Raw genomic sequence first — 72089 nt, forward strand, 5'->3', positions numbered from 1 at the left:
TTACATTATTGACCCAAATTTGCATTAGGTTTTCTTGCACCACCTATGCACTAAGGTATATAGCCTCTACCTATGCCCTCATAAGGCCCTTACTCCATTCATAGCCATAAAAGATAGCACTTGTACCTTTCTTAGCACTATCTGGAAGAGGGGTTCCTTTAAATTAGAATAAGTAGGTTCCAACTTAGCCATTTCTAGGTTTAAACTATCCATTTTGGTATTGTTTGACATGAGGGTTTCATAATCTATTCAATCACTAGTTTCCAGGTTGTTATTAAGACAAGAGGAGCATGTGTTTCTAATAAAGCCAATAAGGTAGTCAACTTTCAACACAACTATGCTGGTTTCTACTACCATTTGTGGCTTAGAAGGGTATTGTAGTTGTTCTATGTTTATATTACAACTATGAATGGGCTCCAATATGCATTTTAAGAAAGGACATGTTTTTCTAATGACTTAGTTAAAAGTAATACCAACTAAATCCTTTTTTTTTTAAGATCAACCATCATACTTCCAACCTTATAAGGTAGTAATCCCCTAGCAATTTCATATGTGTAATGGATTAACCATTTCATAACCAAATATATCATTTTATCTTACCAAAACTGATTTAGTTACTCTCTACTCAAACCATAATAAAATGCAGTTCCCATTACAATAATCAATGTAGTTGTGTACTTAGATTCTTCACTAAGGGTCTAGCATTATTGGCAAGGCATGACCATTAAGGTAGATTTTTTTTTTATTGTGATTTTATTCTCGGAATTTTCTCTATTAAAAAGTATATATGTATTTTTAGTGCCATCTTATACAAGGCAGTCTTGATTTTACTTTTGAGTTCATGTTTTTAATTTCATCATTCTAGTTCATTACTTAATTTTAAGAGTTCAAATAAGTAGATGCCAATTTATGCAACTGAATATACAATACTCCAATACATGAGATTTAGAAAGTGATATATCACAAAAATGATTTTGGAAGTGTAAAGCGGAAAATCGATCGAACCCTAGTTGCTCTCCCCTCTTCCAACTCCGAGGAGAGAGAAGGGAGGTTGCTAGGGTTGATGGTTTTCACTTAGGGGAGACTTTACATTCAAAAGAGGGGTTGAAACCCACAAGATCCAATCCCACACAATGCAAGATTGGATTCTAAATGTGTTTCAAGGGTTAAGACAGCAAGGCTACCCTCTTTTGTAAAGAATGTGCATAGAATGATTAAGCTAGGAATGCATAGAAAGTGAGAAAGATTCGCTTATAAACTGAGATAGGGATATAAGATGAAGCTGCGGACCTGGAATTAGCTGTAAAATGTCGATACGGTGCTGTCCTGCAAATTTGAGCAAAAGTTGACGGGACGATGGCGCCCGGCATGCACACGGTCCTCCGAAAAATCCGCAAAACGAAGGGGGATTTGTTCGTCTCTGCACAAGGATTCCAGATCTTCAATTTCAGCCGCGTACCTGCAACCTACACACAGAAAAGCGAAGATGATTGGGGGGTTAGGGATTAGGGGTTTGCCTTTAGGTCAAACCTCGGTTTTGGAATTAACCAAGAAATGAGAAATGCTGTAAATGTAAATGATTGTAATGTAAAACAAGTACTAATACCTTGTTGTAAGGATGTTTGTATCCTTATGTGCGAAGGTATAGATGTTGTCGTATGTTGTATTGTTGTATGTTGTAGTATGTGATCTCCTCTTCAATGGTTGAATCCTTGTCTTGAATGCAACACTTAGCCTTGAATGGAGACTTAGAATGATCAATTGCTTGAATGCTTGAATGCTTGAATGTTTGAGTATCGTTTCCACGCTTTTTCCCTCTTACCAAAATGAGAGAGGAAAAGTAGTTTATATACTTGCCAATTAGGGTTAATAGACTGATTTTCCCGACCTTAGGCCAACCAGGAAAGATAATTTTCCAATTTGCAAACAAAAAGACCCGAAGTCCCAAAGGAGACCGGGCCCAAAATAGGGCCAGGGACCAGGGCGCTGGGCGCCATGGTCCTGGGGGACCAGGGCGCTGGGCGCCATGGTCCTGGGGGACCAGGGCGCTGGGCGCTCTGGTCCCACCTCCCGAGACAGCAGGGTGCAAAGGAGGTTCAGGCCAGGGTGCAAGAAAATGCAGTTTTTGGTGTCATAAACAGGTTTCGGGGTCTCCATTCAGGTTACGTGTTGCGTCGCCATCGTGAAGACCGAAATGTAGTCGAAATTGCAAGTGTCACAATTTTAGGACGCTACATTTAGCCCCCACTTTAGCGGGAGTATGTATGCTCATACTTCCGGTAAAGTACAAGGAAACAACATTGAAAGACTTTCACCACGTCAAGGAGGCAAGACACACCAAGCCCCCAGTGGACTAAGGATCTTACGACTTCGATTGACAAAGTAAAAGGGAAGATCACGAGGGAGAACCATGACTGTCAGTAGTAAGGTTCCCTCACTATGAGTCATGCAAAAGAAATACCAAAAATTTTCAAGGCAAAGCTAAGTTCGCCAAGAAATTTTCAAGTATCTTGAAGGGGTAGACAGGGTGTATGCCCCCCTACGTTAAAGCGATCGCACACGCCTCAACGGGGGTGATTGTTTTAACGTAGTGATACATAAGAAATAAGAAGGGAAAGGAGGACGTTATCACAAAGATTTAGCCCCCAAGTGTGAGATAAACCCAAGGATAATAGATACAAAACACAAAGCACGAGGTGAATTCGCTTTCCTCGGGGTCAGTATGCTGTATGATAATTCATGTATATATATCATATGTATGTATGCATAATTGTTCTTCATTCCCAAATCAAGGAAGGTCACCTAGAAGAAGGGAACACATGTGTCTTTTGAGTCAACATGAGAGAGACCAAAAGAGATCTCAATGTTTTGCATCGTCCTCAAGTAGACAACACTAAGGACAAAAAATAGAAGAATGAGAATAACATATAGAAGAAGTAACAAAAGAGAGGAGGAGAGAATCTGCTATGCTAATGAAACTAGTCTAGCACGTCATCTACCCCCCGATCTTGCTGATCAATGTTTCGGGAAGGCAGGGACCACGCTAGAGGAGGAACATCCAACACAGCAGATGGAGCTATCACAAGATCCAAACAAGGGCCATGTTCATGTTCCAAGCCACATTGTTCTTGTCTAGGAGCTAGGATAAGTGCTTTAGAAAATTCGTTAGATAGATGGTTATCAATATCAACAAGTTCATATTCACTATCAGAAGCAAGAGGAGTAACATGTTCATCATGAATAACATTTTCATCTATATCATCATCAAGATTTATAAAAATAGGATCTTTAACTCGCACAGGATCAAGACCATCATGCATCTTATGTTTAGGAGATTTTGGAGAAAATGGAATAATGCTTGTTGAAGGTGTTTTTGGAGATTGCAAAGTTTGAGAAGCAGCTGCTTGAGCTCTAAGATGACGCTTCCGTCGGCGTTCACATGTAGAACGGTTTCATCTAGTCTTAGTAGGAAGTGGAGAAGATTGAGGAGGAGGAATGTTCTCATCCTTATCACTTGGGTGTTTAGGTTGTGGTCTCTTAGGCTGGATAATAGGAGGAGAAGAAGGTCTCTTCTCTCTATAAAAAGGAGGAGGAGGAACTGCTCCATATAAAGGAGGAATATTTGGTTTAGGAAGGAGACCAAGTCCATCATGACGAGGAGGTATAGGTCTACTTTTAGAAAGTTTATTAGGCATAGACATAGTCACATCCATAGGAGCGGGTTGGGAATCTTCTTGAGGAAAGACATTAGTTTTATCTTTCAAAGGAAGAACTTCCTTCTCAAGAACAATAGGAATATCAAGTGTGGGTGTTCTAGGTTCACTTAAAGATATGATCATATATGTTTTGCACTTTTGATAAGATTTGAAAAGATGATCACTTCGTGGAGGAAGAGATTGGAATTGTTTAGGCCAAAAGTAATCAATAGGAACACTAGAGGTTCTTTCAGCTGGTTTAAAGAGACTATGATTGACAGTAACAACTTCACCATTATGGGGAAATTTAAAACACTTATGAATAGGAGAAGCAATAGCTTTCATGGAAGATAGCCAAGGATAGCCAAGCTTCACACGAAATTGTTCAGATGAAGGAATAATAGCAAAGTTCACATCAAGGGATTTGTTATGAACTTCAATAGGTAATGTAATAGAACCAATTGCAGGAGAAGAAAATGCATCAAATAATTTCACAATCACATCTGTTTTGTCATAGATCACTTGATTCAATTGCAAAGTAAAAAGAAATTCTTCAGTAATAACATTAACCATGCACGAAGGATCAATAAGCACTCCACGACAAGGTGTATCCTTGACTTTTGCAACTATGTATAAAGGACCATCAGGTGCCCTGATAGTTTCACTAGAATCAAATGTGATGGAAGGTTCTTTAGGGTTTTCTTGCTGCTCTACAAAGTTAATCACATTCGGAGTCATAGACACAAGACCATCAGATGATAAAGAAGAATCATTATTCTCAATCGCATTAGAGGTATGGGAAGGTAATGGATCAATAAAAATCTGAAGATTTTGGTTAGGAGGAGCTACAGATGTGTTGCCTTTATCATTCACTCCAGAAACAGAGATAGTATTATTATCAATCAAATCTTGAATCTTACCCTTTAAAGAAAAACATTTTTCAGTATCATGCCCAGGCTGACGATGAAATTGACAAAAAGATTTGTTATCAAAATAAGGTGAAGTAATCTTTGCAGGATCAATTTGTCTTATAGGAGGAAGAGTAAGCACATTTTGTTCCAATAACTTATTCATAATACTATGCAATGATTCATTCAAAGGAGTATACTTTCTTTCTTTCTTGAAAAATTTAGAAATAGGAGGCACACCTGATGCTGCATTCACATTGTTGTTGATGATGTTTTCATTGAATTTGATAGAATCTCTGTTCGGTTTAAACTTTCCAAATGGTTGTTGACTGCTATCACCCTTATCACTCGAAGCCATAGGATGTGATTGTTCCATTTGACTCACAGTCAGTTCATAATTGTGAAGAGTTGCACACAACTGTTGGAAAGAAGTAAACTCAAAAAATAGAAGTTTTTCTCAAATATCTTTTTGTAAATTAGAAATAAAGATTCTTTGAGTATCATTGTCAGGCACTGGAAAAGAAATTTGAGCATACAAATGCTTATATCTACCAATGAAATCAGTCACTTTTTCTTTAACACTTTGTTTACAATGCATTAAATCAATCAAAGTAACTTTAGGACTTATATTGTTTTGAAATTGTTGAATGAAAGCATTTGCAAGTTGTTCGAAAGAAGTAATAGAATAAGAAGGCAACGAGCAATACCATTGTAGGGCTTTGTCTCTTAATGTTCTAGTAAACAGTTTTGCAAGCAACCTTTGGTCATAAGCAAAATCAGTACATATTGTTTGAAATGTCTTAACATGTGTTAGAGGATCACCTTTACCATTATAAAGCTCCAAATGCGGGATTTCAACATGTTTAGGGGGAATAGCTCGAACAATGTCAAGAGAAAGCGGGCTCGCAACATCAAATGTGGGCACACTAAACTTAGATTGATTCATAGAAGCAATTTGTTGCTGTAAAGAAGAGACAGTTTGTGCAAGATTGTTAATGGTCGCTTCAGTCGAAGAATTCATATTAGACGTGTTAGATTGAGATGGAGGTGTTATGTTATTAAAAGAAGGTAAAGAGTAAGGTGGCGGAACACTATGATAGTTAGTCATAGGAGATGATTGGACAAGAGGAACACTACAAGGAGGAATGGAATGGTTGAATGAATTGCCCCCTTGCGTCATGTTCATTTGTGGAGATGTAATAGGAACACTCATTGAAGGAATGAATGAAGAAGTTGGATTAAATGAAGGAAGAGGGTTAATTGAAGAAGAAGGATTGCCCCCATGACTAGTAATCATAGGAGGAATGTCTTGTATTGAAGTAGCCATTATGTTTGATGTAAAGGTAGGTATGCTAGCAATAGAAGTTGTCAAAGGAATAGAATGATTGACTTGAGTGGGAGGTTGTGTATAACCTAAAGATTCGGCACAACTCTTCATAGGCATCACATTCGAATCCACAATGTGTGCAATACCATGCAAAATATCAATTCCATTATTATCACTTTGAAGCATGCGTTTTAGACCCTCAATTAAAGGAAGAGCTTGACTATCGGGGTATTCTTGAGACATCCATTGTCGAAAATCGTCAAATTGATTATCCAATTTCGAAAGTTGTTCTACAGAAACCTCATGGAGAGCTTCTTCATCATTAGGAGGATTAGAGGAATTACCCATGTCCTCGTTAAAAAGGCTATTCAAATTAGGTTCCATCTCCTCAGTAATTAAACCTCGGAAAGACTTAATTCTACGGCTTCGTTTAATGGGAATAGTGTAAGTAGGGCTTATTGTTGTAAAACTCATGCACTAGAGAGAGAGAAAATTTTGAATTTTAGAGGTAGCAATTTTCAGTAAAATCAGCCAATCTTCTAGATTTAAGCTGTTAAATGCAATCACGACAATCTCCTGAAATTTCAAAAAAAATGTCAGGGACCGTGGCGCTCGGAGTGCACACGGTCCTTGCAACTTTTTTCAAAATTTGCAGGGATGAAAGTTATGATGATTTTAAAGCTAACCTGAAAAAATTGAGTGATTTTACGATCTGTAGATAGGCCAAATTAAAGTTGCAATCTCAAAATTGAACCCTACCAAGATTGTCGAAAAATGCAAAATTTGAATTTTGAAAAAAAGAGAGGGAAACTGAAATTTTGAATTTTATGATTTTAGAGGAAATACCAAAAGCAATGCAAGTTTTGAAATTTAAAGATTGACTCAATTTCACGCAAAATTCAATTTTGAAAGCGGAAATCAAAGTTGGTATAATTAAGCACTTAATTTCAAAAATCACAAATTGCAAGAATTTGAATGAAGCACTGAAATTTTGAATGAATGCAAACATACTTTTCAGATTTAAGACAGTAAGAACACAATTTTGACACAAAATTTCAATTTCAACAATTTTTGAATGATTAGGAGCCTTAAACCAAGCAATCACAAGACCAACTTTGACTGTAATTTTGAAAGTGTTAGATTTGATAAAATCAGCCAAAATTCTGGATTTTAGCAGGAAAATACAGTAAGATCTTGCTCCCGAAATTTCGGAAAAAATGTCGGGGACGATGGCGCTCGGAGTGCACACGGTCCTTGCAACTTTTTTCCAAATTTTCAGGGATGAAAGATTTTATGATTTTATTACAGAATCCAAAGTTACAGCTGATTTGGAGATGTTTTGATCAGTGAAATTGTCGGACAAAAGTTGAATCAAGAGGGTTTCAAAAATTAGGGTTTTGACACTTAACCACTTAATTTTCAAAATTAAAGCACCGATATGAATTGATAATTTGTGATAGAAGGGCAGATCTGAAACAAGCATTAACAATTAAACATTTCGCAAGCTTAATTACTAAAAAGAAAATTTTAGGGTTTTTATGCCATCAACCTCTAAAATTTGCAAAAGATCAAACATGGAAATGTAATCAAGGAATCAAATTTTCAAATCTAACCATGAATAATCAGAAAGGATGTTCACATCGGGTTCACCAAAATGTAAAGCGGAAAATCGATCGAACCCTAGTTGCTCTCCCCTCTTCCAACTCCGAGGAGAGAGAAGGGAGGTTGCTAGGGTTGATGGTTTTCACTTAGGGGAGACTTTACATTCAAAAGAGGGGTTGAAACCCACAAGATCCAATCCCACACAATGCAAGATTGGATTCTAAATGTGTTTCAAGGGTTAAGACAGCAAGGCTACCCTCTTTTGTAAAGAATGTGCATAGAATGATTAAGCTAGGAATGCATAGAAAGTGAGAAAGATTCGCTTATAAACTGAGATAGGAATATAGGATGAAGCTGCGGACCTGGAATTAGCTGTAAAATGTTGATACGGTGCTGTCCTGCAAATTTGAGCAAAAGTTGACGGGACGATGGCGCCCGGCGTGCACACGGTCCTCTGAAAAATCCGCGAAATGAAGGGGGATTTGTTCGTCTCTGCACAAGGATTCCAGATCTTCAATTTCAGCCGCGTACCTGCAACCTACACACAGAAAAGCGAAGATGATTGGGGGGTTAGGGATTAGGGGTTTGCCTTTAGGTCAAACCCCGGTTTTGGAATTAACCAAGAAATGAGAAATGCTGTAAATGTAAATGATTGTAATGTAAAACAAGTACTAATACCTTGTTGTAAGGATGTTTGTATCCTTATGTGCGAAGGTCTAGATGTTGTCGTATGTTGTATTGTTGTATGTTGTAGTATGTGATCTCCTCTTCAATGGTTGAATCCTTGTCTTGAATGCAACACTTAGCCTTGAATGGAGACTTAGAATGATCAATTGCTTGAATGCTTGAATGCTTGAATGTTTGAGTATTGTTTCCACGCTTTTTCCCTCTTACCAAAATGAGAGAGGAAAAGTAGTTTATATACTTGCCAATTAGGGTTAATAGACTGATTTTCCCGACCTTAGGCCGACCAGGAAAGATAATTTTCCAATTTGCAAACAAAAAGAACGAAGTCCCAAAGGAGACCGGGCCCAAAATAGGGCCAGGGACCAGGGCACTGGGCGCTCTGGTCCCACCTCCCGGGACAGCAGGGTGCAAAGGAGGTTCAGGCCAAGGTGCAAGAAAATGCAGTTTTTGGTGTCATAAACAGGTTTCGGGGTCTCCATTTAGGTTGCGTGTTGCGTCGCCATCGTGAAGACCGAAATGCAGTCGAAATTGCAAGTGTCGCAATTTTAGGACGCTACAGGAAGGATTGAGTTATTTAAACTATTTTTATTTCAGCTATCTTATTAGAAATGTTTGATATTAGCGTCTATAGAGATATATTGCTGCTCTAAAATAAAACAATTATATGCCTGAATTTTAACATGATCCAACTCCAAAATTAACACCTCTAAATAGCCTCACGACTAATATGTTATTATATCTATCTATTAGCTGACTTGTTTAATGCACCTACCCAAATTCATGACTCTAGAGAAAGCTATTAAGTGTTATAATTTATAATGAATTTCTTCAATCTATCATTCATTATGAAAAATATGTAACCCAATGCAAACAATTGTTGATGGAAAACTTAGAGACATGATGAGTAGAGAGAATCAACAACCAAAATGAATGGTTTCAGATTAACTTGCATATGGAAATAATGATATTATAACTAGGGTGTTGCAAATTAGTAGGGAAGGGAACTTTAAGATTTTTTTCCAAGTTGAATACACAAACAACAAATAAAATATTAATAATTTATATTTAAAATTTTATTCATTGGACCATAATCTAGAAATTCAATTAAAATAAAAGCACCTGGATTAATGGAGTCCTAGGGTTTTTCCAATGCTTGCACCTGCAACTTTCTTCCTTTCTCTCCACCTTGGCTACAATCCCTCATATTTTTCTCCTTCCCAACACATAATGAATCCTAATTTAAGCGTGCTTGGCAACATAGTTTCTTCCCTTTTTAATAATACAAGCCTTTATAGGCATTAATTTTATAACATTTTAATGATAGAGCTCTCCTATTTTGTCCTACATTTATCTCTTCCATGCCTTTGGCCATTCTCATTTACACTCATGTCCTACATTTTGGTGTTGGATAGCTTCTCCAAAAAAATATTTTGTTGTCATGCCCTTCCTATTCATGCATTTATTTCCTTCAATACTTTTTTTGGTTTTATTTCTTTCCTTCTCTTATGCATTCGATAGTTTTAACATTTATTAACTTAGCTATTATTTATATTTTGCCCTCCTTCCCCACACGCTATACATTTAATTTTATATATATATATATATATATATATATATATATATATATATATAGTTTCTTACCATTTAATATATTTATTATATATTAAATTCATTTAATTGTTCATTGGTAAATTAATTATTATTTAACGTCTTTATTTAACAAAGATGTAGTTAGGATGTTACAATTTTTATAGACATAATCAGTAATAAGCAATCCATGGTAATTGAATAAATGTCTACAGTCCTAGTATTAAATGGTAGCTCAAACAATTCTCACCATACTTGTTTATCTTTCTAAAGAGATTATTAAATATTGCAAATTGAATTTAACTGGATTGTGAAAATCTAAATTATTGCAAGGGTTAACCAAAGACCTTGACACAAGCACAACATTGGACTACTTGCCTCTCACCAACAAAACCACAAAATCTATTTCATATTGCACCCCTGTACCTGCAACCAACGAAAACCCTCACACAAGTCCACCCACACATTATTAGTCTAAGTTAGTCTAAACAAAATAAATGCACTAAATTATAGATAGCATAATAAAGGCAATAATTATATTCAATAATATTAGCATCATGGTTCAGAACTGGAGCAGACACACATGTATATTGTCCACATAACAAAATCCATAACTTCACCCCTAATCCAAATTACACCAGGGCTAGGGTCATGCTGCAAAAGTATTAATGTGGTTTCTAGGGGCTATGACAAGCGACTCATTGTGTATGTGATGTGCACTTGAGATAGTTGTTGTTTGTGATCTTTGATATGATCCTCAACTATACATGGGTAAGTTTGTAGAGTTATACTTGGTAATGTTGGGTAAATTGAATCCACACTTGATGGAAATGTTTATCTTATAATATAATGGGACTAAGTCAATAAATTCACTTAATTAATAATTAGGATTTAAAGAGAGATGAAAGATCTCATGCATGAGGAGAGAATGAACTCCCTCTAACACTTGAGTGTAAACTATAAAACCTTTAATTTCCCATAAGAGAATATGTCAATGGGGTTATCATGAATGAGCCCCCAAGGATTAGATCTGGGTCTAGGGACGACCCTAATTATGGGAGCTTAATTCTTTCAAATGTAAGCATATAAGTGGTTTCATCAAGTTGACACCACTAGGGTGAATGAAAAAGTTGTGGAGTTAACCTTTCAAAGCAAGATGAAAATGTTTGGTTGATTAAGTAGATTATCGATATTATGTATATATATATATATATATAAAATTGTGGTGGTTGAGGGGTGGATTTTACATAGGTATAAGAGAAAGTAGGTTCAAACACTAGACCTTGAAGCTCACTTGACTCTAGAAAAAGTAGGCTTTGTCACACAATTGACCCACTCTAACTATGTTGGTCACTAAATATGTGTGTGTGTGTGCGCACACACACACACATAGTTGTTTTGAATATACTAATTGAACATTTAAGCTCACGAGATGAATGACTAGTCGTAACCAAGAAACCCCAGTTGGGTGTAAAAAAGAAAAGTGAATATATGTATTGTAAGGGTAAATGAGAGTGCACATCAGAAGGTTATGGTATATAATTATTACTATTTTCACACACTAATTGTTTGATGAATTTACACATTATCATGTGGTAACTATCACCACATATTTACAAGTAATATTATAAGTGCTATATTGACGACAATGAGTGGTCATTGATGCATGATACTTTGGTACCTTGCAAGGATTAACTAAAATTTTTGTATACTTGATAATATAAAAGTGATCTATCTTACGAAAAATGAAAAAAATACTTCAGAATATATTTTTTACTGATTAAACATTACATATCATTTCTAAATTTTTTTGTACATTACTACTCCCAAAATTAATTTAAAAAGTTATTTACACTAATCTGACTTCCTTGCAATAATGGCCATTAGATTGATCAAAAGGAGATGGTAAGGAAAAGATAACCTATTCGTTTACCCTGGCCTCTTGTTTTAACGACATATACCGTGTTGAATTGTTGGGTCTTTTCATCTAGAGTAAAAAAAGAAGTATAATTTTTTTTATGGAAAACTCAACGAAGCTACAGAAGTATTTTCTTATGGAAAACTCAACGAAGGTGCAAACGAAACTCTATGAAAATGCCAAAGCCACTTTTCTACTCATGTTTTATGATGCAAGGAAAAACTGACGACTCTCAATGCGAGATCAGGGTTTTGAAGAGGTTGTAATTCCTGTCACTGTCACTCAAAATTTGCAGGATCATCATAAGCGGTAGGCGCTACTTTTGAATTAAGAACTAATTTCTGCAAGCTGTTGAACATAATGAGGTGTTCTATATCTTTGATTTATTTGTGTCCTCTGCCCCTTCAATTTTTCAGCTGGACTGACAGAGCAACAAAATGTTTTCTTTCATTTTTGGAATTCTATTAGAATTGAATAGTGGAAGATTATGAGACAACTTAAAATTCCACTATAGAAGTAATGTTCAAAACTCAACTCTTTATACTATAAAGATATTTCAAACTATTTTATTAGAGGAATTATCCTTCTAATAGAAAACCATCTCCCCTTCATTTTGGGTTCTTTTGCTTGTCACATCCCCATAGTCAAAGACTAGAAATGCCAAGAAAAATTTAATAATCAAATGAATAATCAAAAGGATAAGATAGAAGAGGATGGGTTATACAACTCCTACTATTCACATTAACGAGCGATGGCATCGAAAGGGGCACAAAAATACCTTTATGGCAGTATGGCATGCCAATTTACAATAATCACTTACATGAAGGAGAAAAGAAAAAGAGGTTAGGCTAGAGATGCTTGGTTCAAAAAAGCTAGACTCCACAACCTTGACAGTGTCGTTCCTGCCTATGCTTAGAATGCGAGCTTAGAATAGGCTATAGATGGACAACAAAACTAAAGGCACTTGGTGCGAATAATGGAGCTTCTATCTATCATTCCATGGATACTTTTGTACTTACCATTATCAATTGTTGGCTAGTATGGAGGTAGCAACGTTCATAACTGTTGCACTATCATGTCCATACCAAAGCTGTTGATAAAATAAATACAAGAAGAAAAACTACTAAAAATGTGAGTAAAGATGAGATTGAATGAAGGTGCTGTAGAAAAGGGTAGATCATCTCCTCTAGAGAATGTTCGTTTATTTTAGGAATCTTAGATTTAGAGTTGCCTTTTATGTAACAAGGGCATACGTTATGGTAAAAAGTGTTTTTAGTTCCCAACAAAATGACACATCTAGGAAGGAATTATAAGAATACTTAGGGTGTAAAAATCACTATAACAATCTACCATTTATAATAGTTTGACAAATCAAGTATCATATTAGCAAAACAATAAAATAATTTTTTGAATATATCTACCTACATGTTGAATATGTGGAATCTTAAATAGGGCAAGTGAATTGTTTTAAGAAAATGACTCAATAAAATGTGATCTTTTATTTTATCACAAGTTTTTCTATTATACATAGAATTATAATTATTCTGGATGCAAAAAGTTGATCTATTTTACCGTATAAGAGAGGTAATAGTTAGGGAGATCAAAGAGAGGCAATTGAGAAGAAGACTTGAAACAAACATAGTAAGGTGAACCTTACAAGTAATTTAGAAGACAAAGATAGAAAATGGTGAAGGTTAATTGTTGATGCATCTTTAGAGTAAAGTTTTTCACTAGCGCTATAAGGGGATATTAGAAACTAGTCCTCACATGTGGGTGTAAGTTAGTATTCTAAGATATTATTTGTTAATTATTGTGTGTATGAGAATAATAAATGGAGAGAATAACATAAATAAGGTAAGTGATCAATTTTTGATAGATTAATGGGTTGTAATTTAGTAAGTATTTATAGAAGTGGCTATAAGAGAAGGAATATATATCAATACACCTTCTAAGATCATGGACACCATAATTGTACAGGCTGCTCTCTTCAAATGGCACGCCTCTTTGAAAGAGTGAAGGTTGTCCCTCATAGGTTAATTCATGACATTTTTCCTCCTTTCACATTTTCAACCATTCTTTTAATATGCGTTCTTTTTTATTTATTTTGTTTATTTAAGAACCCATTAGATTGCGCTGATCTGGGGATGTAACAATTATAAGACTATGATGTCATCCTCCAAAATGTTAACAATCTTTGCTACTATCTACTATGCAACCATAATGAAGTTATGAAACCATTGCTACTCATTCATAGTCATTCTTCAAGCATCCTCTAAGTTATAATCCCTTCAAATTGGTTGTATGCATATATACAAGAATTCAACAAGACATATTACATATATATATAATTATCATAACCTAATATGAATGATGTCCCCATTATATTACATAGATATAGACGTCATTGGATAAAATTTTGATGCTTTGGTAGCTTTTTACAACAACTAAACAAAGTAATCAAGCTTGCTATTTGACCCAAACATTTTTACCAAAGATATGAAGTTTTATAAGGAAACAACCAATTTATATATTCTAATGCTCTAATTTAATCAAATACCCTAAAATTTTATTTTTTTGACAAATTAACACATCTTCACTATCACTTTCCTATCTTTAAAATTTTGTATTTACTTATCCAATTTAAATTTTGATTAATTGTTTTGATTATATCATTATTAGAAATAGTTTGTATAAATGATTGAGTTTCCCTCTAAGAACAGAAAGATGGAACAATTGAGGGGTCCTCCGATGATCAATACATTGTTTAAAAAGGAAAACTTAAGTAGAAAGATCGACTAACCTTTTTCTTAAGACCTTTCCGTGTGGAATTGTTGTGCCCTTTCTTATGGAAAACTCTGCGAAGAGGAAAAAGTCGCTATCCTGTGTGGAATTGTTGTTCTTTTCTTATGGAAAGCTCTGCGAAGATGGAGAAGTCTCTATCCTGTGTGGAATTGTTGTGCCCTTTCTTATAGAAAACTCTGCGAAGATGAAGAAGTCGCTATCCTGTGTGGAATTGTTGTATCTTTTCTTATGGAAAGCTCTGCGAAGATGCAGAAGTCATACGCGTACTTCTGTGATGCTACGAAGATGATGGTTTTATGAAGAATCAGGGTTTTAAAGAGATTGTAATGCCCGTAACTCAAAATTCGAAGGATCACTGTAAGGGGTAGGCGCTAATTTTGCATCAAGCTTTCTTTTCTGCAAGCCGTTAATTTGTTAACTTTTCAGCTTGGTCGACACTGGACAGAGCCCACTAATAGCGACAAAATGAGCAGTTCTTCAACGAATATCGCTCCCAACAACGAAATTTCAAGTGCTGGTTGTAACAGATCTTCTTCTACCACTGGCCTTCTAGGTTCTCTCTGAATATACTTATACGGTACATTGAGAATGTTTTGTCCGCTATCACTAACCAGGTACATCACATATGCTTCATTCTTCTACTTTTAACTTTCTGCTCTTTGTTTTGTAAGGGATTTAAGATTTGTACGGTTGCCTACAGGGCTTGGGCTGCAAAATAATTGACAGTGGAACAGAGCTAAAGGATTTAGTGCAGCCTGTTGCCTCAGATTTTTCTAAATTGTTTGAAGGCATTTCAGATAGTTCAAAAATGTTTTCGGATCAGGTAATTCGGATCTTGATGTTTTTTGTTTTCTGAGAATCAAGAATTTTAAACGGTAATTTTACTTTCATGTTATAATGGTACCTTTTTTTGGGTGATTTGATTTAGAAATTTTTGAAATCCCGGCTTTCTACTGAAGCACATTCAATGGCGGTTGACGTGTTGAAAGGATTGGGGAATGCACATTGGGTTGCAGCGGGGCTGTTAGCGATAGCCAATGTTTTAGAAAGATTCGACAACATCTCCGCAAATGATAGAGAATGCATCGACCTTCTCAAGGATATGCTTAAGCTAGGTAAATATTTGAAGCAAATGAAAGACCTCAATGTTAAATTCCACAAAGAAGTTTTGAACGATATGCGTGAAGCTGTTCAATTGATACTTTCTGGTGCGATTTTGTGTCGTTCCTTTATCACATCGAATAAATTATCAAAGTAAGTCATCATCAAGGCATTTGTTTCCATACATTCCCTGATAAACTTATCTTCTCAAAAGAAACAGAGCATTGTTTTGTTGTGTTGACCTCCTAAAATGCGTTATATAGTAAATGAAAAGAAAGTAATATTTCTATAGTTGAATGAAATTTTGTCTGGTAACACCATAGGTTCCTCTTGACCAAGAAAATCCGGGATGAACTTGTATATGTTCGGGGAAAAGTAAATGCTCTGAAAGCCGATCTTCAGGGTCACATGCAGCTTCTGATGATGAAGACACTTACCTTCATCCAAGAGCAATATATTACAGGTTTGGGAATTCTATCTTTCAGGTTTAGATGTTTTTGGAAATTTATCTTTCGACATTTATAAATATTTTAAATTGATTGAATTGTGAGTAGCGATATAAATGAGTTGCTGATATGGCATACCTAGGTCGAAACGAGGAGAATATCTGCCTTGGAATAACAGAGCAAAACCAATCCGAGGATGCACAGTGTAAGATAATAATTGTTTTACAAATCTTTACTAATTCGATTCATTTTTTATCGCTCAAAAGTTTTGAATTTATGTAATCAGGCGAGAAAACAGAGCTGGATGGATCAGAGTCAGACACTGTTTCTTCTCAGGGACAAGATAATTGTAATGATATCAATGGGTATAAAGAACTGAAAATTCCAATATGTATCTCTTTCCAGCTGGGTAAATTTCTTAGAAAAAGAATTCAAACTATGTTTGGACCGCGGCCAAAATGTTCCCTTCCTCTAGAATTACAAATGTTTGTGAAGGAGATGCACTTACCTCAAATTGAATTCAAATTCGACGAATTGCACAAGGCAACAAAAGGGTTTAGTCAAAAATTAGGAGAAGGAATTTTCGGGTCTATATACAGCGTAAGTTCCCATCGAATTCAAACTGCCAATTGTGCCTTTGAAAATAATATGGTAATGGTAATTACTAATAGATATTTTTAAATTGAAGGCAATTCTGTTTGGCAAAAGACAAGTAGCTGTTCAGGACTCAAGCAATGAAATTTGAGCTTTCGAACAGTGGAGAACCAATTAAGATCTCTAAGACCATATTTTGTTCTGTTTTTTATAGGGAAACCTGTCTGATGGAAGACGAGTGGCAGTAAAGGTCGTAGCAACTAATAGGGATTATTGCGAAATAGAATGGATGAACGAGCTGAGGATTCTACCAAAGCTACAACATCGAAACATCGTAGAGCTCGTGGGATATTGCTTTGACAATATGATGTTAGTCTATGATTACATGCCACGAGACCTAGACAGAATTATTCTTGGTAAGTACCCAGTGCATTTCTTTCACTGCTCTATTTTTATGTGATTGTACTTTCTACCTTGAATATGTAGATAATTTTAACCATCATATGCAGGAGAAGATGAAATGATTATTGACTTGCCAACAAGACACAATATTATACTGGACATAATAAGGGGACTTGCTTATGTTCACAAGGGTGTAGATGTGTATGTAGTGCACAGAGACATCAAACCCTCCAACATTCTTTTGGATGAGAATTTGAATGCCAAGATTGGTGATTTTGGAATTGCTCAAATACTGCAGCCGAGAAATGCTCAATATGCCAACAAGGATATAAGCATTGAAACGTCTGTTGATGGAACAGTGTAAGATCGCCTTATCATCTAGACCTTAGTAACAATGAAAATGGTTATTGCATGTGGTCGGGAAATTCTTGGGGAAGAGTATTTTTATTTTGAGCAACTGATCAGTGTATTTTACTTCTTGTTTGGCCCTGCAGAGGTTACATAGATCCCGACTACTGGGAAACTTCTCGTGTGAGTTTGAATTCGGACATTTACAGCTTTGGAATGCTGCTATTAAATGTCATATCCGGCAAACGACATATTGTTGTAGAGCCCGATATCTTCTTTCTCATTGAAGAAGTAAGAACTATATTTGTAGTCACTAAAACCGTAGTTTATAAGGCGTCTTGCAAACTAATATAATGATTAGATTTACGGTTTCGTTTACCAATGCAGGCATGGAGGTTACATGAAGAAGATCGCCTTACTGAGCTAATAGACCCTCGATTGATCAACACAGTGGATTTGATCAACTCAAGCAGCATGGTAAGGACAATCAAAATAGCTCTCTGGTGCATTCAACGGACATCTGAAATGCGTCCATCAGCGTCAAGAGTGTTAGCGATGCTGTCATCAGAAGAGGAGATTCCAAAACCCAGACTAGATCAATCATTTTACGAATACTACTCTAAAGATCAGATTTCTGCTTACACATCACCTGCAAAATCTTGTGTTGCTAAATCCTCTGTTGCTGATGAGTACCATTCCTCAGAGCAAGAGATTCCCATCTCTACCTCACCAGTTGGTGACAATTTCTTAGAAGAGAAGTTTTTCAGTCCCATTATTCCACTTGAGCTCTCTGGTGCTGATTTTAATGTGTCACAAGAGGATAATTGGATACCTACCTTTCCTCCCATACTCTCCAGTGCTGATTATAATTTCTCACAGGAAGAGAATTGGATGCCTACCCCAGCAACTAAATCTTTTGTTGCTCATGACCACTACTCAGAAGAGGAGATCCCCACTCCCACCCCACCAATAGAATCCTCAGAAGAGGAGATTCCCTTTGCCTCCCCACTAGTTAAATCCTCTGTTGCTTATGACAATTCCCTAGTTAAGAAAATTGAAGAATCAAATAGTAAATGGTCAGATGCATCTCTTAAAACATTACGAATACTGTGTGTTTTTTCAATTGTAAGCTTCATTTGCCTTTTTAGAATGTTTACATATGTATCTCCCTCTGTAATCCAGTCTTCAATGAAGCGGACACATTGCACATATTGAGCCTTCCGTGTATTGACTTTATAGAAGGCTTGCTTCCGAGAACAATTTTTTTATGATTTGTTGAGCAGTTTTTTTATCAATTAAATTAAGATTAATATTTATTATTTCTAAGTTGAGATGTAAATTTTATTTTTGTCCAAATATTGTGGTTGTGCATATGCATAGTATGGTTCTAAAAAAAATTTAATTTTAAATAGTTTTTTTAAGATATGTCTATTTAAACTCATTTTGTATCATTCATACATTAAAATAAATTATGTATTTGAAATTTAGATTCGTAATATTACATTTCATATTATTGAACATTTTTAAAATTCTATTTTTAAGTGCTTCAAAGTTTTAAATCAATTGTGACAAATTCTGAAAAATCAAGGAAAACACTTCCACTTTTTGTCAAAAAAGTGGACTCAAACTGAACTTGCATCTACCCTTTCATAGCCACTTATTTATCAAGCATTTTAGGTAGTTTACAAAGGTTGGTTTACATACTAAAATAATAGTTGACTCTTTTATTAAATAATGGGCAATGTTTTCTTCAAGGGAAATGCCCCTAAGCCCCCAGCTAGGGGCTTTGCCTACAACAACCCCCTCGAGGGGCATTGCCTCCAGAGCCCTAAGTAGGGGGAAAGCATATAAAACAAAGTCACCAAAGTTTAAGCCTAATAGCATGATTAGTCACCACATACCAGTAAGTAGATCCTAACTATTGTTAAAGAACTAAAAAAATTTAAACAAATGTATGATGCCAAATAATAAGATTTAGATGATGGTTCCTCATGCTAGCATCAAATAATTCCTTTTGAGTAGGAATATCAATGAGAAAAGAAATGAGTGGATCACAAAAGTCATGAAATATGATGTAAAAACCAAGATCACTAAGCTGGTGAGAGGAAAGGGACTATGTCAATAGATTGTATTGACCTTTGAGACTCTTGTAGAGGCCACTCTTGTGTTATAAGATGGCCAACCAACCAACATCAACACTTAGAGCAATTGGGTAAATGATATGACTAACTTTTTGCAAGAAGGTAGGTATCCTTTAAGCATGTACAAAACCAAAAGAAGAAATTTTAGACTACATTACATTCCTTATGCTCTAGTGAACAACATACTTTTAGAAAAGACTCCAATAGAGTGCTATTGAGATATATTGAGAAAGATCAAGCCAACAAAATATTAGAACAATTCCATGATGGTGCCTCGAATGGCCATTTCTCTACAATGACCATTGCTATTAAGATACGAGGGATGACTACTGTAGTCACATAAATCTGTCCAGCTTAATTAAATGAATATTTCGTATTTATTTGATTAAAAATCCACTAGCCACCAGTTAATTAAATTAATATTTAATTAATTCATCCCCAAACATTCTTCTATTAATTAAATAAATTATTCAATTTATTTTAATTAATTCATTAAATCCAATTCCAATCAATTAAATAAATAAAATCAATTTATTTAATTAAATCTCCCTTTTCCTCTTTTAAATAAATTAAATAAAACATTTATTTAAAATCATTATCACCCCACTTGCATTTTCCTAAAAATGTAACTTGCACACTTTTATTAAAATAAATGAATTTTTATTTTAAATAAAATCCTATTTTCCCTCACCCACCAAATCCACTTGCAAAATCTAATCACCTTCTAGATTCTTCTAACCCCTTCCTAATTAGCCTAATCCATCCCCTAAATATTGTCACATTCCTAAGCAAAATGAAGTCACTTCTCAAAGACCCCAAAGTCTTTGATAACCATTAAAGGCTTTCAACCTTCAACCACTTAATTCCTCAAAGTCTTTGAAAACCATTAAAGGCTTCCAACTTTCAACCACTTAATTCCCCAAAGTCTCCAATAACCATTAATGGTTAATTCAACCCTCCCACATGGTTAAAACATTTGTTTTGACTCAACCTCTACCCAACCCAAAGGTCTCATCAAGCCTTCAATGCTTTGACCATGATTATCTCTTAATCATTTGCACAAAGGTTTATCCTTGGATTAACTCCTAATTCAGTGGGTAATCCTAATTTAGGCTTGACTCTTAGCCTTTAGATAACCATGAGGTCTTCTCAGGCCTTTAATGCCTCCAACCTCTTCTCTCAACCCAATCCTATGTTGACACTTGTCACCATTTTATTGGTGCCAATTGTGCACATGGATCCCCAACTTTCAAACTTGGCCCTTGATTAAACCTTTCAATCCTGGCCATCCATTGCTCCATTTTTCCTATAAATAGAGCCCATTCCTTCATAATCCAGATCCTGAAAAACTTGTAAGCATTTAGACTATAGCCATTTTAGAGAGCATTTAGCATAGCATAACTAAATATTGTCTTTTTGGTTAAAACACATCATTTTAATATTAAAAATAGCTTTTCATTTCATGTTTGGAGCTATTCTACAATCTCAATCCTCCATAAGCATCCATAGTGCAAAAAGCTGCTGAGAGCTACACTATTTTGGAACTTGGAGAGGAGAGGAACAAGGGAGAAAGAGCTAATATCATGCTAAGAGATAGTTGGAGATATCTCATTGTCTTTACTTCTTTAGTTAAGATTCATTAGCATGTTTGTTTTTTAGTGTCTCTTTTGGAATGCCTTCATGTGTTTGGTTTTTTGATTGATTAACTCTAACATCTTGTGTGTTTTGTGTTCTTTGATCATAAACTAACATTGTGTCATTTAGGAGGGCATCAACTACTTTTGGCTAAATCTATTTAGTGATGCATATGGATGGATGATCAATTGTCAAAAATGTGATTTCTTTTCTACAAAGCAAAGACTATTTGGCCCCACTTTGGACTAGTCATTTGCATAGTGTACACTAGACTACATTGGTATGACATATCCACCATTTAGTGCTAGTCACAAATGGATTCTAGTAACTGCAAACTACTTCATTTGGTGGTTGGAGGTAATTGTGTTAAAGGATTCTATTGAGGCTTTAATTCTAAAATTCCCTAACAAAGTTGTGACCAAATTTGATGCCCATTCCACTATCTTCTTTGACAATTTCAAAGCATTTTTTGGCACCCCAATTAGTGATTGGTACTCTTGTATGGTATATACTTAAGATCTCATCAAATTATTTCATTCAAAGTAATGGCTTAGTTGAGTCCAACAAAACCCTCACCAAGATAATTAAAATGACCATAGAAGACAATCATAGTTCATGACATAGAAAGCTAAAGATAATATTTTAGGCTAACATAATCACTTCTAAGAGAGCTATTAGTAAATTCCTATTTCATGTTGGTCTATGATGGGAAGTAAGGATACCATTATCATTAGAGTTTCCCTCTATTGAGCTAGCACACCAGTTGGAATTAGCAAAAAATGATACCATGTCAATGAGGTTGCTTGAGCTAATATAGTTACAAGAAACCAAGAGCAAGGCTATGCATACCCTTGAGACTCACCAAGAACATGTCAAGAAAATTTTTCATAAAAAAGTTGTCCACAGAGTGTTCTATAAGGGAGTGTTGGTGCTGAAATGAGATGCAAATAGAACCAAGATAAGGAGGCACAACAAATTTTATTATATCTTGAAAATTCTATATATCATCACCAATTGCAAGAAGGCCAATGCTTTATGTCTCTTCAGCTTGGATGGTAAAATTATTCCAATACTGATCAATGGTCCATTCACCTCAAACCTTTTCTTCAGGTGATTTCCGGAGAAGAATGTACATGTTGGCTTAGTTTTTTCTATTTTCCAAGAAGTGCTACTACACACTCTACATTCTCCTTCAGGTAATGTATGCTATAGGTTTTTTGTGTGTTCCTTCCAAGTGCAATCCTACACATTTGTGTGACTTATTTCATTCTTTGAGGTTGGCTATATGTAATTGATGTTCTCTTTATGATTGTGGTCAATGGACTAAAAAGACTTCTAAATTCCATGATTAGTAGGCAATCATCCTTCATAAATCATTATAAATGTTGCTACTTTGTGCATACCCCTTTATTTTTCATCAAGTATAATTGATTTGAGAAATACTGACGTGTTTATCATGCTCAAACATATTGTTGATAGTTGTGTTTTCCTTTTTTCCAAATTTTAGTCAAATACCCATTTAAAAAATTCCAAAGGTGGATAACTCTATGGATTCTTTATTCCCTTGGTCTTGTGGGAACTTTGGGTCCAAACAAGATTTTTGGACCAAATCCTTAGTTCAAAGTTATTTCCCCTTTCACCAATCTCATTTTTTTTCTTTTGCCTTGTGGGAACTTCAAGCTCCAATGGGATATTTGGACTGGAAGTCCTTGGTTCCAATTTCTATGCCTTTTCATTTCTCCCCCTTTCTTTTTTTTGTCTCATGGGACCTTTTGGTCTTGGCAATATTTTTGTACCAAGTCCTTGGTTCTAGTTTCCTTCACTTTTCCACACTCCCACTTTCTTCCTTTGGTCCCAAGGGAACTTTGGGTCTCAATGTGATTTTTGGACCAAGACTTTAGTGTCTAGTTCCTTCCCTTTTGCTTACTCTTTCTTTCTTCCCTTGCTCCCATGGGAACTTTGGATCTCGACTAAATTTTTGTACCAGGTCCTTGGTTCCAAGTTCCTTCTACTTCCTCAACTCCTATTGCCCATTGGATTTTTATATTTCGGCTCATAAAATGTCACTAATTCTACAACGACTCCCACAACTACAAAATATTAGTTCGTGGAGCTATATAAAGGACTTTGCACGTTATTTTTACAAATTCCAAGAGGAGAAATGATGCCCAAGCTTCATTTATTAGATTTCAGACTCCTTTTCCTCATAGGACCATTCTTGGGTCATGATTTTTGTGATGGATTTTGTTGAGCTTTCTACACTTCATCCACAAACTCATCAATGTTGCAGCATGGCTTTGGTGTCAAGTTCATATTTCTTCACACCTCTAACTCAAGATTTGAGGTACACATATTTGCATATGATTGTTGGTGCTAGCTACCAATATTTTTACCTATTCTTTACCACATGGGACTTCTTTTTCTTGGCCCTTCTATGAATAAAATGCACTTGTGGGCTCATTGTAAGGGTTCCTCCCTTGTTTTCTCTTACAAAATTGTGCATTTTGCATCTCTGCAATTGTGAAACTAGATTTCATGCCTTTGTTTCAATAATATCATTATTTTTACCTCTTCTTTCTACCTATATTTTGTGTAAACTTTGTTACCTTTATGTATGTATGCATGTATGTATGAAAATTTATCATTTTTCTAGGTTGTACGTTGTGCTAAATTTCCATAGGTGTTGATTATGGGCTATTTCTACCCCTTTTGGTACACTTCAGACCATAGCCTACAGGTTTATCCATAAAATTTGATAAAATAAGGATTCGTGTAAGTCTTCTTAGTGATTTGTTAATTTTTTATGCAATTATATAAGTAGGATGAAATATTTCTGTTCTTGATGCATCATTGTGCTTCTTTTTTTTCTTAGATTTTTTAATCTCCTTTTACCTCTATAGACCAATATAACAGGGTTAGCTATAGGAATTCCAACACTTTTGCACTTAGTTCAAGGAGGAAGCTGACCTTCTCTAGAGGTCGGATTTCAATAGCAAGTGTCTTACTATGAGATTAGTCTCACTGTGTCATTAGAAGGTTGTATCTAGTTCCAATACTTAGAGCAATTTCATGTGACAAGACTAGTCATTATTGTACTTGTGATATATGTATAAGCTACTCACTATTGTACTTGTGATGTACTTAAGAGGTAGTCATTATTGTATCTATGATGTGTGTATGAGCTAGTCATTGTGATACTTGTAATGCACATAAAGCTAGTCATTGTTGTACTTGTGATGTGTGTATGAACTACTCACCTTGTGTATAGGTGATATATGAGCCAATCACTATGTGCACTTGGGATTATGGAACAATATGAACCAAGTATGTAAATTTATGTGTGTTTACATGTACGTGATTGGTATTGATTGGTGTGGAACCAATTTGTAATAGAAATTTGTTATAATTTAATTATAATTTGACTAAATTGAAAGCTTAAACTTAATGGATAGTCATGGTTTAAAGGCAGGATCTAAGATCTTATACAAGGGAGTGGATGAACTATGTCTACCATTTGTGCATGAACTACTAAGCCTTTGATTCCCAAGGGGATATGTATTCAAGGTCATCATGAATGAGGTCTTGAAGTTTTGGGCTAGATTTAGAGATTACAACCTTCTAGCATAAGCTTTTAAGTGGGGGCTTGTAGTTATCACCACAATGATGGTTGGTTAAGTTGGCAGTTTTTGTGAGTTGATTCTAAAATAAATAATAAAAATAGTAGCAATTGAGGGGTAGTTTCTACACCTAAATAACTAGACTTTGAATTTTGTACATTATTATTATTATTTCATAGTTTTGTAACTTTAGAAATAGAGCTTCTTTTTTTATAATGGAATTAATTATAATCTCTTTGACTAGGAAAATGAATATTATTTCCGCTTGGTACTTACAAAATTAGGCCCAAGCTAAGAAAGTTGTTCTAAAATTTCAGCAACTTGAAGATGTTAAATTATTGGAAAGTATTATGTGTACTATGATTTAGGTTCCTCAAGATGGACGCGTCTATTCTGGCTCCAAAAAGACAGTACGGATTGACTAACACGCATGCTAGTCACACGTTTTACACCGTCGATTTTGCAATTAACGATTGCGATTGACTAACCTGTCACTAACACACTATATGAAAGGTCTGTTTTGGAGCTAGAATAGCTACGACCCCTCAAGATAGTATGACTTTGACCAATCATCTTCTTGCTTTTTTTAGGAAGAGATATTCTTGCAGTAGACGCCATTCCTCTCTACGTTATGCATAGTACCAAGATCATTCCTATCTTATACTACACAACAAAGAGGTTAGCTTATTTCTCCTCGTGATATTGCTTTTGAATAAAATGCACAATGATAAAATTATGACTCCACCATCATAATGGGATGTCCTTATCACTTTTGTTGCATATAATTTATAAGATGGTTAAGAGACAACTAAAATGTTTAATAAAATGCTCAATGTGTGGCGAACATCCACCACCACCTCTTCCTCCTTGAACAATCATTTATATTTAATTTATTTCGAATGAACTCATTTATTTTAAATCATATATTCTAAATGACCAGTATTTTTTTAAAAACCTTCTAATGTACACCCATTCAACTATAATAAATATGAAACATTTTAAAAATTCTAATAACAATTATGAGATTTTTCACATAAACAACATGAACTCAAAAGCCTTCACACATTAACATAGGTTCCTCGTTTTCCTCTTCTAACCCTTAATACTTAGCCATTCAAATTAATTCTGTAGCTTGGTCGGTGTGTATTTTAGAAACCAAAGTTGTAGTCCACGTATCTATATAAATTTTCATCATTCACCCTCCCTTACAACGCTTTCTCTTAGGCTAGTTTGTGTGTCAACGGAGATCGATAGTCTTTAATGCTTCGGGTGGCTCTATTCTTTTAGTAAGTTATTTTTCATATCGCGGTGAATGTATTTGTTCTTTTTATTTGAAAAACATATGATCAGTCCTCTCGTCCATTCTAAGCTTGCTGCACTAGTACATTCAATTTGTCCATCATGGTCATCTGTGAACATTAATGTAGATTTCTTTCTTCTATGGTTAGAGGTGAACATTAATGTAGATTTCTTTCTTCTATGGTTAGATGTGAACATTAAGACAATATGTTAAAGTGCCTTTTGTTGCATATATGGTATTGGCTTTCAGAATTAATAGTTTCACTGGGAACTTCCATTCTTTTGGTATACCAATAAAAGAAATTTCCTGCAATAATGATAAAATCTAAGAACACAGCAATGCATTGATCAGATTTATTTGAACTTACTAGTAATTATGATTTCATATATTACTTAACATTGAACAACTCATGAGACCAACACCTAGTTTCACCAGTTCACATGGCTGATACAGCAATGGGACTCCTCACTTTGTGAACTCCATCATTCCAAGTGTAGGACCCAAACACATATTCTTGGTTAAGTGGTTTCTTAAGAGTGAACTGAACTGTAAATGTTTGTTTCTCTCCTGAAGTTTGGAAAGAAAGTTTGTTAGGATGGATATTTACAGACACACCTGGTGGTTCATCCACAGAGACAGTGTATTCACTCTTTCCACTCACATTAGTGACAGTCCTAGTGATGTTTTCTGTGTCAGTGAGGTTTGCAATGGCAATGGATGGGTAATTCAGATCACTAGATTTTGGAGGACTTTCTGGGCATTGGAAAGTGGTGTTTAGTGCATTGTTGGCATTGATTCCACTACTGCAGAGAAAGGTGAGGTAGTCCTCTATTGTGGCATCATAAACAAGGCCTGGGTCTGATGCTTTGTTTGGATTCAGCTGGCCTGATCCATAGTTGAAGGGTGTAGCTGGAATTCCAGATGCATCTGTCATTTGACTGCCCCTGTTGTTGGTAATAACAGCTGCATGAAATAGAGTGCCCCATTAGTAGTTGTGATACTGTTGTCATTTCTGCAACAGTCCTTTCAAAAACTAGCAAAGAATGAAATTGGTCTACCTGTGGTCATAATGGCAGATTTGATAGCAGCAGGGCTCCAATCTGGGTGGATTATTTTTAACAGAGCTGCTGTTCCTGCTACATGTGGGCATGACATAGATGTCCCAGAGATAATGTTGTATTTTACACGGCGATCATCTGCCAAAAGCTTTGTAGGAGAGGCTGCTTGGCTCCAAGCTGCTAGTATGTTCAGACCAGGTGCTGTAATATCCGGCTGCAACAAGCAATACCACTTTTTGTTATTCTATTTTTCAAAAGTGTACTCTATGTGAATTGGGAAGTGAACATTTTCCAAAAAGATCAACATAGATAGATAATGTTGCTTCTAGTTTAAATTGTATTCAAATTTTTTGAATTGATGTTTCGGATCACATCGTATGATCCATCGACAGGATGATAGATAAACAGACCACAACACCATAAACACTGCATTTTAAATACTGATATTTGAGTGAAACTTATTATGAGCAGGGGACATGGATAAAACGTTGTGGAAGTAGGATATATCAATTTTAGGTTAATGGGACTCTTTCTTGATATCAATGGAAAAGCCACTTTCATGCAGAACATACAAAGGATCACTTACTGAAGATGCTTAGCGCTAATTCAATTCAATTAGGATCCGGGACATTGCTCACAGTGGGTTGCTTGGTGGAGTATCTAAATCTATAGACCAGACCATCAGATGCTATTGGAAGAACATACTGGATGGGCTAAAACTGGATCTTCAAACGAGGCAGGTGGAATATGTTGAAAATCTAGGAACTTGTCGCTCTAATTCTTCCTCTGCTTCTTGATATAGATGCTAGTCAAGGTAGGATTGTGAGACTCTTCATGAACTTTTTCTTTCATATTTCTTAAACATCCATTTATATTACAGATATCTTTCACCATTGATTTGATTTTGAGTTTTGATGTAGATATTTTAGCCTTTATGTAATATATGTTCCTTTATCCTACATGATGGTTTTTCAAAAGTAAATAATAATTAGGATTCCTCTTTGCATCCTACTTCCTCTTTTCCTATACTAAAACTTGTACATTCTGTACTTTAGTTGCACATCCCTTGCAGATACCCTTTCCCATATGATATCTCCTCTCTGTTCTTGCTCTGAGAAGCTCGCATATTTTGACCCTGCCCCTTTGCCCTTATACGGCTAATGATAAATAAACATCTTCTACTAGTCAACATGGCATTGGATCTTAACACTTAAACATGACTTAATGTAAAACTTTTTATAAATTAATTAAAAATCGAATCTAATACCCCATTTACTGCTAAAGAAAAATAGAGATGAATTCTAAGTGACCTAAAGCGCAACTGGTAGTCTGTTACATGCGTTGTGGCATAATCAGATACCAACTAAGGATTGATAAGGCCTCATTAACTTGGAAGGTAGGTTGCAGAGACAAATTTTGAATTATTTTTTTCTATATATAATTGTCTTTTATGTTTCCACATTTTTTTTATGTTCTCTTTAGCTCTCTTCTATATTGTTCTCTTTAGCTCTCTTCTATATTATTGATGGCTCATAGAATGTGATCTTCTACACAATCTAATTCAGAAACATCTAAACCCACAATCTCCAATTTGTTTAATTTTTACCTACACAAGTTTATGTTTGAAAATATAGAAATGCAATTGTTTTTCAACATTATTCTGGTGATGTTTTACCTTGAGGATGTTGGGGTTGAGCACATTAGGTCCCCTGGAAGAGAAAGCAGCCATGAAAGGAGCAGGCTTGGTTCCCAGTACAGTCTTTGCTGGAACAATTTGTGCAAGAGGCGCTGAAGTAGAATTGATGTATGCAAGTATGATTTCTGTATCATTAGAAATCACTGCAGTCCCTGGTAAAACATAAGCGTCCACCGAGATTTCTGCTCCATTTGCTGGAAGATTACCAAGAATAACTGCAGCTCCACCAGCCCTCTTTACCTCTAGACCTTTTCCAACACGGGGGCCATTTCCTCTCAGGCAGAACACTATTTTTTCCTTCACCTTCTCTGGGTCAAGAGACCCTGGAAGACATTGCCTACATTTCAAAAGAAGAGAAGTATCCTATCATATTCAGTAACAATGATTGGATAAATCGTGGGTACAGGCAGGCTATATACATTACAGAGAAACAAATTTGGAAAAAGGGTATAATTTCATGCATCTTATGTTATTGTAATTGACCTGCAAAGGGGTAGATGATTTAGAGACATACCCAGCAGAGATATTTGTTTTGTCCACAGTAGGAAGAACAGCATCAGCAGCAAAGACCATTGGATAAAATTTATCCTCTAATTTGTACGGAGTCACAGTTTGGCCCTGCACAGATAAATGAGTTTTATTGTTAATAAGTATTCCATGCGATTCATTGCTCTAAGCGCCGTAAACACTATTTTTAATTCACTACAAATTTAGACGTGAGATATTACGGCTGAATCAAAAAAATTGTTCTGTTCTGAACGTATCATAAAATTTCGAAACAGAGAGATAATTTGAACATATAATTATGATCGGCATAATGAATGGTATTTTTTCTGAAAATCAAAATTAGAAAAATATATTTAAACTTTTTAAGATAAAATAAAAAAATAAAATTTAAATGTGTGTATTTTTTGGTGCATGTGCATGTACGTGTTTCTATGCATAATTTTTAAATAAATTATATGAATATTTTTTACAAGTTTTATAGTGTAGATTATTGAGATGTGATTTTGTATTCATCCACTTTTTAAAAAAAGTGAATTTGTATCAATTATTGATTTTACATTAAAAAAAATACCTTGAATATATGTATTATTATTTGTTTATAAATGACAATACAAACACTTACTCATAACATTACTTTATGAAAATTATAAAAATGTAGGAAAAAAAATACAAAATATAAGATCAACTTTAACAAATTCACTTACTTTCACTTTGGTGCCATCACCAAGCAACACTGGTGAGGGAAAATTGCGATCCACACTATTAGCGGCCACGGTAATAATCCAAGGAGCAACGTTTGATGTCGTGGCAGGCTTTGGCCCATCGTTGCCCGCACTGCAAGCCACGACGACCCCTTGTTTTACGGCATACAAGCTCCCCAAAGCAATTGCATCTCGAGAGTATTCCTCTGGCTTCCCACTGCTACCAATCGAAATGCTAAGCACATGAACACCATCACCCAATGCATCGTCAATGGCTGCCAACATGTCAGCATCTGTACACGTGTTCTCACCGGCTGAATCTCCACCAGGGATGGGCCAACACACCTTGTACATTGCCAACCTAGCCTTGGGGGCCCCACCAGCAGCTTTTCCGGCAGCATAACCACCTAATGCTGATGCGTCGCTAACTTCTCGACCAGCTACAGTTGAGGATGTGTGGGTCCCATGGCCATCCCTGTCACGGGGTGAGCGATAGTCGGGCGTGGCAGTTTGGTTTAGTGGGCCATAATACATTTCGTAGCCCTTCAAATAATATCGTGCTCCAATCAACTTCCTGTAGACACACAAGAATCCACATTAAATGCTCTAATTTTATTTTAAAATAAACAACTGAAGTTATTTGGAATATACAAAATTTTAAATAACCACCTTTATTTTCAATCATATTGAGTTATTTAATGTATTCTATATCTTTAAAATATAAATAATTTTTCACTAAATAATGCTAGTCATAATTGTCAATCTGAAACAAATATAATTTTTAATAAATGAATTGGAAAATCATTAATAATATAACATTATTATAATAAAATTAAATGCTACATAGCATATATATCTTTTTAAGTATTAGTAAAAAAGTCGTTCTCAAAGATACTATCAAATCATTATTCACACATATTTAAGGAATATGTTTATGTTCATAAGAAATAAAGAACAACACTTGATACATAACAATAATGACCCTGAACCTGAGTAATTATTTAGACTAATTTAACAATGACATAAAAGCATAGTATATATGATATTCATATTTTTTTTATTGAGTGTTTGTTTCATAAATCAAAATATTTTAAGTTTTTAGAATATATCAAATTGTATTTGAGATTACAATTAATATACTATAAATCATCCAATATCTAAGACAATAAAAAATTCTAATATCTAAGACAACAAAAATTTCTAGTGGCAAGATTGTTAGATCAAGGAATTAGAATACACACTAATTTATAAGCACAAAAAGATATACTTTGTTTGAGTAATCATAATGCATTTACTTTTCACCTTTTTATAAATTATACAATACTATAATGAAAAATATGATTCATTAAATATAGAAAGCTAAATTTAATTACAAAATTTATTTATTGATAAATTTTATAATAAACAATATCTATAACCAAAAAATTCTATTTAGAACACAATTTACAAATTTAAAATAAAAAAAAAAATTATTTTATAATTATCTAAATTTCTTCCAAAACTAAATACTTTATACATATGAAAGCTATCAGTATTCTTATTATTTAAAAAAAACTATTTAAAAAGAAAGTAAGACATTGAACTAAATGTAAGCCACTGTAGGCACCTCATCATTCCTTAATAAAACTGTTTATTAAATACAATTGTTTATTCCGTGGTCCTTTCCCACTCAGTCTTCTAATCTTTTTATTGTACCCTATTTCTCTCATTTTCCCTAATAATATTTAATAATTTCTCTTCTTGTTAAAAATAGCATCATTTTAAAAATACTTGTAAAGTTAAAAAAGATCTTGCACCCATTAAATACAATTTTTTAAGCCTGCTAATTTACATGGCCCATGAATTTGATTGCATGGAGATTTTGATGAATTCAAAAGAGCCAACATTGCATTGCAGAGGTGAAGTGATGGGAAAAAAGGAACACTGACTGCACATAGATATTATATTTATATTATCCAGTTCCACCCACCAACATTACAACCCTGTAAATCTTCATGTGAGGTTGTAATGGCCAAACATTTTGCACTGTATTTCACACAGTGGGTCCACAGACTTAGGACTTTGGGAAACATGTATTATATTCAATTCTTTTTATTTCTCACAGCAATATTGTATTTTAGTGTATGCCCAATCAAGATTCCATTAAAAAAAATTATCATTATAAGTTTGATGAATCATCTCAATCAAGAATGGAAAAAGTACACTGACAGGGAATCTCAGAAAACGTTTTGTCTTATTTCATGGATTCTAGGTTGTCTGTGTGTCAGCAACCCACACAGTTTCTATAAAACAATAATATTTTTTTGTGGATCTCAATGATGATTTGATTTGAAAACTCCCATCCAATAGTCTAATAATTGGTTTAATTTCTTGAATGGATGCCCAAAAGAACAGCTGCTTTTATTCAGTGATAAGAAAAAAATTCTCTGTTATGTTTTCGTCGTGAAATTGGGTATACCTTCAGAGATATCATAAGGAATATCATGTTTGTTTTTAGATTTAATTGTGTTACTCTAGTTCTGTCTTTAGATTTAATTGTGTTACTGGTAGTTCTGTCTGTTATATTTCTTTATGTTTAATTCAATATAAAAAAAGAGTTGGTAGGTGAAGGAAGAAAACAAAGAAGATTGGTGGGTGAAAAAAAAATAAAAAAAATTAATGAATGAAAGAAAATATCAAAGAAGATTGGTAGGTGAAGGAAAAATAAAAAAGTGTACATTTTCATCATTGTATGGATCAGGGCTTTTTGAATAGATTTTGGTGGGTAGATTTGTGGTTGGATTGCTTTTATAAATTATATAATAAAAGGGCAGTACAGATCGACTGTCCATTTTTGCAATAAACTGCTAGGAACGGCAGTACAGATTGACTAATGGCAGTACAGATTGACTAACATGTATGTTAATAGTGCGTTTTACATCGTTGATTTTGCAATAAACGGTTACGATTGACTAACAAATCGCTATCACGCTGTATGAAAGATCTGTTTTGAAACCAAAATAGCCCCAACCCAAATAAACATTCCTAAAAAGAAAAAACAAAAAAAATTAATGAATGAAAGAAAATATCAAAGAAGATTGGTAGGTGAAGGAAAAATAAAAAAGTGTACATTTTCATCATTGTATGGATCAGGGCTTTTTGAATAGATTTTGGTGGGTAGATTTGTGGTTGGATTGCTTTTATAAATTATATAATAAAAGGGCAGTACAGATCGACTGTCCATTTTTGCAATAAACTGCTAGGAACGGCAGTACAGATTGACTAATGGCAGTACAGATTGACTAACATGTATGTTAATAGTGCGTTTTACACCGTTGATTTTGCAATAAACGGTTACGATTGACTAACAAATCGCTATCACGCTGTATGAAAGATCTGTTTTGAAACCAAAATAGCCCCAACCCAAATAAACATTCCTAAAAAGAAAAAACAAAAAAAATTAATGAATGAAAGAAAATATCAAAGAAGATTGGTAGGTGAAGGAAAAATAAAAAAGTGTACATTTTCATCATTGTATGGATCAGGGCTTTTTGAAAAGATTTTGGTGGAAAGATTTGTGGTTGAATTGCTTTTATAAATTATATAATAAAAGGGCAGTACGACTGTCGATTTTTGCAATAAACTGCTACGAATGGCAGTACAGATTGACTAACACAAATGTTAATCGCGCGTTTTACACTGTCGATTTTGCAATAAATGGTTACGATTGACTAACAAATCACTATCACGCTGTACGAAAGATCTGTTTTGAAACCAAAATAGCCCTGACCCAAATAAGCATTCCTAAAAATGAGATTGATTTTGCAAACATAAAAAGAAAAAAGTTAAACAAACAAGTCATTAACTAAGGCTTAAAAGTCTTTACCTTGTTCAGCAGATTCAACGAACAGTGCCCACTGCCCACTGCCCTATGCCTAAAGTCTATTACTTTTGATTCCTGTGCGGCTTGAATCACGGGGTTTACAGCTAAGCTTTTGGAATGTGATTGCACGTATAGATAGCTTTCAGTACAAAACAAACTTTATCCACCAAACTTTGGTAAAAAGAATTGATCGAGATAAAGAAATGAATTTATTCTAGATATTTGTTTTTGGATTTATTTCATATGTTCTAACAATTAATTGTGAAAGATAATAACAAGTAATTGTGAAAGATAAGGCTGTATGATTGATTATAGTTTTATGTTAATTGTCAGTGAAATTTTTAAAAAATGTAAAAAAGAATGCAACTGATGAAATACAATTCTTGATTATGACATCCCATCAAGATTCAAACCCAATATATATAATAAATATAAAGTTTTAAAAATATGACTTCTCATATATCTCTCAAAAACCACTAAAATTTAACATGAAAAAGTGTTTAATATGAATCAGATGTTTAACCATTTTTTTTGATAAACTATTAATATGAATCAGATGTTTAACGATTTATATTAATAATTATTCTATTTGTTGCATTTTTTGTGGTTTTATAGGCAACTGATGTTGAAATTCAACTGACTTACTTGTTGCAATGGGAAACATTGAAAAGCTCTCCTTCTTGACAGATGCCTTTCCATGAGCTTGGAATAGGAGGCATTTTATCGTCTCCGAAGCTTTCAGACTCTGGCCAGATCCCTGCAATTCGGTTCTATTTTGCTTAGATTAAAAATACATATCCATTAATGAAAAGCCTATATACTTTCTATCTGTACATATGATTGACTTAAAAATGTATGTGTACCTGAGTCTAGGAGCCCAATTATTGTATCTTCCCCATAGTTTGCCTGTTTCCAGAGGGTGTTTGAAGAGGAAGACTCATCTTTCTGTGTCCCATTGTCTATACCCAAAAAACTCCATGACCTTGTGGTGTGCATCTTTCTTCCTTTGCTTGGAAATACAGATATCACCCCTTCCATCTCTACATCCAGTATTTAGTAGTACATTAAATTGGTGGGAATGTTATCACTGTGAAAAAGTAGAATTTTAGTTAGGGCTGTGGGTGGGTGAAGCAGGGAGGTGAGAGAGGAAGGGATGGCAGTGAACTGTGGTTATCTAGCCAACTAAAACGTAACACATACAAGAAGAGTTCAGATAAAAAAAAGTTAAGTGTTCTTCTTCGTATATGTTGCCTTTTGGTTAGCTCAATCAATGTATCCATGGCAGTGTGGGGGAGGAGATGCCATTAAACTTCACCAAAACCCAAATGATCACACTTTAATGCTAGAATACATTGACTGGTCTTTCATCCCTGTTTTGATGAGATTTACTTGAACATTACAAGTCAGTCAGTCAGTACATTAAAAACAATCAGACCATGGATAAGCTGCAGTTTTTTTAACTTTTGGAAAGTATTTAAAATGCTGTCTATGATCAAGCATAGCTGGATAATCATTCACATACTCAAAGCACAAGTAAGTCAGTACATTGAAATACAATCAGACCATGGGTAAGCTGCAAGTTTTGGAACTTTGGCAAGCATTCAAAATGCCATCTGTGATCAAAGCATAGCTGCACACTCATTCACATACTCAAAACACAACAAAACCTATAATCTTTCATGTACTTTCAGCAAGCTCTTGTCCTTCATGTTCTTAGAATGGTAGGTTTAGATAAATTACCAGGAAAACAACCCACATAAACTGCTACTTTAATAGCACGTGAAGTATGGCTTTTTGTTGTCCTTTTTGCATAATTACCTGATATGGCAGAAGCTTCTGCAGGAGAAAGTTGTGCTGCAAAGCCATTGAAAGAATGCTTGTAACTGTATAGCAATGATTCCCTTGCTTCATCCACACTAGCCAAGCCAACAAACGAAGAATTGTCATCACCTAATATTCTACATTAATAATTTTGATGCATTTACCATAACTCATGGCATAGATTACTGATTAATTTCTGGATTCTATTGTGTGCATTTACCATAACTCATGGGATAGATTATTGCTTAGTTTCTGGATTCTTCCGTGTACGCTTTGATGTAAACTAAAGCGTACATCAACGTTAATTCAAACTAAAGCATACATCAACGTTAATTCAAACTAAAGCGTACACAGTGGAATCCAGAAACTAATCAGTAAGCTCCATAGACTGTGGAAATCTAATCTCTCTTATTCATGTCATAGAGTTGCAAACCTTTCTTTGACAGAAACCAGCATAGAATGATGCATTTCAGTCACTTCCTCTGGCTGCAACCCGCCATGGCCACCTGAATACACAACATATACCTGGAACAAACCATGCACCACACACCCCATTAAACCATTCATCACAAATCACAAGCCCAGTCAATACTCAATGTATATATACCATCATACATGCATGAATACCCACCTCCTTGGCTGATACACAACCAAAGAAGCAGCATGTCAGGAGCTCCAATACTAGCAGCATCACTACCATAACTAGTCTAATCCAGCCTAAACCCATCTTTCTGCAAAAGGAAAGCTATGAAATCACAATACTGTAGCAATACTAATAGCTAGAGAAAAGGTTCATCAGACACTAAAAGGACTGTCTGCAACACAAGAGTCTTGCAAACGGGAATCCTTATCCTCCACTGTCCTTTTTCAAAGCGTGCATGTGATTACTGCAAAAGTAAGCAAACAAAAAAGAAGGGCTCTCCAGTTGTAACAGTTGTGGTAAAACACTGCAACATATATTGAAAGATTAACCCACAAACAGACAGAAACAATCATGTCAAACTCTTTACCACCTACATTGAAATAGTTACCCATAAACAGACAGAATAAGCTTTTGATCAGTCCTTAAAAATCCAAAACAGAAACATTATCAGCATAGTTTTTAACTAAATCATATTAAACAAACAAGCTCACCCACTTGTACTTCTGCCACAGTTGTTGGAGAATCTTCCTGCACAAAAGTTCACATAACCCAAATCCTCCACTTATTTATATTCATGAATTTCTATTCTTCCTGTGATGCTTTCTTTTATACGGTCATTTGAATATAAAAATAATTACAGTCAAGTAAGATTTTAAATAATTACAATCAAGAAAGACTTTAGAAATATTAGTGCACCTTTAATTAGTATTTTGTAACTTTTTTTTGCCTCCAATGTGTCTTTCTTTTAATCATCACGGTAAATCTAGTCAAAATCTTTTCCTAGTCATGAATTGTTTGTACTGCATAATTCATGGGGAGCATGATATGACTTTTGTGTGTGGAGAGGGGAAACAATGTCAAAGGAATTGATCTGGAATTATCATTGTTAATTTCATCATGGAGGAGATTCAGGTGTTTGAAAATTATGTGAGTAGTAAAGTTTATTATAGTGGTAAAAATATATATATTTAATTCTGATTTGTTTTGATGAAATGATTTAATGTAATTATATATTGATAAGTGGGTATTTTTATGTAAAGAATTTTTTTCTTGGATTCTTATCTATTCTTATTTATATATATTTTTATGTATTTGATTTGATTTAATTAATTAATTAATTTATTTCGGATTATTCGTATAACACTTGGGTTCAATTCTACAGGGCTTGGGATTAATCCCATTCAATTTCTTAACTCTTTTCTATTAATTATTGGGAGCTAATCTAGTATATATTTGTATGAATTATTGTTATATCTTGATATTTAAAGACATTCACTCCTATGATTAAACACATGAATTATAAATTTTGTCTATGATGGAGATGAGAACACAAGATCCATGATCTAGTGAGTGAAGCAAGTTTAAAAAATATTAGATATTTCAATAAGAAAAAAAACATAGATAGGTGTGTAGAATAATAAGATGTAATAAGAGCCTTAATGTAGGTTAGACTACCTAAATTACTGTTTGAATATTGGGAGGAGGAAATTTGGTCTTGTAAATTGCTAGCTTCTTCAAACAATTTTGTAATGTGGTGAAATGTGAATGAGAGATCAAGATGAAAACTACCCTTTCCCTCCAAGGAGAGATGAGAGTTTCACTACAGATTTCCCTTCAAACACTTTTCACCTAATTACATTGGAAGAGGAGAGGAGAATTCACTAGATGCAACCTTCAAATAAGAAGATAGAATTCTGAGTGAAATGGGAATGATAAGCTAATCCCCTCTTCCTATTTGAAATGGAAAGGAATTGATTGAATTATGTAGTGCAAAAGTGACAAAGAACTCATTATAACTTGAGATCGGAGTATGGGATGAAGTTGTGCACCTGTGTCTGGTACTATATGTTGAGACGAAGTCGCCCTGCGAATTTGAGAAAAAGTTGCCCGGACCATGGTGGGGATGTACACGGTCCTCCAAAAAATCCATGAAACGAAAAAAGTTTTTCTGTCTCTGCAAATGGAGCCCGAATCCAAAAGTACAGTTGTGCACCTGCAACCTACACACAGAAAAGAGAGGTAAATGGGTTGGGATTGGGGGTTTGCCTTTAGGTCAACCTCGGTTTTGGAATTAACCAAGTAATAAAAGAAAGTAATGAAAGAAAGTACTTGCAAGTAGATGTAAATGAAAGATTGAATTATAAATCACCTCAAGGGAGGTTATGATAGCAATGTTGATAGAAATGCTTGTGTATAATTGAATGTTGAAATCAATCTCCCCTTCAATGGTTGAATCCTTGACTTGAATGCAACACCTAGCCTTGAAGGGAGACTTGAGAATGCTCAATGCTAGAAAAGAATGTTTGAATGCTTGAATGCTCTTGAATGCTTGATCACAAATTTTTACCTTATTGAACCTTCATGCAAATGAGAGGGCAAATGCCTCTTAAATACGTGTCAATTAGGGTTAATGAAACTGATTTTCGTCACAGGTCGACATCGGGGAAGTTTCCCGCTCACTACACAACCTACAATGCATGCTCTAGGAAAGGTCCTCCCCCAAAATAGGGCAGGGACAGGGGTGCCGTGCCCCTGTCCTGGGAGGAAAAGGGAACCACGCCCCTATCCTAGGAGGGACAGGGGTGCTACACCCCTGTCCCACCCCTTTCTCCATGGTAAAGTGCAGTCAAGGTGGTGCGAAGGCCAAGAAAGAAGCTGATTTTGAGGGTTGAGCAGTCTCTGATCTTCGATCAGGCTAGAGGATTCGATCTCATGTGCGTGAGGACCCTAATGCAGTTGAAAATTGCTAGGGACACAATTTTATGACACTACATTTAGCCCTCACTTTAGCGGGAGTATGAGTGTACGCCAATACTATCGGTAAAGTACAAGGAAACACGATTTAAAGACTTTTACCACGTCAAGGAGGCAAGATGCGCCAAGCCCCCAATGGACTTAGGATCTTACGACTTCGATTGAAAAAGTAAAAGGGAAGATCGAGAAGGAAAGAACCATGACTGCAAGTAGCAAAGTTCCCCTTACTATGAGTCACGAAAACAAGGATACTAAAGTTTACAAAGCAAAACAAAGTTCAATAAGTAATTCTAAGTATCAAGAAGGAAAATATGAATGGAGTGTATTCCCCCACGTTAAAGCGATCGTGCATGCCTTATCGGGAATGATTTTTTAAAGTTAGGATACACCTAAGAGAGAGAGAAGAGAGGGAGCACGTTATCGCAAGGATTTGGCCCACAATTGAGGAATAAACCCAAGGATAATAAACACAAAACACGAGGTAGTTTCGCTTTCCTCGGGGTCAATATGTTGTATGATAACTCATGTATATCATGTATGTATATGCATATAATAATCCTCATTCCCCAAAGAAGGATACTACCTTAGAAGAAAGGGAAGAGAGGATGTCTTTTGAGTCAACATGAAAGAGACCAAGAAAACATCTCAATGCTTTGCATCATCCCCAAGTAGACACTAAGGGGATAATAGAAGAATAGGGAGACACATAGAAGAATGGTCACAAAAGAGAAAGAAATGAGATAGAGAGAAGATCTACAGTGCTAATATTTCTAATCTAGCACAACATCCAACTCTCGATCTTGCTGATCACTATTTTGGGAAGGCGAGCAATACGCCAAAGGAGTGACATTGAGCACAACAGATGGAGCTATCACAAGATCCAAACAAGGACTACACTCACGTTGTAAGTCACTTTGTTCAATTCTAGGAGCTAGGATTAGGGTTTGTGAAAATTCAGTTGATAAATGCCTATCCACATCAACATATTCATACTCACTATTAGAAGTATTAGGAGTTGTATTGCCATTATGAATAACATTTTCACCCATTTCTTCATCAAAGTTTAGAGAAAGAGGAGCAAGAACACAAATAGGAATAAAACCATCACATGTTTTGTACAACTTATGATTTAGAGATGTAGGTTGAACATCTTGCTTGGGAGAAAAGGGAATCATGTCAACTGTCACAGTCTGACAAGATTGAGTATTTTGAGGGACAACTTCATGAGATCGAACACGACGTCTTCGTCAGTGTTCTCTCGCATAATGATTCTATCGGGTCTTAGTGGAAGGCCGAGAAGAAGGAAGAACATTTGAAAAAGTAGGAATGTTTCTCTCCTTGATAGTTGAAGGTTTAGGTTGAGGTCTTTTTGGTTGAACAAGAGGAGAAGAATGCCTCTTCTCTCTAAAAAAGAAAGGAGGTGGGATTGCGCCATAGAAAGGAGGAATGCTAGGTATAGGAAGAAGACCAGGTCCATCATGAGGAGGAGGTATAGGTCTAACCTTAGGAGGAATATTGTTGTTCTCCTTAAGAGAAGGTATAGTCACATCCATAGGAATAGGTTGACAATCTTCCTTAGGAGGGAGATTAGTTCTATCTATGAGGGGAAGAACCTCATTTTGAAGAATAATGGGAATGTAAAGTGTTGGGGATCTAGGTTGACTTAAGGATAAGATCATATCATTCTTCCATTTTTTATAAGATTGAAAAAGAGCATTGCTCCTTGATGGAAGAGACTGAAATTGCTTAGGCCAAAAAAAATCAATAGGAACACTAGGGCTTCTTTCAGATGGACTAAATAAGCTACGGTTCATGGTTATGATTTCTCCATTGTAAGGAAATTTTAGACACTTATGGATTGGAGAAGCAATATCCTTCATGGAAGATATCCAAGGATAACCCAACTTTACATGGAATTCCTCAGAAGAGGGTATGATAACAAAGTCAACATCTATTAATTTAGTATGAACTTCAACAAGAAGGGTGATAGAACCAATGGTAGGACAAGAGAAGCCATCGAATAACTTCACAACCACCTTAGAAACATCATATATTGGTTTATGCAATCGTAAAGTAAAAAGATACTCTTCAATTATGATATTAACCATGCAAGAGGGATCAATAAGGGCACCACGGCAAGGGATATCCTTCACCTTCGCAACTATGTATAAAGGGCCATTGGGTTCTCTAATGGTCTCGCTAGGGTCAAATGTAATATAAGGATCCTTAGGTATATCTTGTGTTTATACCATACTAACCAAGTTTGGAGCCATAGAGGTGAATTCTTCAGAAGAGAAAGAATTAGGCACAATCTCAATAACGTTAGAGGTATGAGAAGGCAAGGGATCAATGAAAATCTTAAGATTTTGATTAGGAGGAGCTACTGATTTATTCTCTTTATCATTCACACCTGCCACAGATATAGTATTATTATCAATGAAGTCTTGAATCTTATTCTTCAATGTGAAACATTTCTCAGTATCATGACCAGGCTGATGATGAAATTGACAAAAGGAATTGTTATCAAAATAAGGGGATGCAAGTTTAGAAGGATCAACTTGTTTTATAGGAGGAAGCTTGATAATATTTCTTTGCAACATCTGAGACATAATACTATGTAAAGATTCATTCAAATGAGTAAACTGTCTTTCTCTTTGGAATTTTTTAAAAATAGAACGCACACCTGTTGTAGCATTCACATTTTGGTTGTTGATTGTATCATTGAACTTGATAAAGCTTTTTGTTGGTTTGAACTTCGCAAATGGTTGTTGAACACTCTCCCCCTTATCACTCGGAGCCATAGGAGTGGATTGCTCCATTTGACTCACAACCAGTGGATAATTGTGGAGTGTTGCGCACAAGTGCGGAAAGGAAGTAAACTCAGACAAAAGAAGCTTTTCCATGATATCTTTTTGTAAATTAGAAATGAAAATTATTTAACTATCATTACCAGGTACATGAAAAGAAATTTGAGCACACAAATTCTTATATCTACTAATAAAATCAGTCACTTTTTCTTTAACACCTTGTTCACAATGCATTAAATCAGTAAAAGTGATTTTAGGACCAATGTTGTTTTGAAATTGTTGGATGAAATCATTTGATAGTTGTTGAAAGGAGGTGATAGAGTAAGAAGGCAAAGAGAAATACCATTGTAAAGCTTTATCTCTTAGTGTTTTTGTAAAAAAATTTCCAAGCAATCTTTGATCATAAGCAAAATTGGTACACAAGGTTTGAAATGTTTTGACATGTGTAAGAGGATAACCTTTTCCATTATAGAGTTCTAATTGAGGGATATCAACATGCTTAGGTGGCACATCTTTAACTATATCAAGAGAAAGTGGGCTTGCAACATCAAAGGTGGGCACACTAAACCTAGATTGACTCGTAGAAGCAATTTGTTGTTGTAAGGAAGACACGGTTTGAGCAAGATTGTTAATTGTCATTTCGGTAGAAGAATTTTTGTTAGACATAGTTGATTGAGAAGGTGGTGTGATTTTATTAAAAGAAGGCATGGACTGAGAATAAGGTGGTGGGACATTAAGATAAGTGGGCATAGGTGATGATTGGGTAGGAAAAGGGATACTTAAAGGAGGAACAAATTTGTTGAAGGAATTGCCCCCTTGTGTCACATTGATTGGTTGAGGAATAATAGGAATACTTATGGAAGACATAGGTAAAGATGAAGGACTAAATGAAGAAGAGGGATTGCCCCAATGACCAATATTTGTAGGAATGACACTTTGAGTTGAATTAGCCATGATATTGGAGGTAAAAGTAGGAATACTAATCATAAGAGTAGTCAAAGGAATAGAAGGATTGACTTGTGTTGAAGGTTGTGAATAACCTAGGGTTTTGGCAAAAATCTTGATAGGCATGACATTAGAATCAACAATATGTGCAATGCCACACAATATATCAATTTTATTCTTATAACTTTGAATCATGTATTTAAGGCCTTCAATTAATGGAAGAGCTTCACTATTAGGGTATTCTTGGGACATGGGTGGCTGCAAGAAGTTGAGTCCCACTTTTGGGCAAAAAGTGGAAGTGTTTTCTCTGTTTTTCAAATTTTATGTCGATTGATGTCAAAATTTGATGCACTTAGAGATTGAATCTCAAAAAACTTCAGTAACAGAAAATATAGTGCTCAAAGTCTACTTTTCAAATATGTAATTTATTTTAATACCCACATGGTAGAAATCCCTTTTTAGTAGGCATGTTTAAAAACTAGTTTTTCAAAATGCCTGTTTCAGGACCATACCACGCATGTGTACGACCACCCTTTTTTGATGCAAATAAATGAATTTTTGCAAATCCTTCTGGGAAATGATACCTAAGACACCAAATATTGATGAGAATATTTTTTCTTATTTTTTTATTAATTATTAACTGATAATAAAGTATATTTTCAAAACATCGGGTGTACGACTACCATAATTTGATGAAAATTTCATATTTTTCAATTTTTTTTTTCAATATTCAAAAGAATTGTATGTAGATTGATGCCATATAATTTATTTTTCTATAATCCTAAAAAACAAAAAGTTATTAAAGTTTTAGTGAACCTTGGTATTTTAGGTTTAGGTTCCACTTTTGATTAATAAATAATACAAAAATAGTAAAAGTAATCTTATCACTATAAAATTTACATTTTTGAAATCAGGACGCTGAAAACTCTAATGGGTTTTTGTTTCGTCAAAAAATTCAATCAGAAAAGCCCTCAAAAAATTAGGCCAAGGTAGAAATCTGATGTCATTTTACCTTAGTCATTTTTTTGGAGGTCCAAGCATAGGCTTGGTGAGACCAAGCCTATATCGAACCAAAAAAAAAAGCTAAGGAATGTTTCCCACCCCTAATTTTAAAAAACGGGCACCTGTTTCGCTTTGTACCATTGAAAGCGAAACCGGCACCCGTTTTTAGAAACCGGCGCCTGTTTTTAGAAACCGGCACCCGTTTTTGAAAAGATCCGTTGGGCCAGACTCTGGCCCACAAGCACAAATCCCAATGATTGAATGCTTTTTCAATCATTGGCTGATAGGTATGATCTGCAAAGAGAATGTTTTGATTAATCATTCTCTTTGTTTGTCTTATTGTCGATTTGGTAAGGAGATTGATTCGAATTCAAATTTTGGTGTAGCCATGGGATCAAATCAATGCAGGAAGATGAAAAGGAAGGTTTTGACAACTGAGGAGATTGCAACAAATAGGGAGAAGGAGGCAATGCATCAATGAGAGAGAAGATCAAGAATGAGACAAGGAGCTTCAAGTTCCACAATTGTTTTAGAAGAGGAGAACATCAGTGAGACCATAAATGCTGACGAAGGAAACACAATAGAACCATTTAATTTAGGTGCATCTTCTAATCCATTATTGGATACATGTATGTCTTCACAGCTCTATGTTTTTTCTCATGAAGAAATTGGTGATTTAGTAGAACAGGTTACTTATTAAATGAAATTCGAATTGAAAATCAAACCCCAAATGAAATTAGAAGTCAAGTTGAAAGTGAAATTGAAATCCAAATTGAAACCCCAACTGAAACTAGATCTCAACTTGAAACTGAAATTGAAACCAAATTTGAAACTCCAAATGAAATTGAAAATCCACCTGCAACTAAAACCAATAATGTGCATGTAGACATGGAAACACCAATTGAAAATGAAACATGTTTGAATGATAATCAAATGAATGAAAATTTTGAAATTAAAAGTGATGTACTAGACAACCTTCTTGGCTTGGTTTCATGGAGACAGATTAGGACACTTGCAAATAGATTGTTTAGACATTTTTTTTATAATAAGAAATTTGGGTTTCAATGTCAATTAATGGTACAACTAATTAAAATGACTAAAATGCGAAAAGTGATGAAGAAGTTAGGCTTTTATGTCAAACCCAAGAAGAAGGAGGAGTCTTTAAAACAAGTTGTATCGACTGTTGCTAGCGCCTTTGATACAATTGGAAAGAAAAGTCATTCTAAAGATAAAAATGTGGCACGACGGGCAATAACAACAGCTTTAGTAAGTCAAACAACTTCTAATAAAGGAATGATGAGTAACATAAGTGGATATCTTAATATTCATCGCAAAACTTTGTCAAGAGCTGTAAAAAGAAGAGTTAATTTTGAAAGTGATCCGGCAAACATATTGTGGACTTTTAGTGGTAGACTACCAAGGTCTGATATGAAACTTACTGGTGAAGTCAAAAATTTGATCGAAAAATTCTGGCACGATAATATGAGAGTATCACCTAATGTTAGAGATGTTCTTAAATTAAGAGTTGGGTCAAAAATTCGTGATCCACATCCAAAACACCTATTGGACATGACTTAAACTGAATTGTATAAATTTTTTTTGGATGATAAGGTGTTGACTATTAGCATTTGTCAAAGATCTTTTGAAAAGTGTAAACCTTGGTATGTTCGAATTAACAAGGAAAGAGTCACATGTTGTTGCAAAACTCATGTTCAATTTCGCTACCATTATGTTGTATTTTGATATATACGTGTTACCATGCATAGTAATGGAATGTTCCAAGAATGTGGTATAAATATACCACTTGAAACTATAAAGGAATTTATTTCAAGTTTGTTTTGCAACCCACTAAATGAACAAAATTTCCTTTTCAATGCATGTGTTTTTGGTGTATGTGATATATGTGGCAATCTTGCATTGTTGGATGAATGTTTGCATGAAAATCTTTCAAATGATTTTGGACAACAATTAATTGATGTTAAAAGATTTGAAACTATTGAGTATCCACTAAAGGATGGAAAGGTTGGAAAACGATGTGATATAATCATTGAAAAAGTTAGTGTTCATGCATTTATGAATGAATTCAAGAGTAACATCATACCTAAATATGTTAAACACACTCAAAATGCTAGATGGCTCGATGGTCAGTTTCGAATATGTAAGGATACATTTCCTGTTGGTAGTATATTTTCGGTTGTTGACTTTGCAGAGAACTACACGCTTGCACCACAAGATGAGGTACAATCACAATACTACAATTCAGTGTAGGTATCAATTTTTGTCCATATTGTCTATAGGCATGCACTAGATAGTACACAAGAGGATCGCAAAATTTTGAGAGAGTACCATTTCTATATGAGTGATAATAAATTACACTCATCTGAGTTTGTCTAGTTTTGCTTCAAGACCTTTCTTCAGAATTTGAGGGAGAGAGAAATTCAGATGACACAACATCTAATATGGTTTGATAATTACACAGGGTAATTCAAGAATGCTAGAATGTTTTATTGGTTAAGTAGGATTCATAAGAAAACTAATATCGAACACATTTGGAGTTTTTTTGAGGCTGGACATGGGAAAGGAGAACATGACGGTGCCGATGCATGTGTTAAGAGAGCCCTTTGCAGAGAGCAACTCAAATTCGAGGAAAAGGCTAAATTTAAAAATGCAAGTGCAATTGTGGATTGGTGTAGTGCAAATTTATCCACAGGATCAAGTCAGAACTCTACAATTAGACGTTTCTTCTGGCTAGTTAAAGAGGATAATATCCTTCCAAGATATGATTGTGATACAATAAATGGGTCAGCTAGATGGCATTCATTTAAGAGTTCTAATTCTAACACTTGAACTATATGGACTAGAGAGCTTGCATGTTTTTGTCAATTTTGTGTTGCAGGTGAATGGGAAGAATGCGAGAATACGGAATGGGTCGAAGAATGGCAACACAAATCCTTAACACCTACTGAGACACAATATGAAGATGTTAGAAGAAATGAAGACCTCGATCATGCATTTGCATCAAAAGATTATGATTGTGTTTCAGACCTCATACAACCTGGTAATTTAATTCAATTTATTGTTTATAACTTTAAATTATATATTTTTATGTATTGTCATATAATTTATGATTACATATTTGAATTATAAATTCTAACAAGTTTTATTTCTACACATTGTACTTAAATTTGTTTTATAGGACATGTGTATGTTGTTGTTGCACCTGAGGATAATGATGAGCAAGTTGAGTATTGGCTAGCTAGATGTGTAGAACCTGAGAAAAAGTTGATATGTGATCAAGTAGATGATGATGGTTTTTAGTATCCAGTTGGGTCTGTTGTGGTGGTTGGTACATGGCTACTCAAATACTTAACAAGAAGGAATGGCTTACCGGCTTATGAAGACTACCAATCAAAAAAGAAGATTATACACTATTCTCATTTGGTGGTGGCAACAAACATCAAATTAGAAAGATACAAAGGTAGACCTGCTAATAAGGTATTGTGGACACTTTCAGTAGAAGAGCATGAGGCAATCATAGACGCATTGCAGAAGAGAGAGGATGCAGATGGTACATTAGGTTGAATCAAATTTATATGCATGTAAGTTTGTGTTACTTGTGTGAACTCTTTTATATTTAATCATGATAATTGTTTTTCTTTGTCCCTTTAACATTGTGTTTGTCTACATTTGATACAATTTTGGTTTCATAAACAACATTGTATTAGTTATCTTCTTCTTAATGTTATTTTGTGCACATTGTAATTGTGTTACAATTGAATTCTATTTTTTTATGATATATTTATTTTATTGTAATCTCTTCATAGATTAATTGTAATTTCAAAAATAGAATTATGTCTTATATATGACCTGACTCTATATTTATCATTGTATGACAAATCTATATTTATAGTGTACTTTTTTATTTTAGTACCATGAAGTCCATGCTTTTCATACCACTACTATCCGCACTAATAAACCATCAATACACTAGTAAAGTAGTGTGGTCAACTTAAGAGGAAAGTCGATACTATGTTTGTAGCTTCCTAATAATTTGGTTAGCCTTAGTTCCATCAATCCATTGGATTCCTCTATGAGATTCATTTATAATTAATAATCCTTTTATATAATGATGAAAATCATGATTCCTCTATGAGATTCATTTATAATTAATAAGTCGATACTTGTGTGAACTCTTTTAAATATTTAATCATGATAATTATTTTTCTTTGTCCCTTTAACATTGTATTTGTCTACATTTGATACAATTTTGGTTTCATAAACAATATTGTATTAGTTATCTTATTCTTAATGTTATTTTGTACACATTGAATTATAAACTGTTGCACTATAAGATGATCAATCACAATGTTAATATATAAAGTCATAAATAGATCACATAACAAGTCATAAATAAAAAGTCCTATATACAATCACATAACAATTCCTGATGACATAATAACAAGTCTTGAAATAATAATTTAATAAGGAAATGAAATTAAAACAAGTCCAAATAACATAATAACAAAACAATGTATCACATATATAATCACTAGAGTGTGCCAAATCACATAACACGACTTGATATCATAATAGCAAGGAAATGAAAAAATAAAAAGTCCTATATATAATCACATAACACATAACAACAAGTCCTATATATAATCACATAATAACAAGTCCCGGGATAACATAACAAGTGTCATCATAAAAAGTCCACAATACAATAACATGACATGATCTAAAATATACAATCTAAGAACTCGTGTGCATCTCATCTGCAGTCCTCTTCACTCCATGTGAAGGTGGCTTAGATGAATCATCCTGCTACACGTGGTCCTGAGATGCACCATCCTATGTTTGTGCAATATCAGTGTCTCCACCCTCCTGTGCAGTATCGGTGACTCCACCCTCTTGTGCAGTATCAGTATCTGCACCCTCCTGTACATTATTAAAAGATTTTACATGAGAAGAAGTTACTTGCATAATTCACTTATAAAGTAATTAAATACTAAAAAAATTAAAATAAATTACCATACGACTGTGCTCTACAATGCCCTCACTGGTACATGGAGGTCCACTATCATGAACAAAGAAAGTGGTCGTAGCCAAGTCCTGCAAAAAAAAACATTGTACATCAATTTTGATAATCCCTATAAAAGCCAGGTACACAATATAAACAAATTAGAAATTATTTTTGTAATCATCGTACCTCAAATGATAATGTCGATGGTTGCATCTGGCTCAAACCCATAGCTGTACCAATATTGGTAGTGGTGTGGACTTGAACAACATATATAAAGCATGAATCAAACTTGTATATATACATAAATTATAAAGTGTATATATATATATATATATATATATATATATATATATATATATATATATATACTACAAGATTGTCATAGAAAAGCATACATGTGATGCAGGCAAAGTAATTGATGGTCAAAGGCATACATGTGATGCGCCATCAAACAATCCAGAAGCCTACAATTGCAAAAAATAACGAACATGAATCAAAGTTTTACTTAAATTAGTAAGCATGTAAACAATTCAAATTAATGGATGAAAAACATACTAGTGGTATATGAGGCTGAGCCTCAGTGGTCCATGGGTCACGTGAAGAACTACCCACCTCAGTGCTACATGAAGCACCCTACAAAATTGAAAAAACATATCATATACAAATCATTACATTAAAAAATTTATTGTTTATTTTAAATGTACATATCAATACAATGTATCTAGATGAAAGTGCATACCATAAATGGGGCACCAACATCTCTAGGTATTGAGGTATCATGCTGTCGGTTCCTCAATGATGTGGTATGATCCATCCTCTGTTCAGAAAAAATTGACTCATGTTATGGTTCATATGTGTATATATAAGGAATTTAATATTGCACTGTAAATTATACAAATAAATTTGTACCTCTGTAGGCTGATCATCGTCTGCCCACAGGAGATCAACATATGAAGAGATGACATCAGCATGTGCAGCCTCCTCGGCATCATCGTAACCACCATGGGCAACATCAGCATCATCAAAATCATCATCTCCTGCAGGGGCAGCCTCACTCTGTGGACCCCTACATACATCCCCACAACTCGTGCAAACATGTGCTAAGCATGGGGCAACCCTCACCTCCCACAACTGCTGTACCAAATTGCCCGGTAGGGCACTCAATGAACCTAGAGCAGAATCCACTGCTCGATGATGGGCAGGTTCTGGAACAACTAGTGATGGAAGAGGAACCAATGGATCATCGCGCACATGGTTTCTAACCCTGTCGCTCAATTTTGATCATGGCCTATCTTGGGGCATGCCTCTCCCAACCCCTTGAAACGATCTAATATCAAAGTAATTGGGCTTTTTGCCCAATTCAAATTCCGCCCATAATTTCTTCAAAAAATACATTGGGACCTCATGATTGGAGTGTGGTGGATGGTCAAAGACCATCCACCATCGCTCCCAAAAGTGGCTAGCAATGCCCGGGTGCCTACACCATCAAATAGAGATCCGTGGCATCTTCGGATCTATCTCTTCACCCATCTTAGGGTTCACAAAATATTTTTTCAAATCTATTTTTGTTATTTTTAAGTCATTAACTTGTTTGTATGTGAGGCCATCTGCATAAAATGCACACAATCCCTCACACCAGCTATGATAGCTATCTAGCTCGCTATCTAATGCCTGCACAGACTGTATAATGCCTTGCATGCTATCTGTAAGGCGTAACAACGGAGGGGGTGGATGAGGCTCACGCCTAATAGTGTGAATATCTCTAATCAAAGCATCAATATTTGTCCTAATTGTTTGTCGCAACTGATCTGGTGGAGGTGGAGGTGGTACTATACCTAATAGCTCATCTATCTCAAACTCATCCATCATGTGAAAATAATTTGCATATATATAAAAACATGAAAATTTACAAACTTGAAATTTTACAATTACAATTACAAACATGAAAATTTACAATTACAAACTATTTAATTTACATTTCACCTTCCAAAAAAACTTATAATTAAATACAATTTAGCAACTTAAATATAAAAAAAGGAAACTCACATAGATCTATAATATTATTAATAGGTGGGTAATAATAAGCATCATTTAAGAAATATTATCCACTTAAATCAAAGTATAAGAAAAATTCTACAAAATAAAACATCATAATGCCCATGCAACTCAAACAATACTTTTTAACATCTAAAGATGAATTAGTATAAGTTCCATCAAAATCATAAAAATAATCATAAGTTAAAGTCATAAGTTATATCTATGAACTTGTCAATACATGTACTACTTTGCTGTGTTCTTTTCTAGAATCATTGGATGATTTAGTGATCGCAACTAGTAGTACTACACTAAGTTGAGACTTGAATAAATGACCATTTTTTGTGATTTCACATTCTAGTCATTTACTTGGACATCTTGGCACTTGAAAATGACCGTCTTACATGAGATGAATTTGTTTGATATGTTTTTTATGTATTGATTTTATTGATTTTTTAAGGTTTTATTTGAGGAGGTATCATAGGTTTCTCTATTCATCCTTTTGTGGTAAAATTAGAAAGGGATAACTATGATTCTTTTGTAAAATGGTATCTTCATAAGTTTTAGGTGGTGTAATCATTTTCCTTTTATGTATGGAGTCATACCTAAACTAGAAACACTGCAAAATATATAATCTTGGTGTAACATCATTGACCATGTAGGAGTGATTTGATCTAGTATCAAGATCATGATTCTATGTGTATTGCATTGGATATTGATTTCCCCCACACACTTTGGAATAGACTTTAGGAGATCCATGGAGACCCTCATATCTCTCCATTCCTAGAGGATACTATTGTAGATTGTTTCATTCCCTTTGTAGATGAATATCACATACCCTTTGATGGTGATACTTAAGAGGAAATTCATTATATCATATTAAATAATTCATTTACTTAAGATCAACTTTTATTTACTTATTAAATAATTTTCAAAATATATTTTAATTATGTACATCAATTATATCAATTAGAATAAACATTTGGTAATGAAATACAAGCAATTATCATAAAAAATTTAGAATCAATTCATTCTAAATGTAAAATGATACATACACATATAAATATATAATCAGTTTTTTAATTGAATATATACTTGGCAAAATAAATTTATATAGACGTGTACATTTTTAAGTAATTTAGTGAGGCTTATAATGAAACCTATCTAAGAAAATTTGTCATATATTAGAATAGATAACTCATCTACCCTATATAGACACCACCCTCAACTCTCCCTTCTTGTTGGTTCTTATTTTACTATTTCAATTAATGCTTTCACATAATATAATACATTCACTTCCCACACACACTCTACTATTTTCATGTGCATTTTGCAAACCAACCAACACTTTACTAATATTGCTACAATAAGATTGCAATACCTCAAACTCTTGATGTACACCTTCTATTTATACTTTCTTGCTTTCCATTTGAGGCAAGTAGGTCACTAAGTCCAATCCTTTCGAGAAATCAACAAACATTTTTTAGACAACCCTACCTTGATTCTACCTTAACAATTTTCATGTCCATAAGTAAAAGGAGTCTTAAGATCCATTTTCATAAGCCTACATTAATAATGAACATAATTAGGTTGAAGAAAAACCCCTCTTAGATAAAAAAATTTGTGATGTTACCTACCTCCATACTTGTCTCTTCTAGTGCAACTGTCATGAATCCTAGAGTTTATTTTGATTTGTAAATAAAGATTTGGTTAAACCTTTTGTAAAATAAATTATTACAGGGTTTTTGATCCTTTCCTTTCTCTATGTTTATTATACTTATCATCCAATCCAATGGAAAAATACACTGTCCTATAGCCAAGTTATTGAATCTTAATCCAATGTTTAGGGTTTTAATTAAAGATTATAATTTAGGGTTTAGGGTTAATCAACCAAGATAGTCAAATTTCTCCTAGGACTTGTTCGTTTTTTTCTATTTAGGGTTTAGTGTTCATTTTTCTGTTCAGGGTTTATTGTCTGTTTTTTGCGTCTAATGTTTATTGTTTGTTTACATTTTTGTTTTTTGTTTTTTTCCTACGGTTTTTACTATTCATGTTTTTGCAATATTTGAAAACTGAAAACTATTTTAAACATGAAATAAAAGACGATTTTCAAACTTTAAAACATAAAAATTAAAAAATAACAATACATTAACATTTTTTTTATGAAAAACAATAAAAATAAATAAAATAGAATATAAAAAATAAAACTAAATACCTGGAAGGAGGTAAAAATGTTCAGGGGGTCAGCTGAGGTGAAAAAAATGGGTACCGGTGCTCCTCAGAAATGCCTGCTCGTTTTCCAAACAGTAAAAATGATAGAAAATGGTTAAAAAAATAAAATAAATACATTTAAAAAATGGACGCCCATTTTTTTCAAATTGGGCACCTGATTTGAAATAAACGGGCGTCTGTTTAGCTTCGGGCACCCGTTGCTAAACAGACGCCCGGTTTTTGATGGCTTGGGCACCTGAAGCTAAACGGGTGCCTGATTTGTAAAAATCAGGCACCCGTTTCTAGCGGGCTTATTTCCCAACCCGCGGACTTCCGTGGGATTGGGACCCAACTTTGTACGTTTACCCACATCCATTGTTGAAAGTTATCAAATTGATTATCCAATGTGGAAAGTTGATCCATAGAAACCCTAGTTAAAGCTTCTTCTCATCATGGGATTCATCAATGGCGTGAATAGGGACATGATTAGGATGGGAAGAATTAACATGATCCTCATTAAAGAAGTCACCCAATTAGTCTCCATCTCCTCAGTAATTAAACCTTGGGAAGCCTTAATTCTAATGCTTCATCTAATGGGGATAGGATAGGTAGGACTAATAGTGGTAAAACTCATGCACTAGAGGGAAAATTTGAATTTTGAATTTTGAAGTATAGGAACAAAGCTTACAAAATTGAGTAATGTAACATTTAAGAAAATAATGATTACACAATTTGAACTTTGTTGGAGGAAGAGGATGACACAATTTGCAAAAATGAAAGGAAATTGAAATTTTAAAATTAGGGCCAAGGGAATACCACTTAATTTTAAAATAAGAATTTTTACAATCAAGGTAGACTATAATTAACCTCTTAATTTTAATTTTTTTTTAAAATTTGAAATGTTGAATTTTGGAGGTATTTTAGATTCTAGAGGGATAAAAAATTGACAAAATCAGCCAATCTTCTGGATTTAGGCTATTAAATACAGTCATAACAGTCTCTCGAAATTTCAGGAAAAAAGCTGAGGACCGTGGTGGGAATGCACATGGTCTGACCAACTTTTTTCAAAATTTTTCAGGGATGAATATAACGATGATGTCAAAGCTAACCCCCCAAAATTGATGAATTTTACAACCTCTGGATGGGAGAAATGAAGGCACAAATGTAAAAATAGGACCCTATTAGGGTATTGAAGAAAAAGAGGAATTGAAATTTTGCAAATTTGAAAAAGGTCAAACCTAATGGATAGGGATACCTTGCAAAATGTTTAGAAATCTGAATGTGAATGAAATTGATTTGAAATTTGCACAAAATCCAATTAAATCTGAAAATTAGGGTTTTATGATCTAAACACTTAATTTTGAAATTTAAATTTTGGGAAAAAGGAGGGAAATTGAAAATCTGAATTGTAGGAATGAAAACATCTCTGAGAACAATCATAAATCTGAAAATTAAATGGAAATCCAATTTTTGCACAAGTTCAAGATGATTTCTGAAAATTAGGGTTTTAACAAGTAACCTCTTAATTTTGTAAATTTTATTTGCAAATTGAACAAGACAATGAGGAAATTGAATTTGATAAACAAGACAATTTTTAGATCTAAGATAACCACAAGCATTTTTTACAAATCACAAGTTCAATTTTAATTTTAAAAACTAGGATTTTTAATGGTTTAACCACTAAATTTGCAGAAAATTTAAACTTGCAAATGAAAAATATGCAATTGTGTTCAAAGGAAAGCATGTAAGGCGTCGGGTTCACTAAAATGTAATGTGGTGAAATGTGAATGAGAGATCAAGAGGAAAACTACCCTTTCCCTCCAAGGAGAGATGAGAGTTTCACTACAAATTTCCCTTCAAACACTTTTCACCCAATTACATTGGAAGAGGAGAGGAGAATTCACTAGATGCAACCTTCAAAGAAGAAGATAGAATTCTGAGTGAAATGGGAATGATAAACTAATCCCCTCTTCCTATTTGAAATAGAAAGGAATTGATTGAATTATGTAGTGCAAAAGTGACAAATAACTAATTATAACTTGAGATCGGACTATGGGATGAAGTTGTGCACCTGGATCTGGTAGTAATATGTTGAGACGAATTCGCCTTGCGAATTTGAGGAAAAGTTTCCTGGACCATGGTGAGAATGTACACGGTCCTTCGAAAAATCCATGAAACGAAAAGGGTTTTTCCGCCTCTGCAAATGGAGCCTGAATCCGAAAGTATAGTTGCACACTTGCAACCTACACACAAAAAAGAGAGGTAAATGGGTTAGGATTGGGGGTTTGCCTTTAGGTCAAACCCTAGTTTTGGAATTAACCAAGTAATGAAAGAAAGTACTAGCAAGTAGATGTAAATGATAGATTGGATTGTAAATCACCTCAAGGGAGGCTGTGATAACAATGTTGATAGAAATGCTTGTGTATAATTGAATGTTGAAATCAATCTCCCCTTCAATGGTTGAATCCTTGACTTGAATGCAACACCTAGCCTTGAAGGGAGACTTGAGAATGCTCAATGCTAGAAAAGAATGCTTGAATGCTTGATTGCAAATTTTCACCTTATTGAACCTTCATGCAAATGAGAGGGAAAATGCCTCTTAAATACATGTCAATTAGGGTTAATGAAACTGATTTTCATCACAGGTCGACATAGAGGAAGTTTCTCGCTCATTGCACAACCTACAATGCATGCTCTAGGAAAGGTCCTGCCCCAAAATAGGACAGGGACAAGGGTGCCACGCCCATGTCCTACCCCTTTCTCCATGGCAAAATGTAGACAGGGTGGTGCGAAGGCCAAGAAAGAAGTTGATTAAGAGGGTTGAGCAGTCTCTGGTCTTCGATCAAGCTAGAGGATTTGATCTCGCATGCGTGAGGACCCTAATGCAGTAAAAAATTGCTAGGGTCATAATTTTATGACACTACAAATTCATTCTAGTGGATGAGATGATCAAATCTAGAAAAATCTCGCTATTTTCTAGATTCTATGTAAATTTTGATGTTGAAAAGGTGCTACCTTTTCCATCACCTTCTCCTTTGAACTAGGTGAATGGGTCCAATATATCATTTATGATTATTCCTTGATGGTGTGTCACAATTGCCACAAGCTTGGCCATGCCCTCATTGAGTGTATGATTATGAGGAGGAAAATTCATATGATGAAAAAGGATTAGAAGGGGTTTTCTCTACCTCGATCTATAGAGGAGGATATAGTGGGATGTATCTTTCTCACTCCTTGTAAAATGGTGGAGCCCTTTCAAAATCTTTTTTACACCTATAATAATAAAACATTTCAGACATGTTGAATTACAATGCTACAAGGTCATTAATCGAGTATGAGGATGAGTTAAGTATGTACAAGAAATACTCAAGAGGAGTATTAAGATATGACAATTAAGCGAGTCACTATATAAGGAGAGTAGGTAAATAAAATTAAAACTTGCTAATAAAAGAATTTTTCTTCCTATGAACATAACGCATGTATGTGAGAAAATATGTCTCTAACAATGTAAAATGTGTATAGGATAACATCTAGACACAACTCAATACATAAGAAATTTCATCCTATCCATAATAAACTTGGAATTGACTAATAATTTGCATTCTAACAAGAAATGGATAATTCTACCAATCTTTCAATTTGAAGCATAAAATAAAAATATTGTATCAAAATATGCATATAAACCATTTGCACACTTGTGTATCTTGTCTAAGTTCAATATTAACACAAGATTATTTAGCTATTCCAACAAAGGAGTTGACCTTGGAGAACTTTGCCTATCAACCTAGTATCTTCATTAAGGGTATTTTTAATTATTGTCCTCCTTACACATCTTTGAAAATATATCATGGATCCAAACAAACTAGGTTGTATTAGCTTTATGTATTTCAAATGATGTCCATACATCAAAGGAAAAACCTTTAATATTCAAAGCCTGCCTCAAACTTCTTGAAATTAAAAGATACGAGAATTTTGAGTTTGTTCTAATTCCAAGACAATGAACATAATAAGAGCATAATGTTTTAGAAACTAACAAATTGATTTTGTGCATCTTCAACTTCTATATGATAAGATCAAAGTAAAGGATGAGTGCACTTATCGAATTCTCGTTTAATTAGAAAAAATATATTTAATTATCAAATTAAATCTTTAGCTAATTATACTTTGATTTTATGCATTTATTTGATTATTCCATGTAAAAATATATTTTAATCTCTTGCACTTACTCCACATCTAAATTATTTTCATTAATGCTTAAGGATAATTCACATTATAAAGATAACTTTGAAAAACTATTATGTAATGATCTTTAGCAAATCACTTATCATTCTCATGTAATGAGTGAGATCATAATCATTTCAAGACATCTCCTCCACATGGGAGCTTAGTAATTTTCTTGAAGCCAAAGTTAGAACTTGGAGAACCTTAAAAGAAGTGTTATCCTATAATTAGCAAGATCACTTCTATTTTATGTCATTTGTAGAGTGAGTTTAGTGAGATTCTCCAATAATCTTGGTTGGAATTTGGAGAATGTCAATAAGTAGGTGTAATTATTTAATATTTTAATATTATCAATTTTTAAAATTTTAAATAAATAAAATTGAATTAGAGACCATAATAATGTACTAATTTTGATAATTTGTATTTTATTATTTTTTAATTGAATTCATCTCTTGAAAAGGGAGTAAACTAAGATTTATTATGTATGCATATCCACAAAATAAAATTATTTTATATAGCCTATTAAAATATATCTAGATAATGTTGTTATCTCACATTCAAATGATAATTTCACATATAAATATTTTATTGATTTATTAGAGTATATGTTAATGTTACAAACAATGACTTTTTTTTTTATCAAATCTAGGGATCTCTTTAAAATTTTAGAAATTCATTTTTCTTCAATTGTGTTGATACTTTAGAGCTATATTATATAGCAAGTAAAAAATTAAAAAATAAGGGAAATGACCCTTTGGTGAAATGGTGGGGCTTATTTCTTATAGTGCCTACAACATAGGTTCAAACCCCACTAGTTCATCTCTACCGTGCTATCAATGGAGCATGCTTGACTTGGGGAGAACCTTGTAGAAATAGTGGGGCTTCTTGCTTGTAGTGCTTACATCCTTGGTTCAAACCATAAATTTTTAAGACTTGAATCACCTTGTGGTTTAGTGGTCAAGTGGTTGCACTGTTAATGGTGCAACCAAGATTCAAATCCCTGCTTGGGCCAAACGGTGTTAATACTAGTTTGGGCCCACCTTGGTGGATGGGTAGGAGGTTGGTGGACATGCAAATATTGGAGGACATGCCAGTGGTTGTGGAGGTGGATATTGGATAATGTGTAGGAGGTGGATGACGTGTGAGGAGATGTTGAGGAGGAGGTGCTTTGGAGGAGCTTAATGGACCAACTGCACTAAACCCTCATTGGGTTGGGTGTGCTTGCAAACCTTGTGCCAGACCCACATTGGGCATATGTTGCTTGTGGACTCTATGTTAGACCCACATGAGTCTTTCACTCCAATAGGCTCGAGGTCCCTATTGGGCTTATGTGCTCGTGAGTTAGGACTATTGGATTCGATGATGAGATCCCCTAGTTTGTGGCCTCACGGGACAATTGGACTAGGCTAAAATTCCACATAACCAACCAAAAAAAATAAAAAACAAAATAAAATAAATAAATTAAAGCTAGTAGGCTATATCTCTAGATTAGAAATTATATATTTATTCCAAAGAATTAAAGTTGTTACCTATATCTAACTTATTCCTCATGCTAAGTGTCTTTATATATTCTTGTGAGAAAGAAATTGTGTCAATCTGAATGAAAATAAAAATATAAACTCAACAAACACAAAATCAAACAAACACTCATATTAGTTGAAGAAAATCAAAACAAACATTAAATTAAATAATGAAATCTTATGCTAGACTCCATGTTAGATTTGATTTGTCCAAATAATCAATTGATGTGGGCTATCATGAAATTGTGAGTGATAAAAAAGGCTAAGTGTTGGATGAATAAATATATTTTGGGAGAATGTGGAGGACTAGGATGAAAGGATAAAATCAAGGGTGGATATAGTTTGAGTTGTCTCAAGCAATGAGATTGTGCCAAGTGGCACAAGGATATGGATTGAGAAGATGGTGGTACTAGGAGGTACCCTCATGGATTTAATATTAGATTAGAAGTTGAATAAGATTACATTGTGCACTTGTGTGGATTAAGTGGTGAATTGGAATAGCCCACTTAATGAAGACATAGAAAAACTAAATAAAAAGTGTTTATTTAATATTTTTATGAAATGGATAAGGACTTAGGTAAATAAATTACTAAATTATTTACCTAAGGTGAACTAAAGGAGGAAGATGATAAAATAATTTAGTCTAAGAATAGGTGTAGGTGAATAGTATCATTACAAAGAAATCTAAAGAAGATAGACTATAGTCTTATTCCCAAAGGATTTTTGCTAGTTGCAGTCTAGTAACCCTAGACAGAGTCCTATTAAGGTAGAAAATAGATATATTCTAGATCTACTCTAGTCACTTAAAAAGAAAGAAAATATCATACATAGTTTAGGCTTGGTAAAAAAATCTCTTATATTAATATCTCAATATATAAAGTAAATTCCTTATATCTCCTTTATATTTTCATTCTACTATCACTATTCTTCTATTCTTCTATATCTATTGATCATCTCTTGGTGACTAGATATCTTATCTATACTTATATCTCCTATTAGGGATGCAACACTTAGATAATATCCCTAACAACTAATCTATTTCCTAAGTTACATATTCTAAAACTCTATTACCAGATTAAATCCTTATCTTCTCTAAACCTGTGTTTGTATCCTATTTTCTGGTCAACATCATCCCTCAGAAAAAAAATATTGACTTGTACTCAAGTCAACTCTTCTATGTCAAAATATTTTTATAGATAACTTATAAAATTTGGAACTGATCATCTCATTGTTTCTTGATCGGCTGCAGTTGGTAAATGTGAATATGAAGGTGCAACAATTGTGTCTCTACTTTCAAGAGTGATGTTGGGATCTGTATGTTAAGAAGAAAGAGTTGTGCTTCATGAATTAACCTAGTAATATGTGTTAATATAAGACTAAAAAACTCCCCAAGTTGCCAAAACTTCCTTCATTCATTATCCATCTGCTCCCGCTACTATTGATGTTGATCATGTAGACTTTCAATATTTCCCTAGGTTGTCCCATCCAAATCTTGCATGGCATCATATTGCTTGAAATTATGAGAAATTTGTACTTCAAACTACTCTATACTTTATCCTTAATAGGCTTGAGTAGGTTAGGCCATTGCAGGTAGTATTGGTTCAAGTCATTAACCTCTATTGTAGTCTTCTTGGTGGTAGCCAATTGTGTCTCCAAAGTGGTTTGAGTTGTGGTGCACCAGTGTTTGGCCTCATCTTCTTTTGTCTTCTCAAACTCTTATTGTACTTCTTTCCGCAAACTATTTTTATGTACTCCCAAATCCTAAGGAAGTCCATTAATAAGTAACGAGAGGTGGTCCAAAGTTGGCTGAGAGGGGTCCCTCTTGATCTGTGGGAGCTTGTTTTGTATATCCTTTATGATTTCATCCATATTTTTGGTCATTTGTACATGTTCATTGAATACCTCTTCTCTTGTTATCTATTCCAACATATCTCCCAATTGAAATTTTTGGAGTGGTGTAATGCCTCCTATGTCTACTCAGTTCCCAATCACTGGAATCTTAATGACTTTTCTGTTGTCTTTAGTTCTTATTGTTTATGTGTTAATTATTGCCAAATGTTTGCTATTATAGATGTGTCTCTCTCCATGTAGTTGATGCTCCATTATGCGATGGTGGAGCAAGGACAATTAGGGGCTCCTTCAACTTATGTTTCTTCTCCTCACATAATTCTTTTTATGCCTTCATGGATGCCTCAGTGATCTCCATTTTTGTATTTTGAACCTCCTCTAGTTTATCCAACCTCTATTTGTTCTAAAGTTTTGTGCTTAACTTCTCATGCATCTTCTGCACTTGAGGTGGAATCAAGTGCATGATATTGTATCAATAGTTATCTACTTCAAGTTCTCCTCTTCTTGTTGGGACCTTGACCTCTATCTCCAATAGCTGCAACTAGGGAGATGAGAAGGTTCTTGATGAAATCCTCTACCATATAATTTTGGGATATCATGTATTAGATGAGGGCTTGTTTGGTGATATTCTTATTGAGGTTGGGCATGTGGGGGTTTTTGGCCATGGTTTTGGATATGAACTTTCTTGTGTGATAGAATGTATTTTTTAACATATTTTTTACTAGTCACCGAGAATCACCATGGTCTGATGTGTTGAGGCCTAACTAGGTTGCATCTGCCTTTTAGTGTAGTTTTTCTCTATTTTTTTTTTTTTTTGTGTATTGATTCTAATCTATTAAGGAGGAAAAATAATCTCTAGAAGTTGTAGACTCTTTGGAATGTAACACTAGTACATTCGGGGCTAATTTCCGATGGACTATCATTGGAGTTTCTACTACTTTTCATCGAACTGCTGACAAATGAAGCCATCAAAAACTCATCGTCGGACTTCCCGACGATGCCATTGAATGTTAGAATTCTGATGACATCGTGAACTCTTCTAACAATGGCCATGATTTCTCCTCCAACCAAAAATATCATCGAAAGGCCGTCAGAAATCTGACGCTCCCTAGTAATATGCATCAACGACCGTCCGACAAGGAAGTGTCATCAGACATACAACATCCTTGTTGGATGTTTCTTTAGTTGGCGTCGAAATTCTGATGACAACCAAAAATTTTTGCACTGGCAAGAATGTTGTTGGTTTGATGGTTTGGCCATTGGTGCAAAGTTTAGTTGCCATCAAAATTCTGATGGCTATTTATTTAAAAAGAAAAATTAATTATTATCTAGACGTAAAGCACACCTCATTGATATGTACAATGAATGGTATTATTTCCCCATCAACTACCAATAGGGGGCATAGGTTTCAAGCTAATATGAGGCGCACCATGGTTGAGATGGTCCAACTCCTAAGAGGATTGTATGAACCACTAAGTATTGGTAAACCTATTAAATATGGGATCAAAGGGAGTAGCTCTGGTGCTGATAGGGAATTAGCTAACCCAAATACAAGAGCCTTTAAAGCCAATTTTCTAGAAAAGGAAGGGACAACACCAATGGAAGAAGAGCAACCTAATCAGGGAGATGAAATGACTTTATCTACTTTATCTAAGTTAGTTGTTCTTGTTCTTCTTTGTTCTTTTCATAAGTTAGTTGTATGAGTCACATTTGGTTTGCAATGACTTTATCTACTTGAAACCTACTTTGGATGTTTTTCTTAAGCTTGTAGCCTTTGACTCCCTTGCATGTTTTCAACATTACCCCCCATCAGGTTTCCATTTTAGGTTATCAAGCTAATGGGAATGGTACAACTCTATCTTAGTAGAAAAATCCATTTGCCTTCAACATATTCTCCCCAAGTTTGGTATCTAGCTCGAATGACCATTTATCATATTCTATAAAAACTCTAGTACCATAAAAATTTCATAGCACCAGTCACATAGAGGTTCACATTCACTGGAATCAAGAGCTTATTCACAGACCAATTGTTCATATCCAACACCTCCTAAATTCCAAATAGATGTCAACACCTTCACAAAACACTTTACAATAAGTTTTTTCATATATGATATTTTCTAGAGATGTAAGAGGTTACTTCTTTAAGGTATACTTGGCCCTTCATTTCTCTCTACTTGGGTGGTTTTTTTTCCATTATTTATGGGTTGGGTTTTATCTCTCTTTTTGAAGGGGTTTCTTCTCTTGAGGGGAATCTATTTTTACATATATATATATCTCATAAAGATTTAATTGCTACGACCCATTATTTCACGGGCACCTAGTCTACACATAAGGATGGTGTTAAATTCTAGGTTTCTAATTCATTTTTAGTTGGATGTATTTTATTTTTTAATCACCAAAGGTATTTTGTCTAAAGTTTTTCTTGGCTTTGATTTTTCTTTACCTTATTGTTTGCTTGATGTCATTATAGTAATAATTAAGTTTAGATTTCAGTCTTCAAATATAAATCCAATGGAGTTTTACATAAAGTAGTTTACACAATTGAGGAAGGATATGCAACGATTCCTTTAATGAAAGCATCCATGAAAACTCATAGCTGTTGTCACCTCATGAAATTTTACAATTGCAAGATAAGCATAGGATGGGTTTGTTAAAAAGGATTTAGAATCTTTCAAGAAAATGTGATTCGCATGGTGAAACCCTTGTGAGAAAAAAACCACACCAAAGAGAACAATGCTTGTGTTATTCCTTCAAATGGGTTACAAGAATACTTCTCTCTAGATTCCTCTAGCACTTTATTACTGCTACAACCTACAAAACAACTTGTCTAACCTCCTAGACCAAGCTCCAATTCACAAAATAAATAAAGGTGAAAACGTGGGATGGTTTTGCAAAACATTTTACGAGCCCAATTTCACATCTCACCAATGCAAAAGGTATGCATTTTGATTTCATAGTATAGAATGGTTTCTCAACTTGTCTATTGTGTTTGTCACTTGAGGATAGACCAATGGGGAGATTGTTAAATTTATTTGTTGAAGGGTTTGGAGGAACTCTATGAATCACTGAACACTTTCTTATCAATAATGAGATTTGTGGTATTTTTTCTTTATTGAGAGGTAGAAATCTTTATATATTCTCTCATTAAAACTTCCAAAACACATTTGTTTTTGCTAATTCACATGGTTTGATGGTGCAGGAGCACCCTAGGGTCCTAGGTTTGGCCAAAATAGTCAAAATTTGAGATTTTTTTTTTGTGTGTGTGTTATTTCATGTAAATAAGGCCATTTGAGGCCATTATGGTAAAAAATGTAAAAAGTTGTCATTATTGTCATGACAACTTTTTAAAATTTGGTTGGGAGGTTGGTTTTTGGTGGTTTGAGATTGTAACCCACTTGGATGGGCATGAATAGGCCTTTTTCACACCACCCAAGTTTGTCTTGTTGAATTTTGAAAGTTTTACTAAATGAAGTTGGAGATTTTTGTTCATACAAAAATGTTTTAGTCTGATTCTCATTATTTTTAATTGTGAAATTCATCATATTTTCATTAGAAGTCAATTGGATATGGTAGAGAAGTGAATTACCTTCATTTCATATTTTGTAGCATTGAGATCCATTGAAATTTAAAGAAGATATCACTATTTTTCCAAAAACTATGAAAACACTCACTAGGGTTTCCAATGAGTGGGAAAAAATGTATTTTTGGCCTTTTCATCGTTAAAAACCTACACAATTGGTTGGAAAGGCTCTTGTAAATATGTATTTTCATTTCTCTTTCTTGAAGGTCTCCAAAACCTCTGAGACACATGCTAGATTTGATTGATTGGATTGATATTCATCATGTATCGGACCTCTGGGATAGCAACATAGAGAAAGTGGAATATAAGATAGGTGAGAGTGAAGTGCCTTGGATGGAATGTTGGAAGAGATGTGTGGGACCCCTGCACACCCCATAGAAGCATTTAGAATCCATAAAAGTGTGCCATAGACCAAATATTAATGACTATCCTAAGGGTACCAATTGTGACAATCACAATTTTACCAATGATACTGCCTACTCAAACAAGTTGTGTTTGGAAACCCCAGGTGTGGATATGTAATGGTAATGAAATGTCCTAAGAGTAGCCCTTACACCAGTATGCATAAACCTTGGTGTCACAACGGTGTTGGTGTGGCCTTGGGCCAATGGTGATTGACTGTTACAATTAGGACAATGATATCAAACACAATTTACGGTGTTTATAACTCTAATGTCCCAATCTACTTGTATATATTTTCACAAAACATTGAACAACCCAACCATAGCTATTAATAATATTTCCCCATAAAATGCATGAAAAATGTATCATCATTGATATGATAACTGACTTGCATTTAGTAAGAGACCTCAATGAGTGGAGTTTCATGCTAAAAAGAGTACTTGCAATAAAGATATTGAAATCAACGAGACATTATGCATTCAAAAATCCACAAGGAAGATCTAATATTTATGAATGAAATTACAAATCAATCTAGGTTACATGTTTGATATCTTACTTATATCATGGAAACATAAAATGTATATATGCACTCAACATACCTCTTTGCTTGTTTATTTGAGAATGTTGCTAGGAATTAATAGGTGAATGATACAGTGATCTACACATGAATCACTTGTACTTTCTCGATACGTTCATCCCTTGGTCAAGGCCGCGTACCCCCTAACACTTGAATATTGTTTCCACCCTCTTGATTACTTGAAGTCCATGCTTAAATCACACTAAATCACAATAGTTAGTAGAAAATAGTGACCATAGCCAAGGAAGCCCAAATTTACTCATACTCAACATAATAAGAAATAACTAAATGATCTGGACCATTTCATAACATAACCTCTTTTCACATCATGGAAGGCCAAAATTACAAGGAAGGCCCCAATTACAAGGATCACGCTTCTTCAAAGGAGCCATTGTTCAGAGCCACCAAACTATCAACAAGAGTAGAAGCTATTAGGCTCATACAATTTTAGGATATATAAAGAGTCACCTTAAAAAACCCACACTAATTGCAAAAGATCAAAAGCTTTCCTAGAACAAAAGTACAATATAACATAAGGATGGCGATAAACTATCAAATAAAAGAATGATCTCCTTATCCTTAACTACTCCCAAAATATTAATTATCATATAGAAAATATATATTAAAAAACATTTAACATCTAAAAAATAATGTTGTTATTATTTTCCTCTGTCAATTTTGTTCCATCAAATCTTTTATCTAATACTCTTTTAAAAATAGTGAACCTTACCAACATTAGAAATGAGGCGGATGTTGATTTTAAATTTTAAAATAAAAAGTGGTGAGTATGATCAATGATGCTAAGGTTCTATTCATATTGTGTAACAAGGCATAATAGGCTAGGGATAGGAAAGATTGACTTGCTACTCTTCAATTTCATATGGTAGTTTAATATATTGTGGACTTTTTAAGACCGTACATCTTTATATATTATATAAGATATCTCTTTGTGGGACTACGTGCCCACCATCCATCCTCTCTTTTATACATGACAATACATTTCTTTTCATTGACCAAAGGTGTACAAAAATATTTCACCGAAAGGATATCTTAACCGATTCTCGTTGAATCAGAAGCGAGAAAAAAAAAATGAAAAATTGTTGAAATATAATCTTCACAATTCTGTCATCATGAGTGAAAACAATCCAGTGAGGAGGACAAAGCTAATTAATGTGATGAGGATCAGATCCATCCAATCTAGGAGGCATAATATGAGACTCTTTCTGAACCAATGCTAAGGGCTATTATGATTTGAAGCTTCTCTTAAATCCTCACATTTTGTTGTCACATAAGAGAAATGTGAAGCAAAACTAGATAGAGTAGATTCAAAGTCTTAGAATGAGGTCGATATATATATGGATGGTAATATTGAATAGGATATATGAAGGATATATGAAGGACATGGTAGAAGAGAATATTTACTTCACACTAAGTGAAGTTATGGAGGTAGTTTCCATGGATGTAAAGTGGGGAGTGTAAAGGAGTATTTGGATTCATGGAGAACATTAAGGAGAAAAGGTTAGTTATATCAAGGAAAAATAAAGAAAAAGGGAAGTGATAAAGAAGGGAGGAAGAAAATAGAGAAGAAAGTGAGGAAATAAAGAGGGAGATCTAATTTATTTTGGTATGTAGCCTCTACTACTCTTTTTCTTATTGAATGATTTTACAATATTTTGAGAATACTACAAGGCATGAAGTAATGCTCATAAGGCATGAAGGAGCTATGTAAAGCACAAAACATAGATATGAATACATGCAAGGCATGAATCATACATGTAAACCATGAAGTGATACATAAATACACATAAGGTACAAGCATATATGAGAAAGGTTATCATGGAGTGGACATGCTGAAGACACATCGATCATGAAGCATACAAGATAGAGGTATTCAAGGAATAGACATCTGAAAACATCTCATTCATGAAGTAGCCAAATGCTAAAGAAAATGACAAGTAATAAACAAACTTACAAGGATGAGGCATATTCATAACTTTTGCAGTCCCGCCATGGATGTCAACACTAGAAGCAACTCATACTGTTAGTGTACATACAAGACAATATGGGAGTTCATTATACCCATCAACTTGTGGTGTTGTTGTTTGTGTTGGCTCTGTTGGACCCTGCAATTAAGATTCAATATGTATTATTCAATAAGATTAACTGTGCAACATAATAAAATATTGAAAAGTGTGTTATCTTATTGAGCTTCGTTTGGTTTCGAGAATAGTTTAATATTTTCTACTTAACAGGGCCAACCACATGAAGGTGGAAGCTCATTTGGCCCCTCCCCCCCCTAACATCACTCTAAATTCCTTGTTATCATCTAACATTCATTCGTTCATTCTTTCTACCATTAATAAAATATAACATTCATTCATTAACATCACATAATATTGATTAACACATAATATTGATTAACATTAATTAACATGCAACATTCATCAATATTAATTAACACATATCATTCATAACCATTCATTAGCACAATTACATTCATTAACACATAAAAATCAGTCATTATCAAATAAGGTGGATTACAATCATTTATTTTTTTGTTTCTTCTTTGAAGCTATGAAAAGACTAAGTGGAACATCAGTTTCTTCATCATTTCCCCACTCTTCAGTTGTTCCACCCTTTGCTTGTGATCTCAATGTATGCCTAGTCCTATACCGAGGACGAGGACACTGAAGCGAAGGGGGGTCCTCTGCAATAACAAAGAAATGGGTTAAATTCAAAACATTTTTTATTATTGTTACAAGTATTTCATTAATTTAGAGAATATAATTGTTGCTCTCTTTACCTGATGGGGCCACATCATTTTGTCTAGCCTCAACCTCAACATGTTGAACACCCTCTAGATCATCTAGAGTTGAAATACTAAAGGTTACATTAATGTTGAACACCAATTGCAATTATATTTGTTTAAAGGAATAACAATGGTCCTCTTTACTTGATTGGGGAACATCACGTTCCTGATGTTGTGTACCCGGATCATACTCCACTTGGTCACCACCGACTACATTCTCTAAAATATTAACAAAAAAGGTTACATAAATTACTACTCTAATTACAAATTAAGATGTTTAATTCTAGTAATAATTACATAAATAAATTTGAATGGAAAATGAATACCTCCACTATTGGGATGCACATCCAGACCTTCATGTGCAGGTGGTGTTTCACGATTAGCAGGCTGCATTCCAATGTCATGCACATTGTTATCATTGCTTGCTTATTTAAAACAAATATAGTCACTTTATGTTGGAACTCAACATCAATTAGATTATTGGTAAAGTATTCAATTTGAAACAATTTTCATTTAGCATATTTACCTGTGTGACGGATGCACCATAATATTGTGTTTTCCCACTCAATTCTTGTAGCCGATCAACCATGACTGTATAGCCTTACTGGTAGGCAATTGTCTTGTCATCTTCTGTGGGTGCTCTATTGAATTTAGAGCCCTCCATTTTTGCTTGGTATCGTGAATTTTGCTTGCATTGTTTGATAAAAAAAATTGTTTGCAATTTATAAATATTTTGATGCAATATTTCATTTACATATACTTGCAATTCGTGCGGCAAGTTTCATATAACCACCAAAGCCGTTGCCCGTACTTTTCTTGTCTTGCCTTGGTTGCCTTTGACATGTCACTCAGTCTATGAAAAGTTTTAAATATGTTAGATTATATAAATATAAAGAGTAATTATGGTGTACATAATTACATTCTTAATAGTATCTCGTACCTTCTTTTGGCGTCTGGTGGTGTATTTCCTTGTTTCCTTTCAATTATCTCCTTGGCATCCAAAATCAGGTCCTTCCACCCCCTCTTTGGAATCATGGGGGGATGCTCGTATTTAGGTTCTTCTCTAAATGGGTCCTGTATTGGTCCCTCACATACTTTGGATATGTGCCAACTTTTTCAAGGAGCTTGGTTTTGTCAAAGGTGTCATTTCCAAACCACTCAACCATATGGTTTGTCAATTCATCTTTTAACCTTTTTTCTTGGTCATTCCACTTTTTAAAGAAAAAACAAACCTGTTAGATTCAGAAATGAACTGAAGCTACATTTATTATAGTTTAAGAAATGGATCAAAGGAAAACTATTCTAGCAATGATATGAAATCAAAATAGTGGATTAGGGTTAGTTCACATATGATGTACCACCTTTTACGTATGGTGGGATCAAATATATGCAATGCAATGTCACTAAGATTTTTATAAAAAATATCATTTCTTGCAAAAAAATCATGGGATCATTAGTCCAAAATGAGTGATCAGAAAGTAAATTACAATTAGACTATATATAATAATTTTAAAGTACCTCGAACCTTCTGTATCTTTAAGTGAATCATTTCTTCGTCGCTCACCACCAATGTGGCCTGCAACGTTCCCGTACCAGCAATATGAGAAGATCTAGGAAATGATTGTATGTTATCAACAATAGTCACATCTGGCGCATCCTCATGTGCATCTCCTACTGTAGAAAATGAATCCACTATGAAATGCCCCCAAGAAAGAACGCTTGAAGGGAAATAAACACATAATAGAAGATAGAGCAAAAGAGGGATCTACCAGCAGTGGGCGGGCTAATATGACGTGTAGTAGAGGATGTATGCATGCTATGTGTTGCTGACATTGTAGTCAACAATATAGGTGGGGCTAACCTCTGATGAGGCACTGACAACATTTGCAAAGGAACATTGACAACACCTGAAGAATAATAAATTAAATATATAAAACATTAAATATATGAAAAGTGCAAGAATTGTAAACAAGGATGAACCTTTATTATGAATATTGACAGTATCAAGTATGATGTATTTTGGGTACTCAAAGTGATAAGCCAAGAAAGTGATAGCCAAGAAAATCATCATCACCTGAAGTACCTGCAACACCCTGATCACGGCCACCAGTTTCATGAGGATGCATAAATTGATGTAAAAACAACACGTACATATTTTAGTTAATGACATAAAAGAGAATAAATTATAAACCATTATTGAACTTTTGTTATAATTAAAGCTTTCATTATTGCTTACTTGCAAGTTTTGTGTTGTCTGCATCAATACTTGTATCCTCTCTCGTATCTCATCAGTCTGAGGCTCCACGAATACCAAAGCAACAATCTCTCTACTAATTTTTCTAAGAGACTTTTTTTATCAATTCCATAGGGTTTGTGGAATTTCCAGGGTCATCATCACTTAATCCTGTTGAGTCCACATCCCTAGAGAGGTGGTCAGGTACTACAACTCCCTTTCCCTTTCCCCGAACATCCGTTTGTATCAAGAATATCATTAACAATTACAAAATTAGTCTAAAACACTAAAAAAAAGAACATAACAATGTAATAGTTTTCTTCTATCTAATTTATACAATTACAATAAGGTTTACCTACTCGGTAGAAGTGTCATGACCTACATCCCTATCTGCGCTATGTGATGGATCCATGTCACCCTGTGACAAAGAAAAAATATAAAAAATATTAGTGAAATTAAACCAATAGACTTAGCAAAAAAAATTCATAATAAAATGGTATATTGGAGTCATTAATTGGAGGTTGGTTAATTTAAATGGTATATAGTACATACCACCCCCATGATAGTAACTTTGTTTGTATCTATATGATTCAAATTGTAATCGATTAGAAGCTCTTCCCTTGTACTTATTGATTTTATCGCACATACGAATACATGATTTCCCTCATGCGCCTCAAATATGCAATTGGGTTGTTTATTAGTTGATCCAGCTCACGCACTATTTATTAAACCTACAATATTCCCTGTTGCTTTTGGCCTTCCATCAATGTATACAGCCACTCGTTTACTTTGATCATTATCTTTATGTTGTATATAATTTGCTGACAGTGCATACCTACACATACTTTTTTTTATATCGAACAATCTACATCCAATTATTGTAATTGTAACAAGGTTCGACAAACTCCATCAATTCAACAACTTTTTTGTAACATACCTTTATGCCATCCATGGAAAATAGGCCCAAAACATGTAACGACGAAGGTGCTATGCGATATATCCTATCTTTAACACAAAAATTGGTGTTTATTGGAGGAAGTTCCTTGGGTACCCATTGTTTTTGTAGATGTTTGTACCTCAAGGGCACCTCAATGTTGCCTTTGGTCTCATCATCATAAGAACATGACCCCCCTTGAGAAAGGAAACATTTCATGCATTTATTGAATTTTCTTCTAATCTTTTGACCTCTAGTTGATCTCTCTATTGTAGAACTACTACATGTCTCACTTTCATTTTCTATTCTTGCATTTCCCTCACTCAAGGAAGACACATCTGACAAATACCTATCTAGTGGTACCTGGACTCCATCAAATGAGAGAGATATTTTGCAAATGAGGGTAATGTTGATGAAGAAGTCAGCCCTAAAGTTGATGTTGAGATTAAAATTTGAATAAGTCCAACTGGGGCCTCAAGTGTTGATAACTGTATTAGATTTTCTGCTAATGTCGAGGTTTGAAAAATTGAGGAAGTTTGTTTTCCAAGTAATTTTTTAAAAATAAATTGTTTCTATAGGGTGTATTAACTAGTTATACCTGTCTATCCATGAGACTGTGCAATATCCTTGCCAAAGGGGTTCATGTTCCTGCACATGTAATTCAATTATCTTATGTCAGCTAAAAATTACATAGTACAAAACATGAACAACATGAATTTTGTAGACAAAAAGAGTATTAAATAAAAAAAGATGTTGTCATCATAGTCATTGTAAATTTTTTAATTCCTTAC

General features: G+C 34.3%; 2 protein-coding genes across 4 annotated transcripts; one reads left to right on the forward strand and one right to left on the reverse strand.

Moving 5' to 3' along the window:
• The first annotated feature begins 14522 nt into the window (after positions 1-14522).
• LOC131074315 (rust resistance kinase Lr10) lies at positions 14523-18712 on the forward strand. Of its 2 annotated transcripts, XM_059208538.1 has the most exons (11): positions 14526-14890; positions 14972-15140; positions 15227-15349; positions 15455-15780; positions 15951-16090; positions 16216-16278; positions 16360-16673; positions 16882-17083; positions 17177-17429; positions 17564-17708; positions 17805-18712. In XM_059208538.1, the coding sequence occupies exons 3-11, from the start codon at positions 15335-15337 to the stop codon at positions 18630-18632; spliced, it is 2286 nt and encodes a 761-aa protein (XP_059064521.1). In that variant the 5' UTR covers positions 14526-14890; positions 14972-15140; positions 15227-15334; the 3' UTR covers positions 18633-18712. The 2 variants fall into 2 exon arrangements, with proteins under 2 accessions (XP_059064522.1, XP_059064521.1); XM_059208539.1 differs by having other exon boundaries at positions 14523-15140; positions 17779-18626.
• A 7716-nt stretch (positions 18713-26428) lies between these two features.
• On the reverse strand, positions 26429-37007 carry LOC131074325 (subtilisin-like protease SBT5.6). 2 transcript variants are annotated; one of them, XM_058010918.2, is made up of 11 exons: positions 36894-37007; positions 36387-36486; positions 36189-36280; positions 35753-35850; positions 34798-34974; positions 34580-34691; positions 30076-30646; positions 29379-29482; positions 28844-29201; positions 27169-27382; positions 26429-27073 (listed from the first exon to the last, which is right to left on the reverse strand). In XM_058010918.2, the coding sequence occupies exons 2-11, from the start codon at positions 36480-36482 to the stop codon at positions 26547-26549; spliced, it is 2349 nt and encodes a 782-aa protein (XP_057866901.2). In that variant the 5' UTR covers positions 36483-36486; positions 36894-37007; the 3' UTR covers positions 26429-26546. The 2 variants fall into 2 exon arrangements, with proteins under 2 accessions (XP_057866901.2, XP_057866910.2); XM_058010927.2 differs by having other exon boundaries at positions 36890-36942.
• Between the last annotated feature and the right edge of the window lie 35082 nt (positions 37008-72089).

Source organism: Cryptomeria japonica, chromosome 7 (genome assembly GCF_030272615.1).
Source record: "Cryptomeria japonica chromosome 7, Sugi_1.0, whole genome shotgun sequence".
Classification (NCBI taxonomy): domain Eukaryota; kingdom Viridiplantae; phylum Streptophyta; class Pinopsida; order Cupressales; family Cupressaceae; genus Cryptomeria; species Cryptomeria japonica.

Bases quoted from the DNA above. Each gene is read 5' to 3' on its own strand.
- LOC131074315 (XM_059208538.1), top strand. The intron at 16,279-16,359 runs GTAAGATAATAA...TTATGTAATCAG, and splicing joins CCAATCCGAGGATGCACAGT to GCGAGAAAACAGAGCTGGAT. The intron at 17,430-17,563 runs GTAAGATCGCCT...TTGGCCCTGCAG, and splicing joins ACGTCTGTTGATGGAACAGT to AGGTTACATAGATCCCGACT.
- LOC131074325 (XM_058010918.2), bottom strand. From the start codon at position 36,482: ATGGGTTTAGGCTGGATTAGACTAGTTATGGTAGTGATGCTGCTAGTA. The intron at 36,281-36,386 runs GTGGGTATTCAT...GGTTTGTTCCAG, and splicing joins GTTGTGTATCAGCCAAGGAG to GTATATGTTGTGTATTCAGG. The intron at 29,483-30,075 runs GTAAGTGAATTT...TTATCTGTGCAG, and splicing joins GTGATGGCACCAAAGTGAAA to GGCCAAACTGTGACTCCGTA.